We start from the raw sequence: 71725 nt of genomic DNA on the forward strand, positions 1-71725 counted from the left end.
TATAATGCTTGAATGCATTGCCTATTTATAGGCAAACATCCATGCAAAAGACAAGAGTAAGGTAGGTGGCACCAAATTTATGCCTAACATTGTTGACAAATTTGTGCCTAACATTGTTGACAAACATTGTTGATTTTGTCAACAATGTTAGGGTGATTTCACATTCTCCCACTTGAAGACTTTGATGAGTTAATCAAGTCTTCACACTTGATTATTTGTGCTTCTTCTATCCTTTCTATACTTGCCATCTTCATGCTGCTTACATTTCTGCTAGGCCGTACGAGGATCTGCACCATATATACTTATCAGTGTTAACCGGTTTCGTTAAAGCATCTGCTGGGTTTTCCTTTGTGTGAATCTTCTGAAAATCCACACTTCCATCTTCCACCACTTCGCGAACAAAGTGATACTGAACATCTATGTGTTTTGTTCTTGAATGAAACGCTGGATTCCTTGCAATATGCAAGGCACTTTGACTATCACAATACAAAAGAATATTCTCTTGTTTGTGCCCGAGCTCCTCCATAAGTTTCTTTACAAGCTTGTGTAGCTGCCATGTACTCAGCTTCTGTTGTGGACAATGCTACAACAGTCTGAAGTTTAGAAACCCAGCTCACAGCTCCTCCTGCAATTATGAACACATAGCCTGTAGTGGACTTCCTTTTCTCAAGGTCACTAGCAAAATCTGAATCAACATAACCTTTGATAGTAAATTCTGATCCTCCATAACATAATGCAGTATTTAAGGTACCCTTGATGTATCTCAAGATCCTCTTAATAGTATTCCAATGCTCTCTACCAGGATTTGCCATGTATCGACTAACTGCTCCCACTGCTTGTGCAATGTCTGGTCTTGTACATATCATGGCAAACATTAAACTTCCCACTGCTGATGCATACGGTACTCGAGACATCTCCATCCTCTCTACTTCATTGCTAGGAGACATACTTGAGGATAATTTGAAGTTAATAGGAAATGGGGTGGAAATTGGCTTACAATATTGCATGTTGAAGCGTCGCAAGATCTTCTTCAAATAATTCTTTTGAGAAAGCCAAATCTTCCTCTTACTTCTGTCTCGGTAAATTTGCATCCCTAGAATCTTGTTTGCTGGTCCCAAGTCCTTCATATCAAATTCCCTAGCCAACTGTGCCTTTAATTCTTGGATTCGATCTTTGTTGGGGCCTATCACCAACATGTCATCCACGTACAACAACAAAATGATGAAATCTTCTTCAAACCTCTTGTAATACGTACAATGGTCTGAACTGAGTCTGTTGTACCCAAGGCTAATTATGAAGGAATCAAATCTCTTATACCAACACCTCGGCAGCTGTTTGAGATCGTATAGAGATTTGTTCAACCTGCAAACCAAGTTCTCCTTACCTGTTTCAGCAAAACCCTCTAGTTGGAGCATATAAATTTCTTCTTCAAGTTCTCCATGAAGAAATGCAGTTTTCACGTCTAACTGCTCCAAGTGAAGATCAAATATAGCACACATTGCTAAGACTACTCTAATTGTCGTAAGTCGTACCACCGGAGAAAATATCTCATTGAAGTCTATTCCTTCTTTCTGAGCATATCCTTTCACCACCAATCTTGCACGATACCGCTCCACTTGATCATTGCCATCACGTTTTATCTTGTAAACCCATTTGTTGCCAATGGCCTTTCTTCCTTGTGGTAGCGGAACAAGATCCCAAGTATTATTCTTATGCAGAGCTTCAATCTCCTCTTGCATTGCTGTCATCCACATAGATATATCTGTGCTTTTGATAGCCTCATGGAAAGTTGATGGCTCTCCATCCTCTGTTAGAAGACAGTATGCAATGTTACTTTCAGTAACATATTCTGAGTGCCAAGCCGGCGGTCTTCTTTCACGAGTTGACCGCCGAACTTCAGGAGTTTCAGATTCTATTTGTTCTTGCTCTTCATGCTCTGGTACAACTTCAGAAGAAGCATGATTCTGAGTATTTTCCACATGGACTGCTGTAGTCTCTTTTAGAATGCTATTATGTTCTTCCATTTACATTTTACCTTCTGCAAATATGACATCTCTGCTGATCACTACCTTGTGGGCAGTGGGATCCCACAAGCGATACCCCTTCACTCCATCAGCATATCCCAAAAATACACATTTTCTGGATTTTGAATCCAGCTTGCTAACTTCTTGTGTATTGTACATCACGTACACAGGACTTCCAAATATATGCAATCGAGAATAATCAGCTGGTTTTCCAGTCCACATCTCCATCGGTGTCTTTAGCTCAATTACGGTTGATGGAGATCGATTTATCACATAACAGGCGGTATTGACTGCTTCTGCCCAGAATGACATTCCTAGACCTGCAGCCTTCAACATTGCTCTTGTTCTTTCTAATAGAGTTCTGTTTATCCGCTCTGCCACTCCATTTTGTTGTGGAGTGTATGTCGTTGTGAACTGCCTTTTGATACCTTCATGTTGACAGAAGTTATCAAATTCATCACTGGTATATTCTCCTCCATTGTCAGTCCTCAAACACTTGATCTTCTTTTCAGATTCAAGTTCCACCCGCGCTTTGAAAGTTTTAAAGACTGTAAGCACATCTGCCTTCCTTCTAATTGGATACACCTAACATCTCCTAGAGAAGTCATCTATGAATGATACAAAGTATCTTGCTCCTCCCAAGGATACAACCGGTGCTTGCCAAACATCAGAGTGAATCGGGTCTAAGATGCATTTGCTCTTAGTTGTAGATGTGCCAAACTTCAACCTGTGTTGCTTACTTGTAACATAGTGCTCACAAAAAGGTAAAGTAACCTTTGTAAGCCCAGGGAGTAACTTCTGATCAGAGAGAACCTTTAAACCTTTTTCTGACATGTGACCTAGTTTTTGATGCCACATCATCGTCTTCTCTTCTGCAGGACTGGCTGATGCGATTGACGCTTCTGCCTCATAATGTGTTTCTCCCATTAATGCAAATACATTTGCAACTGTCTTTCTTGCCTTTAAAACCACCAGCGCTCCTTTGATGATTTTCATGATTCCATTTTCTGTTCGGATCTTACAGCCAAGACTATCAAATTTTCCTATGGACAAAAGATTCTTCTTTAAGTCTTTCACATGTCGCACTTCTGAAATAGTACGAATTAAGCCATCATACATCTTCAATTTGATGGTGCCAATGCCAACAATCTCTAAAGCATGATTATCACCCATGAACACTTTGCCTCTAGAGATAGGTTTATATGTATGAAACCAATCTCGATTAGGAGTCATATGCCATGTTGCTCCTGAATCCATTAGCCAGACCTCAGTGAGCTCTTCTGTATCTGTAGAGATTGTCGCTGCTTCACTATATAAAACATCTCCATCTTCTGAGGTGCTTGCAACACACCCTTGAGATTTTGATGACTCTGCAGAATTCTCTATACCCTTTTTAAACCAACAATCCTTTTTGAAGTACCCCTTTTTACCACAGTTGTAGCATTTCACAGCCTTCTTACTTCTTGATTTGAACCTCCCCTGCCTTTGACTCCCACTAGAGCCACGCTCCGTTGATCTTCCTCTTGACACCAACAATGCCTCTGTTTGGTTTGAACTGTTTCTGTCTCCTTTGTTTTTGCGCCTATTTTCTTCTTCCAAGATAGCGGCTGCAACATCATCGAAGACTAGATAATCTGAAAGGATATTATTTGTCAAGTTGATAATGAGTTGATCATACGAATCAGGAAGACTTTGAAGTAGAAGCTCTGCACGTTCATTTTCCTCTATTTACTGGCCCAATGTAGTGAGTTGTGAAAATAGAGTTCTTATTGTGTTGATGTGGTCAGTCACCGACGTGGTTTCTGCCATTCGAAGGGTATAAAGTCTCCGTTTTAAGAAAATCTTATTGTGCAAAGACTTGGACTCGTATAGCTTTGTTAGAGTCTCCCATATCTCCTTAGCTGTTTTTTTTTTCCGCCACACTTGATAATACTTCATCGGCTAATGCTAAATGTATGTTAGCAATAGCATTGCCATCCATCTCATTTCATTTTGTATTATCAGTGATCTCCGCGGGCCGATCCCCAATTGCTGCCAAGCAATTGTCTTTTCTTAAGATTGCCTTGATTCTCATTTTCCACAATGAGAAATTGCTCCCATTAAACCTCTCAATCTCGTACTTTGCTGCCATTGTATTCACCAAGATCTATTCAGCTATCACCATTTCACAAATCTGTAACGTATATAGAAATAGTATCGTGTGAATAATACTTCACTAAGTAAGTTCCCAGGAAAGATTGGAGGGGTCACAAACGGTCCCGCTTAAAACCCAATCTCCTTAGACAGAACTTCCTAGACCGTATTTAATCACCGCACTGACTTTCTATATACGCCAACAGCAACGTATGTGAACAGTACCGTATGGATGAATAGTGCCGTATAGGTGAATAGTACCCGTATACACGAATAATTTTTGTGTATTAACAACACCAACCAGGAGGCTCTGATACCACTGTTAGGATACTGACATGCAAACCCGACAAGACAAAAGGTAAGGGATAAGTTAAAATGAGAAACGACACACAAGAATTTACGTGGTTCACCCAATTTGGCTACGTCCACGGGCAAGTATAGAAGGATTTTACTAAGTAATGTGGGAATACAACTTCTCTCTAATAATAGGAGAACAACAAAAATCTCTCTATTATTAGGAGAAAACACCTCACTTACTATCTCACAAATACCTCACAATTTTGTGGGATTATTCTCTCCTCACCCTCTCTTCTTTCTCTCTTGTGGTGTGTCTATAATGCTTGAATGCATTGCCTATTTATAGGCAAACATCCATGCAAAAGACAAGAGTAAGGTAGGTGGCACCAAATTTATGCCTAACATTGTTGACAAATTTGTGCCTAACATTGTTGACAAACATTGTTGATTTTGTCAACAATGTTAGGGTGATTTCACATTCTCCCACTTGAAGACTTTGATGAGTTAATCAAGTCTTCTTTGCATTCCAATTAATCACAAAGCCTCCGTAATTTCCGAGTAAACAAGTTACTACAACGCTTCTAAATCTGTGTCACAGGGATAATAATTAATTACAATTGAAATATCTACCATATCTCTTCATATATATATATATATATATGAACTTGATCGCAGGGCTGCAATTTTATTATTTTGTCTATGTGTCACTTTATTAAACTTAATATTCTTATTGGTCCTTTAAATGTCTTGTGAGAAGTGTGTATTGATAAGAAATATTTATTTCAATGACAAACGAGGTCTATTTCTTCCAGTAAATTACAATTGAGGGCAAAAAATAAAATAAAAACTTCTAGAAGCGGTAAGTAATTACCTACAAGAAAAAAAAATTTATAAATATTTATGTTTATAAAGATTGTTGATTCCATGATATGACATAATTCAGATGATAGGTGAATAGAATCATGATATATTTTTTTGATAATGAAACTTGGAAGCAATTTAATAAGATTCATCTTTAGTTTTTAATGAAACCATAAATATATATATTGACTTGTATATAAGTTAATTTAATCTATTTGAATCATTTACTAAATCTTATTATTGTTGATCAATCATATTAACTATTTATAATTTGCATTTAGGGATGTATATGAAGTTATAATTCATATTTTTATCTATAATTATATATGTTAATTATATGGTCTTTATAATTCAGAAAAGAATATGAATATTTAATCATTGATTAATGAGTTATATTAGTTATGGTTAGTTGGAAATCTAACATATAATGTATTTATAGGTCTGTATGAATTCTTAGGCTTTAAAAATTTGTTGCGAGGATTTGAATTTTTACTTTGGCACTTCCAAAAACAAGGGAAGGCAATATATATAAATGATGATTTAGTTAATGGCACATGAAAGATGATGTACTGATTGTTTGGCATGCAATTGTAGCGTTTGAAAGAGAAACAAGAAATCATGTGTGGATACACTGCTTGTGGGTTCTGTCTTTGTGCTTTTAGTTGATTTATGTGTGCACGATATATCTTTTTGTACATTTTTTCGCTGTCTTCGTGTTCTTGTGATTGATATTGTATTCTTGGCAGCTTCTTTGTGCGTACTATTTCTAATTTTAGGTGTCAAATTTTGCCTGCAATGACAGGTAAGTATCATGAACCCTAGCCTCTGTGCTGCTGCTTATAATCGGATCATCTTTTGTGGCTAAAATATTAAGAGAGAAGGTTGGTTTAAAAGTTAATTCTCAACTTATTTTCATTTAAAACACCTAAAAAAAAACCATTAGAACTTAACAACCCTAAAATATCTAGAAATTACAAAAAAAACTATCCAAATAAAAAAATATCTACATAGAACCTAATCTATTTTTCAGATATTTTTATATAAAAAACCACCATGAATTCTCTTGTTGAATATAACTCATTCATGCTAAAAATAATGATTTTCATAAGTAATTGAAATGTAATTATTCACCAATATTTTCTTTCCTTTATTATTCTCAGCTATTTTCTATTTTTTTTTCTTAAATTTAATGACTAAAATGTTAATAAAACAAGCTTTCATATCAAAATTAATATCTCAAAAACTAAAGGTAAATGGACTTTTCTAGCAAATTTTAGATTTGTAATGAGATTTCTCTTTGTTTTATATTTCAATACATTTCATTGAATTTCATCTTCTGAATATTGGCACAGCCTCGCATCCCAGCATAAATTGTGGGGGGAGTGATAAGGATGAAGATCACTACTGAAGTGACAAGGCTGTAAACTCTCATAATTCAAGCTACAGTAGTGGAGAAACATTGAATGATGAAGGTGCATCAATGGCAACAACTTCAACCCGAAATGATACCTAGTTCAATCAGCTAAGAAAATTTCACCAAATTGATTGCGCAAATCGTCAAGACAAGTTATAAAGTTGTAAAACTCCCAACTTTATATGTAAAAGTTTTTCTCATCCAAGTCAACTCAAACCAAATTACACTCGTCGGTCTTTAAAGCTGAACTTTATGAAAGCAGTTTGGCTAAGAAGAGTTTATCCAACTTTTCATACCGTGCTGCCAGACGGCTGTGAAGGGTGAAGGCTTTTACTGCACTGTTTACATTCTTGCCTCTGGTAACCATCTCCAACGCTCGGACTCCATGCGCTCCAGCAATAACAATCAATATTGTAATGCCAGATTTTAAAGGGTTGAACTGATATTGAAAAGATTTATTTTCTTTTTTAATTTTTTAAATTTGAAATTTAAATTTAATATCTAAAAGAATTTATTATATATTTTTTAAAATACACCAGCCTGATATGAACTATTTTTTAAAACCATTAACAGAGAAACCTAGTTTCGACTGATGAGTATATTCATGCATGAATTTCTTCATTGTTAAAAAAAATTAAAGTCAGTGCAATGCTAAGCTAAGTGATATAATTAATTTCAATCCGAGGTTGAATTCAATGGACTTTGCCAAATGTTCTATCTATAAATCATAAAGATCATTGGCTGTGGAGGCCATTTTCCAAGTCAAAATCCATCTTTCAGAGTCAATTTGTGATTCACGTAGCTAGTCAAGCTCATTTCTGTGCGTGTTTCTCATTGTCTGTTGTATTAATTTTATTGACCATGCATATCACACACCGAGGATAATTAATTATAGATTTATGTCAGATTTTATTTTCCCTATAATTAGCTCTTATTAAATCAAATAGAGCTAACTCATATTAAGTTAAGCATCGGATGATCATGGGATCATCCCTTACAATTTTAATAAAATTACATTAGATTTACTTTTCATATGGGTAAAGCTTTGCTGATATTTCTCTCTCGTTGTAAAATTTAGCTTGTGTTTGATAATGCAATGCAATTTTTTTTTAAAATATTTTTTAATTAAAAATAAATTAAAATAATATTTTTTAATATTTTTAGATTGTTTTAATATGTTGATATCAAAAATAAATTTTAAAAAATTAAAAAAATTATTTAATTTGATGCAATTTTAAGCATAAAACAGTTTAAAAAATAATTATTCCTATAATTTAAAATACTATCTTGGATACCAACAAAACCTGTCTTGAATACCAACAAAACACTCTTTAATAAAGCTAAAGTATATAGTGCTAGTAATAAACTTGAAAGTTTTGGACTCGAGAGTTGAGTAGAGAAAGCACAAAACTTTAAAGAAAAAACTAGATATATATGGGATCTTGAACTACACAGAAAAATAAGAAGATGGTCGTCTATCATTATATAATTATGATTGGAAATTATATCTATTAAAAAAATTATTGAATAACAGACTCATTCAACAAAAAATTGGAAAAATTGAGTTCTTTACACTTGTATTTGTTGCAGAACGAAGCATGCAATGATAAATTTTGTGGGTACTTAATTTTCGATTAGGATTAATTCAAGTTCTGAAAATTGCACGTAAAAGTGTTGAATGTATAAATTATATATCCATTAAAGCGTAGAAAATTAAGAATATTGCAGTAGAGTCCACTGACTAGCATTATTAAGAAAGGGATCAGCAACCTTTTCACATCAAGTGTGGAAAATCAAATCCTCCGGCTGCTTGCCCGTGACGGAAGGGGCATGGAAAATGCCAATCGGCGATCACTCGGCATTAGGGGACTGCACTGTTTTCTGTCAACGAGTTCACATTAGAAATATTTATCCAATATTGGTTGATTGGCGTATAAATAGACATGCAGAGATTACACAAACTCAAGCAGAAAAAGAGAGCCCCTCTTCCTCAAACAGCTTGCAATGGCCACCAAACTCTCCCATCTTTATGCATCCATCCTCCTCCTTGTTTTTATTCACCCTTTCACAGTTCAATCCAGGACTTTGAAGTCTAATACTTTTGAGTTCCTTCAAAACCTGGAGGGATGCCAGAAGGGGCAAAATGTTAAAGGGCTCAAGGAGCTCAAACACCACCTCAGAAATATTGGATACTATCCAAAAGATCATCAGCATGATATCAAGCTTAGCGATGATTTTGATGAGATCTTCGAATCTGCGCTCAAAACCTACCAAAAGAATTACCGTCTCAACGTTACTGGGAGTCTTGATTCTGATACTATAAAGGAACTTATGATTCCTCGATGTGGAGTTCCCGATCCCATCAACCACGATACATCAAAACAAGCAGGCAGAACTGAACACGACAACAAGTCCAGAAAGTTCCACACGGTTTCTCACTACAGCTTCTTTGGTGGAACGCCGAGGTGGCCGTCTTCCAAATTTCATCTCACCTACACTTTCAGCTCCAGTGTCCAAGTTGTTGACATGCAGGAACTGAGGTCTGCATGCTCACGAGCATTCCAAAAGTGGGCAGACGTAACCCAGTTTACATTCCAGGAAGCTTCTCAAGGTTCCCAGGCAGATATTGTAATCGGATTTCAAAGTGGCGATCATGGTGACGGGGACCCTTTCGACGGTCCGGGACGCATACTAGCCCACGCCTTCGCACCGACAGATGGGAGGTTGCATTATGATGCGGACGAGAAATGGAGCACTAACCCAAGAACAGATGAAGTGGACCTGGAATCAGTAGCTGTGCATGAAATCGGGCATCTTCTCGGACTCGATCACAGCATGGATCAAAATTCCATTATGTTCGCAGAAATTCCACAAGGAACTATCAAAAGGGAGCTCGGTCAGGATGATATTGATGGCATACGTGCTTTGTACTCCAATTAATCACAAAGCCCCCGTAATTTCCTAGTAAACAAGTTACTACAACGCTTCTAAATCTGTGTCACAGGGATAATAATTAATTACGGTTGAAATTAATATCTACAAAATGTAGCCCTTCATATATAAAAAAAACTAGACGCAAGGCTGCAATTTTAATATTTTTTTGTCTTTGTGTCACTTTATCAAACTTAATATTCTTATTGGTCCTTTAAATGTCTCATGAGAATTGTGTATTGATAAGAAATATTTATATCAATGATAAACGAGGTCTGTTTCTTTCGGTAAATTACACTCGAGGGCAATAACAAAAAAATGCCTTCTTATTATAGTAGAAGTGGTAAGTAATTACCTCAAAGAGATTATGCTTATTTCTTTTTTAATTCAAAGATTATGATGCAGACATAAACAACAAAATAAAGAACACAAATATTTGATGAATAAAATAAGTTGACCTTAAATTCGTAACTTTATTCTCGAAAATAATACTAACAAAATCTGTCTCCTTAAAAAGAAATACAAAACTTAAAATAAGCTACAAAACCTAAATTAATTAGGAAAAGAAGTAAAAATGTAAAAATACTAATAAAATAACCATAAAATCTAGAACAAGGTAATAAATCTGAATTAAATAAGAAAAATAACAAAATAATCTAAATCAGGGCACTTACAACATAATTTTGATATATCAGATTTGATAGTTTGCATAATCATTATTATATAGAAAACAATTTCTAGAAATTTCTATAAAAATTTGAATATAATCTAATTGTCAAATTAAAAATTATGATCCTATTAAGTTATTATTCTAGTATAGTGTAAATAGACCTTCTCTTGAATCTACATCTATCCCACCAAATAATAAATATATTTGTTAGGTTATCTATATAATATGTTTGAGGTAAATCATTATCTAGTTGTGGTAGATGTATAGCTAATTGCTTAAAATCACTTGTTATTTCAAGTCTAAAACCAACACATTAAAAACCTTATAAGACCTAAAAATAAAGGCAAGAATATATATATGTTTCAATCCGATTCCGGGATCCATGACTGGTATATAGGTAAGGTTCCCTTGCAAGGTTTTATATCTATATGAACCCAAACTTATATACAAGCTTATTCTTCAAATAACTCAATCAGAGTTCAACGCAACAGTAATAATAAAATTAACTTCATAACATAATTTAATTTTTAATACAAGAGTTAATACACATTTATAGTTTTGAAGTATTAATTAAATATAAAGAAAAGTACTAATTATAACCAAAAGAGCAAGTTCTGAAGGTCCAATTAAATAATCTACTTAAAAACTATAAGCCTGAAAAGATAAATAATAAAATGGTGGCTTCAACAACTTAGTAAGTAGATAACGTTCAATACACACACACACACACGAGATAATATAATAATAAGAATATATATACAATTATGACTCTAAATTCTTATAAGAAGATTTCTCAAATAGACCATAACAAGAATATCATAAGATAAAACTCGTTAGAAAATTAAAATGCAATGAGTATGAGACTTCTTACCGTGGAATGATCAGTTCGCACAGGTTGGTGACTCCTCCGACCAACTAGGATTCAGATATGATGTGCACAAAAACTAACATTATCTTATTAGTATGAATATTCTGACTAGCATACTATAGGTTTATAATCATGATCAAACATACATATTCATATCTTAAGGTTTAACTCGTGACATCAATCAAATGAGGAGCTATCAATTCATAAGTTAATTCAAAATATATATTGGTTCATATCAAGAATTCAGATTCAACAATTAATCATGTTTTATTGTAACAAGAATAATGATCAATATATATATAAAATAAACATGATCCAACTCATATTAATAAATTAAATATTTATAATATTTCTTATGTATATGAAAAATTATTTACTCACCTGACTCGAAAGTAAACAAAACTCAAAAGCAGATACCAAAGAAAATCCTACTGATGTCCCGCTAGTAGAATATCAAGATTATTTAAATACAAAAAAGATATATTAAAAAATAACTTGAAAGATCATATAACCTATTTAATATACTTAACTAAGGGTCTATTCCATAACCCTATATGTTTTTAAACTAAACTAGTTATTTTTTCTAAAAACCCAAAAATAAAACGATTTTCTCAAAATCTAATTTATAATAAAATAAATAATAAGAATTGATAATAATTTACTAAATAACCCTCAATTATTCATGAAAACTATACGCAAAAGCTAATATTACAACTAGGAAGCAATCTGAATTTTATTATATTTTTTAAAAGTTAAATTGTAACTTTGTCAAATTGGAGGACCAAACTACATTTATCATAAATTCATGATTATACTGAAATTATGATCATAACTAATCATCAATTATGTCCAAAATATCTTATTATGCTCCAGGGATTATTTTGGATTTTTAACAAATTGTTAGGGTCAAATTATAATTTTGGTCAAATAGGAGGATCAAATTAAAAGTGTTAAAATTTTATAAATATACTGGAATTCTGCCCATAATTCATCTTTTATTCTGTTCAGAATCTCGGAATGTGCTCCAGGGACCAATTTGTATTTTTTTCAAAGTTTAGAGACTAAACTGTAATTTTCACAAATTGAGGAACCAAATTGAAATTTCCTGCCCTTAAACACCTTGAAATCACAAAAAAACTATCCGAATAAAAAAAACTTAAATGGAACCTAGTCTATCTTTTCAAGTATTTTTCTATGAAAAACCACCATTATTAATTTTCTTGTTGAATGAAGCTTATTAACACTAAGAATTATGTTTCTCGTAGTTGACACTAATTTTTTTTTTTACTCTTTTTATATCACTTTCTATTTTTCCTTTGAAGTTTAATGACTTAAATGTTAATAAAAAAAAACAAAAAAAAAAACATTGAAATCAGTGCAATGCTAAGCTGTCTTATTTTAGTGTTTTTTCTATATTGTAAGTGATATAACTAATTTCAATCGGAGGTTGAATTCAACGTGAATTTGTTCTGTTTTTTTTTTTTGTTTCCTTACAATATTTAATGTTCTATCTATAAATCATAAAGTTGATTCAATGCTCTAAAGCATTGGCCGTGGAGACGATTTTCCAAGTCAAAATCCATCTTTCAGAGTCATCTTCTCATTGTCTGTTGTATCAATTTCATTGATCATGCAGATCACACACAGGATAATTATAGATTTTATGTCAGATTTTATTTTCCCTATAATTAGATATTATTAAGTCAACTATAGCTAACTTATATTATATTAAGCATCGGATGATCATGGGGCCATTCCTTATAATTCTAATAAAATCACATTATATTTACTTTTTCCTGTGGCTGTGGGGAAAGCTTCGCTTATATTTCCCTCACAGTAAACACCATAAATAAATTTTGCTGACATTTGCCTCACAGGAAAAGCTTAATTTGCTGATATTTACTTTTTCGTATGGGAAAAGCTTTGTATGATGCCATTATTGAGAAAGGGATCAGCAACCTTTTCACATTAGGTGTGGAAAATTAGATCCTCCGGCTGCTTGCCCGTGATTGAAGGGGCATGTAAAATGCCAATCGGCGATCCCTCTGCATTAGGGAACTGCACTGTTTTCTGTCAACGAGTTCATATTAGAAATATTTATCCATTTATTTATTGGTTGGTTTGTATACTGAATTACCCTAAAATTGTTATAGTGAATCCCTGTAATGTGATGTACAATATTGTTTTATCCCAAGATTGTTCTATCTAACTTTGTCTCGCTATAGATTATAGCTAGATTCTCTACGTGAAAGTACTTATTACATAAACCAGATTCATGGGTACACAAATTGTTTGATTGGTTGGTAAGTATAGTAGGCAAGTTAGGGTTGTCGGGTGCTATAAAATATCCTTGTAATGTGACACACGCCATGTTGGGTGTGGACACAACATGGTTGGTGGCAGCCATGTTAGACATGGCTAAAGTCAATGGTGGTTGCATGGTGGGTGCCTAACCAAAGAAATTGTTGTTCACCATTGTTGACTAAAGAAGAAACTTGTCTCCCACATCAACTATAAATAGAGAGTGTCATTGATAGCTGATGTGCACCACGAGATAGAGAGAAACACAGAGAGAGAGCTAAGGGTGAGAGTTGAGTTGAGTTGAGAAGTATTTTCCTCCTCCTTGTTTTGTTGTTTGTATTGCTTTTGAGCTTGATTAATACAAACCAGTAGCTCCGTGGAGTAGGCAAGTTGCCGAACCACGTAAATTTGTGTGTGTTTGAATGTTTGGATCTCCTAACAACTGGTATCAGAGCTTGTTCTTGAAAGTTCTTGAAAAAGAGGGTGTTTGATCCAAACTCAAAAATCAAAGTTCTCAAAACGTGTTTTTGAACATACCACCGTGAAGAGCACGACGAGAGGAATCCACTGGTGAAAACCCGGTGAAAATCCGACGTCCTGCATGCCCGCACGCGCCTGCACGCGCCACCACCAGTACTGTCCACGCGCATAGACGCGTCGTACGCGCGTCACGCGTCTTCCTCACCGTTTCCTGCAACTCGACTCTGCCATGTCAGCCGTTCGACACAGTCAGCAGCCAAGTCACCTGCCACATCAGCCGTTTGACACGGTCAACTGCCACGTCATCCCTGACACGTCACCTGCTACGTCATCACTGCCACGTCAGAAGAAGATCTCCGTGGATCTGCCACGTCAGATTTGGTGACCCCACATTGCCTCCGTGTCTGACACGTCATCTTGCCACGTCATCATAACTGGGTTTTGATCCGGTGTGGCGCAGTGACTATTCTGCCTGCCACGTGGCTTCATCTGCAGCGTCCAGTTATCCCAAACTTTGATTGCTTAAATCGGAGCCATCCGAAGTCCGATTTGGGTGATCTTAGTGTCGTTTCCAGCATTTTGGGCCATTCTGGACACATCTGTAGGGTTAGATTTTTAAGATTCAAATCCGAGAAAGAGTAAAAATGGCTGATGAAATAAAGGCTGCAGGAATTGAAAAATTTGATGGAACTGATTTTGGATATTGGAAAATACAAATTAAAGATTATTTATATGGGAAGAAACTTCATCTTCCTCTGTTGGGGAGCAAGCCAGAAAACATGTCAGAAGAAGATTGGCAAATACTTGATAGACAAGTCTTGGGCATTATCTGGCTATCATTGTCAAGAAGAGTTGCTCATAATGTTACAAAAGAGAAATCCACAGCAAGATTGATGGAAGCCTTGTCTGGGATGTATGAGAAGCCATCAGCAAATAACAAAGTGCACTTGATGAAGAAGCTGTTCAACCTGAAGATGACAGAAAGCACCTCTGTTACACAGCATCTTAATAATTTCAACACCATCACAAATCAATTGTCATCCGTTGAAATTGAGTTTGATGATGAGATCCGAGCACTTATTTTGCTAGCTTCACTTCCAAGCAGTTGGGAAGGTATGAGAACAGCCGTAAGCAACTCAGCTGGAAAATCCAAATTAAAGTATGATGATATCCGAGACCTGATTTTAGCTGAAGAAGTATGAAGAAAAGACTCGGGTGAAAGCTCAAGTTCAGGTTCAGCTTTCAACATCAACACTCGAGGAAGGAGACAAGACAGAGGCTTATCCAGAGGCAGATCAAAATCCAGGTACAGAAGCAAAAGCAAGTTTGGACCCAGGAAACAGGTTGAATGTTGGAATTGTGGCAAACCTGGCCATTTTATGAGGAGTTGCACAAAACCAAAGAAACCTGAAGCTGATTCTGCAAATGCCACTACAGACAAGGTACAAGATGCTTTGATCCTTGCAGTACATAGTCCTATTGATGATTGGGTTCTTGATTCTGGAGCTTCATTTCACTATACTCCACACCATGAAATGATGCAAAATTACATTGCTGGAAATTATGGGGTAGTCTATCTGGCCGATGGACAACCATTGGATATTGTGGGTATAGGAGATGTGCAAATCAAGACAATGAATGGATCTACATGGAACTTGCAAAATGTAAGGCATGTTCCTGAACTAAAGAAGAAGTTGATCTCGGTCGGACAACTTGATGATAGTGGCCATTCAATCCTTTTCTTTGGAGGAATGTGGAAGGTATCAAAGAGAGCAATGGTTTTGGCTCGTGGAAAGAAAACTGGCACTCTGTATATGACCACAAGATCAGCAGATATAATTGCCTCTACTGAAGCAGATAATCAAGCGCAGCTATGGCATTGTAGACTCGGCCATATGAGTCAAAAGGGGATGAAGATACTTCAGTCAAAGGGAAAGCTGCCAGAATTAAAAAATATTGATCTAGACATTTGTGAAAGCTGTGTTCTCGGAAAATAGAAGAAGCTCAGTTTCTTAAAGGTTGGCAGGACCTTAAGACCAAGAAAACTAGAACTAGTGCACACAGATTTATAGGGACCAGCTCCAGTAGCATCTCTTGGCGGTTCTCGGTACTATGTCACTTTTATTGATGACTTTAGCAGAAAGGTATGGGTCTACTTTCTGAAAAATAAATCTGATGTGTTTGACACGTTCAAGAAATGGAAGGCTATGGTTGAGACTGAATCAGGTTTGAAGCTGAAATGCTTACGATCTGATAATGGAGGAGAATACATTGATGGAGGTTTCAAGGAGTATTGCGCTGTCAACGGTATCAGAATGGAAAAGACAGTTCCAGGCACACCACAACAGAATGGTATTGCTGAACGGATGAACCGGACCATCAATGAACGAGCTAGAAGCATGAGGTTGCATTCTGGGCTACCTCAAACATTCTGGGCTGATGCAGTTCATACTGCAGTTTACTTGATCAACCGTGGACCATCAGTACCTTTGGAGTTCAGACTGCCCGAGAAAGTCTGGAGAGGAAAAGAAGTACAGCTTGCTCACCTAAAAGTCTTTGGGTGTGTTTCCTATGTGCATGTAGACTCTGATGCTCGCAACAAGCTGGATGCCAAATCAAAGAAATGTTTCTTTATTGGCTATGGAGATGAAGAATTTGGATTTCGGTTCTGGGATGATCAAAATAGGAAGATTATCAGAAGCAGGAACGTGATCTTCAACGAGAAAGTTTTGTACAAAGACAAATCAAGTACAGAACTAGAGATAACTGATTCAGATACGAGTCCACAGAAATCTGAATTCATACAATTAGAAGGGCTTCCTGATGTTACCACTCAAGAGTCCATACAAGACAGTTCAAGCACTTTAGTACCCACCACTTCTACACAAGATAGTGTAGAGCCAAGTGAACCAGCTGTTCGCAGGTCTTCAAGGACTATAAAGCCTCCACAATGGTTCACACTTCTACTGAATTATATCTTGCTGACCGATGGTGGTGAATCATTAACTTATGAAGAATCCTTACAAGATGGAAACTCGAGCAAGTGGGAGTTAGCCATGAAGGACGAGATGGAGTCATTGCTGAAGAACAAGACTTGGGAGTTAACCAAACTGCCTGAAGGAAAGAAGGCCTTGCAAAACAAGTGGGTCTACAGAGTAAAGACCGAGCATGACGGAAGCAAACGGTTCAAAGCAAGACTTGTTGTAAAAGGGTTTCAGCAAAAGAAAGGGATCGACTATTCTAAGATATTTTCTCCAGTTGTGAAGCTTACAACGATCAGAGTTGTTCTGGGGATAGTAGCTGCAGAAAATTTACATCTTGAACAATTAGATGTAAAAACAGCATTTCTTCATGGAGAATTGGAGGAAGACATTTACATGCAACAACCAGAGGGGTTTGCAATACTAGGAAAGGAGAGTCAAGTTTGCAAACTAAAGAAAAGCCTATATGGTTTGAAGCAAGCTCCAAGACAGTGGTACAAGAAGTTTGATACCTTCATGTGTAGTACGGGATACACAAAATGTCAGGCTGATCATTGTTGCTATGTCAAACATTTTGACAACTCCTATATCATTCTACTGCTATATGTGGATGATATGTTAATTGCAGGTTCCAGCATGGAAGAGATTGACAAGCTAAAGCAACAGTTGTCAAAACAGTTTGAAATGAAGGATCTGGGAGCTGCTAAACAAATACTTGGCATGAGAATCATCAGAGACAAAGACAAAGGCATACTAAAGCTTTCACAGGCAAAGTATGTCAAGAAGGTTCTCAGCAGGTTTAGTATGGATAATGCTAAGCCAGTATGTACACCTCTGGGGAATCATTTCAAGCTCAGTAGAGACCAGTCACCAAAAACTGAGCTAGAACATGGATACATGGACCAGATTCCATACGCCTCAGCTATCGGCTCTTTGATGTATGCCATGGTCTGTACTAGACCAGATATTGCCCATGCAGTGGGAGTTGTAAGCCGATATATGAGCAATCCTGGAAAGCAGCATTGGGAGGCAGTGAAATGGATCATGAGGTACTTAAAAGGCTCATCGGAGACATGTCTTATTTTCACAGCTGGCGGTTTGAAACTTGAAGGCTTTGTAGATGTTGATCTAGCAGGAGATGTTGATAGCAGAAAGAGTACTACAGGTTATATATACACTCTAGGAGGCACTGCTGTTTCTTGGAGTTCTACCTTGCAAAAGATAGTTGTTCTTTCAACGACAGAAGCTGAATATGTTGCAGTTTCAGAGTCCGCAAAAGAGATAGTATGGCTACAGAGTTTCCTGCAAGAATTGGGCAAGATGCATGGAAAGGGTACTTTGTATAGTGACAGTCAGAGCGCAATCTTCCTTGCCAAGAATCCAGCATTTCACTCCAGAACAAAGCACATACAAATCAAATATCACTTCATCCAGCAACTGCTCGACGATGAACAGCTGTTACTTGAAAAGATCTGTGGAAGCAAGAATTCAGCTGACATGTTAACCAAAGGAGTCACTCTTGATAAACTGAAGCTGTGTAAAGCTTCAGTTGGACTTAAAGATTAAAAAACAGATCTAGCGCCATTTGTGTCCAAGTGGGAGATTGTTGGGTGTGGACACAACATGGTTGGTGGCAGCCATGTTAGACATGGCTAAAGTCAATGGTGGTTGCATGGTGGGTGCCTAACCAAAGAAATTGTTGCCCACCATTGTTGACTAAAGAAGAAACTTGTCTCCCACATCAGCTATAAATAGAGAGTGCCATTGATAGCTGATGTGCACCACGAGATAGAGAGAAACACAGAGAGAGAGTTAAGGGTGAGAGTTGAGTTGAGTTAAGAAGTTTTCTCCTCCTCCTTGTTTTGTTGTTTGTATTGCTTTTGAGCTTGATTAATACAAACCAGTAGCTCCGTGGAGTAGACAAGTTGCCGAACCACGTAAATTTGTGTGTGTTTGAATGTTTGGATCTCCTAACACGCCAGGAAAATGGGTACCTGCCATGGCTGATTCTGTGGGTAAGTTTAATTTGTCAAGAGTTGCAAATCATAAAGAATTGAATGGTCTTTCTTTAATGTCATTTTAGGTGGTGATGTACCAGGTAACGAGAATCACAAGACAAGTGTTAAGAAAATGATCACCTCGTAAGTGCAGATTGTCCAATTTTGTCTCTAAAATCTCGAAATTGTCACAGTATCATCAATTTGTCATCGGCAACTGTCAGTAGTCTGTATGCCACCAAGATCACATCAACACGATCTGGATGGTTAGAAATGAAAATTTGTCATTGCTCACCCATCATGTCATTGATTCCATCCATAAAACTGGCACGGACCGTGATGCAAAGTTTCATAGAATGTATCGGAGAGTAGTGTATCTGCAAAGAGAGAATCGATTGACATTTTCTATATTACATTACAGTCTACCAAATCTGCACAAAGAATGTCTGAGACTGCAGTACTGAGCAAACAATAACAACTAAATCTTGTTCTATCCACCCACCCTTTTTATTTCCTTGTGCTATTTGTCAACTACCAGAATCTGGAAAAGAGCACCATATGCTTCGCGCTTGCACTTGTTTCTATACATAAATCAGCTTAAAGCAAAGATGGCGGTAAAAATTTCAAGTCTGCCAAGTGCCCTGTCTTTATATTTTCTAAGGGTCAAATGCTGGAACTTCAGGCAAAGGAGAGTAGAATGCACGATATATTGTTCTATCAATGATGCTCCTATAGGGATCCTCTTCTCGCTTCTTCAACAAGTAGGCGATACTGTCTTGGACTTCAGATTTTACATGCAAGTACAATTGGCTTGCATTTTCTTTGTCTTCCAGCATCTCTTTCATTCCCGTTGTTTTTATGGGCTTCCCAAACAGAAAATAAAAGCGGCCAGGTATCTTAGGTAAAAGCCCAGGGACGAATAAATCTGTACTGGCTACCTCCCCTTTACTTTCGTCCCTGTGATCAGATTCAGATCATAGTCAACGTGGAAGCAATGAAAAAACAGCAGCACCTTAGGCTACTTTCAATTACAATGAAGTAACTATCATTACATGATTTACAAGGAAAATGTTAATCACCTCACTCTAGAACTTCTGCTAATAAGGTCTCTGGCGAAGTCATTAACTATCGGGATTTTCATCAAGTCATGGTAATCTAGAGCCAACTGCAACACAGAAAAAGCAAATCTTTTCATGATCACCATATATTTCAAAGCCAAGTCTGGAAAAAAAAGAAAACAATATTTTATAGGGTTTCATGTGGAGAGGAAACTAAATGGTTCATCAGGAGTAGAGGGAGATCTTAGAGAAACAAATATCGTGAAAGCAACACTGCAATGAAATAGCTAAAACCAGCTATTTATTCCTTCCCCAACAAGAATTTGAATATAGAAAGATGCGTCTAGTGGAAGATTTTGCAATGTCATGTAATGTACTGAACTGATAAGAATGTTTCAACCATCAAAAGAAGGCTCGTGAACTAATATATATAAAAGAAACTGATGTAAATAAAATCCAAAGCTTACTTCTGCTATATCATCTTCTCCTACAGTTCCAAATGGTACAATTGTGGCCCCAAACCTTGCTGCCATTCTCACAAATTCAGGTTGATCAGGCCAAAATAACTTGTATGCTTCACCCTGCAAATTAAAGAAGCACGAGACTAAAGATGTCACAAACATTTGGGAAAATATAACGCGATAGTTAAAAAGACCAAATAAGGCACTGTGTTTTGATGCGTGTGATGTCTTTGCACAGAAGGAAGGTTCAGTGTTGTCCAATTTCACAGTATTCCAGAGAAAAGTATTGAGGTGACTTAGCTAGTGCCTTTGAAGGTGGTCAGAGGTCTAGGCAGTGCTGAACAGGTGGAAGCCATTGTGATTTGGGCAAAGAGTACTTATACATTTAGACTGCAAATATTTTAGATGATTCCCAAAACTGACACTAAATCTTCACGGTATTACTTGTTTTAAAAATTGAAATGAAGAAGATATTCACCATACAAAATTACGAAACTTCTAAAATGTATGATTTTTACATTTTAGAAAGAAATTGTTGAAATGAAAACAAGGAAATCAACAGTTGGCATACCTTGTAATGCAGAGCCTCTCGTTGACCTCCAGGATAAAGAAGCACATGCGATTTTGTTGAAAGTAATTTGAAAAGATTGCTTGCTGTGACAGGTACCGCACCCATTACTTTCATCCAATCAGATAAAGAAAATTCAGTAGATGAACCCTCCATAATCTCTGAAAATAGGTCAGGGTGCGCTATGCCACGAACCATAATATTCTTCTCTCTCAAGAATTCTTCTACAAGAGAATATATTTCAAGTCCCATCAGCATGTGGTAGCCAATAAATAAGACAGGACCTTCATCTGGAACCCCAGCAAGACCTTTCACTATCTTGCCATCATCTAGAGTGGAGAACACAGCTGAGCAAGTAGCTAAGCGGAACAACCTGGAAATCACATGATTCTAATATGATCAGCTTGAGCCACACTTAGAACTGCGAGAACTAAGCCTAGGATTTAGACCAAGCTCCTTTCCAGTCAGCTTAATTCATATAATTCATAAATCATGCAACATCTGTGGTTTATTTTCTAACAACTTTAGGGTTGTTGTCTGCTTCAATATAATTTTCTTTGGGATCTACTCATGAAGAGAGGACATCGTTTGTCTGGTTGCCAGAACTACAAGAGAATTATTTTATAATTTTTTGTCGCTTAAACTTAATGTGAAATAACAGAATAAAGCAGCAATTTATCAACATTAGCAGCTTTGTGCTAGTATGCATCAATGTTTAATGGAATTTCTAATCGAGAAGATTATGAGGAAAGAGAGAGGAGAGAATGCCACTATCGAACAGACACACCAGGCTTACACGCGGGATGGGAAGGGTTAATGATGGCGGGGTTGTTTCTCTTGTTGTGTAACCCCACCAGCAGAAAAGAAAACAGAAGGGAAAGATGAAGAAATGGAGAGTGAACAGCAACGCCCATACAGAGAAAATGGCTAATGGATAAACACAGAATATAGGGAAATGTACGTCAAAATTTTCACCATTTAGAAGCCTGGACCATGTATGAATAACAATGAATGCTCTGGCTTGACCAGGGTCAAGTCTCCACGTCATCTCATTCTAAGCACAAAGTGTTAGTCATACATCCAAGAACTGCATATAACAAATTGCTTAGCTGACTTACCCAGTCACTTCATCAAATGCACATTTGAATTCAGACATGCTAGGTGGCAGAAAGTCAGAGACTAAATCAAGCCTCCTTGAGCGACGGTATTTGCAAGTACCTTTGATAATTGTAAGCAAATTAAGACCATCTTCCTGCAAATGAAATGAAAAGAAGAAGTCATGTTTGTCTTCCAAAAATGAATCAGCATTAAGAAAATAAAGCTTCACTGCACAGAGCATCAAAATGTACAATTTATGGATGCAATAAATGTTTATTTTGGTGGGGTACTCAGTTTCTAAACACTGGTTTCACAAGATTGACCTCTTTTCAGAAAACCAAGGTCGAGGAGTTACAGGAAATGATGGTATGGGCTTTCACTCCAAGAACTAACTCATCAATGGAATCATTGAATCTTAGCATACATGATAGACAGTAAACATAACACAGAGTAGGGTCATTTAAATGATGATACAGATCCTCAAACCATACATGAACTGGTCAATTAATATGATGATACATGAACAGTTATTATTTACAATTAGAAAGTAGTTCAAAATTTTTTGTGATCAGAAGCCTGTTGATTTGAAAGAGCCTTTTCCAATATGGACTTACCTACACAGTTACTCTACTTATTTTAGACACAAGGATACGCCACTTTTTTCACTTACCACTAGCATGGAATGCCCATTGTCCTTGAAGTAACGAACTTTGCAGTTCTTTAATGAACCTTTAAGATGGCGAGCTTCGTCTTTACTAGGAAGCAAGTTATCGTTTCCACTGCAATACAAATACAAAATTATCTTCAACATCAATCAATATTAACCAATTTGAGAGTGAGTCACATATGGAATCTCGAAAGAAATCAGTCATGAGAAGAAAAACTCGTTCAAAGAAATTCTCCTTTCCTACAAGACATAAATACGTCATCCAAACACAAATATTTGGATAGTTTATTGCAAATCATAGATGTTTTAAAGTTATTACTATCACATAGCAAATTACAGCATATTCAAAAGCATCATGGGTTTACAGGTAACTAGGCAAATAATTTGTTGAGTATTCAAAGGCATCACGGGGTCTACAAGTAACTAGGCACATAAAAGTGCAGAGTGCAGAACCTGCAGGATTCCACTAACTCATGGGAAAGGGCAACTTTCTTCATATATGTTAAGGCCCCTCGTATAGATGTTTATGAAGCATAGTATCCACCAGTTGTGGGCTTCAGCGAGAGAACTACAACAAGGAAAATAAATGCAGCATGCTTGATTCTCTTTCATATGCCAGGCTCTATATATTTACAAAAGCTGCAGAAAATTTTGTTATGAGACTCTATGCCTTCTATAGGTCAAGCAAGGCTCAAATTACTATTTTCCCGCTTGAAATAGAAATAAAAACAAAAAAAATACGTAACATAGCACAGTAATTACAGATGTAGCATTATCAGTGATAATCTCGATGCAATAACAATTAGCAGAGATGTTCAGGACCATTCAGATAACATAAGATATACAATGAACAGAGAGGCAACAACTTATAAACAGAAATTGTGTAAAGGAATCGCATTAACTGTAGTGAGAATAAAAACCTGGCAAGTACTAGCACTTCAGCTTTTACAGCATGAAGACGGGAATTAGCATAAGCAGCAGCGGATTTAAGCAGTTTCAATCTCCAAATAAGAGTCTCCTTTGGAATGATATCAGACAAAACCTGCAATGAACATAACAAACAATACTTTAAGTTAAAATAAATCTAAAGAAAGGATTGGCCAGAAAACAAACCAGAGGCAAATGAGGAGAACCTCACAGCATGTATTGTTGGTGTGTGGGTGTGTAGCTATGTTAGCATCATGATACTATAATTAACTTGGATCACCAAAGCAAGCATGGTGAATCATTGAAAACTGCTGGGAGTACTAGAGAATAATTAGCATGTGATTGCCACATGCTGAGTAAAACATGATAAGTAGAGTTATGATCAAAGTGAGAGAACAAAGCATATTGCAGCTACCTAATATATTCCAGAAAGATGAAGGGAATTACTAGGACATGGTGAATTAGACACCCACAGATAACCATTGCACAAACTAAAATTTGTATGTTAGAGAGGACTGGCATGATTCAATACTAGTTATTATATGTAAGTCGAAGATATTACACAACCTTCTCTGGATATCAAAATAATAGGTTAGATCTAGCGTGTTTTTTTAGTGTTTTAATAATCATTCCTATCCAAGTAAATGAATCAAACCAATAAATTTCACAAAGAACTTTCCCTTAATAATGAAAAAAAAATGATATATTTACCTACTCATACAATAGCTTCAAATGATAATATGAAATTGCATCTATTACTGCATTTATCCCCTTAAAGACAGTGTCCTGTTTCTTACTCAGATATTACTTCAACAACTGACCCTTTTACATAATTAATAAGATTACCAAAATGCAGATCATTATTTCAGTTAACCCTTTCTGACAATTAAGCAACACAACCCAACAGAAAGTTCGTTTGACTGTCATTTTGTTCCTTATCATAATCTTATAAATTGGCCCAAACAAGCTTTCATAAACACTACCATCTTGCCCACTATTACTATGAGCATAGCTTCTATCCAGACTACTATTGATCTTGGTAAGGAACTAGGGAGGAAAATAATATTATATGACCTTAAATACTGAATAAGTGTATTTTTCTCTTCTACATCACACAATAAAATACAAGAAAGTCTACTGGTTTATATTTATAGTGTTTCTAAATTTAGCTATTCATAACATTAACTTACTGGGAAGAAGGGTGCAAATAAGACAAGACAAAACAAAACACGAGGGAAAAAAGTGCAAAAGCTAAGCAGTGTTCATGTTTCTTACAGAAACAGAAGGTAGCAAAGCAGTAAGATTGTGATACAATTGTTGAAATTGTAGTCTAGGAGGAAGCTTGTATTCGATATTGGCCATTGCCATCTTTACTGGATTACCTGAAGTCACAAAAAAGAACAATCAAACAACAAGATAAAGAAATGATTCCATGACAAACAAACAAGGAAAAAAAAAAGAAGAAGCAAAATGTAACTGTAAAAAAGCTACAGAATTTGTACCGGTAACAAAGCCAACAAGATAGGGAAATACATCGTGTAATCCATCAGGCAAGGCCTCCAAAATAGGGAGTAAAGGAAGCTGTGACCTGCTAAATGATGTAGCTAAAATAAAATGCTAGGGACGTCAGACTACCTCTTAGGTTATCATCCAAAGATCTTGAATCAGAAAGTTATTAGCAGTATGTAGAGAACAAAATACTGTGAACTTACCTGGGTTAACTAGTATAAGTACGAGGTCTATTTTAGGATTACGGGCAGCAACAGCAAGTGCTAGACATGCTCCAAAGGACTCCCCCACTAGATAAATAGGCTTATTTGGAGATGAAGCATGCTCAAGCCTCACAGTTTCCTCAACAATTTTTACCAGCCCTTCAGGCAATACACCATGTTGAGTTAGTGATAGGTAACAAGCTTAATTTAAGAGAAAAGGAAACACATTTGGCATGTCCCCACACCAACAAAAAGAAGAAGAAGCATGGGGATCACGTCTACAAGCAAACATGCACATTGCCAAGGGACTTGAAGAACCATACAGGACCATTACCAATGAATATTTCCAGAAATATATTCATACATAGTAACTTAGCAGATAAAAGATAATGGATATGAGCTTCATAGCTCAAGTATTAAAAACTCTTAATTAGTAAAAAGTCAGCCATTCATTCTGGCACTAAGAATCCATGCAAAAGAGTGAAGAAGCCAAGATAGCAAAGATCTGAATAGCAAACCTATCTTCTCAAACCTCCTTTTGTGTAACCATTCCCCAAGGGAAATAAGATACTTACCATAGAGGTTTCTAAGTATAAATATTTCTGCAATAGCTTTTTTCTCAATAATCCCCATTAACCAGTGTTTTTCATATCTAGAGTTTTATTAATTCGAATAAGCTTAATCCAATGAACTACCCTGAGCTTTTATTAATAGGATTGAAGGCAGAATATTTTTTAAAATATTTTAATTAGGATAGGTGTAAGCGTTACCTAAATCATAAAAAATAAGCACTTGGAAATTAGAGACATACAAGCAGTAAAAACAGCAATCCTTGCATTATCAAAAGGTAAAAAAACACGTGTTTAAGTAATGTATAAAACAAACCTTGGTTTATCAATTAGTTATCAATCTATTTTCACATGGATGGTCATGTTATCATAAGAAATCTCAACTCAAAACGTTTGCTAAATTATCAATGCAAATGAATTGCTATCTAATAATTAAAAAAAAAGGAAGACCAATGAATTTAGAGGCCTTGAGAGACCATACCTTCAAATGTTGTTCGATCATTCACTGGAATGTGAAGGCATCGAACTTCAAATGCCCTGCAATTTTCGAAAAATCAAATGTAAAAACAGTTATTTAACCGCACTGAAAATGACAGAACAAATAAGAATCCCCAAGAATTCAATTGCGTGGGATAGAATAATGAAATTGAAAGATTAAGATCCATAACAATTCATTAAAAGTTGAATCCCTTTGCTATAAATAACGAGTGCAGAAAATCATAAGTAATTCAAGCAGATTTGACAAGCAGAAACTATAACATCTTAATGTGAACTGTCAACTGGAAAATTATTCTAGCAACAGGAAAGAATGTTTTGAAAAGTATGAATTCAGAGAAAACCCAAATTTTCCAGGAAGGTATGCACATATTTCAAGTTCATTCTTCAATACTTGTAATGGGGTAAGAAATAAATGAGCTTACTTCCCAAGAGCTTTATGGTGCAAAGCAAGTCCCAAGCCAACACCATCAAGCCCTGCAAAAAACAAAAAAAAATATCAGAAAACAATTCATCATTCTGTAATTTCCTAACCTTAACACATACAATTTTATAGCAATGAAATAGTTAATCAAACATTTACAGAACAAAATAACTTTGAGGAAGCTAGAAACTCATCAACTAGAAAGTCGGTCCATCTGTCAAGAGTGTTCCTTTTTTTGCAATACTTCAATTTGAACTTGAGAGCTCATCTCAACAGGCAAAAAATTACCAGGTAAAAACAGAAGAACTGGTGAATCTTTTATAGGTTTCCCACACTCAGCAGGGCAAAACCACCGAGGTGGCCCACCATCAGGCTTAATAATCTCCTTGGCTCCATCAAGATAATCCTTCACAGTCTTGGTCCCATGGCCATCATCCCACAATACTTCCAAATCTTTGAAAACAGCTTCTTTCACCCACCTTTTCTCAATTCTAGGATTTAACCTTCCATTTTTTCCTCCATCAATCAAAGCGCCATTCTTCACTTTCTCCCCACAGCCTCCGTCAATCAGAGCCCCATTCTTCTCTTTCGTTCCAACAAAAGAAGTTCCATTTACCACAATCGCATCGGATGACCATACTGTCGAATCACCACCACCTAAACTTTGAGCCTTCACCCCAAACCGAGGCTTATTTCCCGAATTTAATGCAACATAAGGTGAAATATTGCAAGTAAAAATAGATGCCATGTTTTGACAGGCAACGGAAGGCAGTTTAGACACTAGAAGTTCCCTCAAAAACAGATTAGAACTGTATGCTGTCTTGGGACCCTTTTCAAGTACTAGCAAGAAAAAAAGAACAAAAACTTGAACTGTCACTCCAAAACAAGCAAACCCTTACAAATAATTCAAAATACCAGTTCAAGATTTCACCAAATGAGAACCCTTGAGACCTTTCTCAATTGCCAAGCCGCAACTGAGAAGCCTGGGACCCTTAAATCTAGCACTGCACTAAAAACCAGCTGCAATATTAAATTAAATAATCCCCAGAAACATTCTAACTGAAACAATCACACGCTTCTTGAGAGTAATTCTAGAGCCTTGTTCAAGGTTCACTGACTTCAACTACCAGGCAGCAATAAAAGAGAAGCTGGAGAACTCTTTGAAGCAACCCCAGAAAAGCAAACTGAGATGTATAGTAGCTTGCACACCATGCCCCTTATTGAATTCTTTGTATTATCATATGGCAATAAATCACCAGCGAACAGTAAACGCGGGGCTAGGAAAGAAAAACTTATAATAATAGAAAATGACAACATTGTTGTCTTCTCTTGTTTGTACTTGTCCATGTTGTGGTCTCTGGCTTGGCACACTACTTGTGAGCTGTGACTTCTAGATGAGTCAAGAATCTCAACTGTCACTGCCCGGAGTCAAAGAGTCGCCATGATCATTTGACATTTTTGTAAAGTAAGACCGCAGCCAATTGTATTGTGTTGAGTGTGTATTAAAATAAATATAGTTAATATTAGTTTTATTTCTTCCTAGATTGTATTTTAAACTCTTGATTTTCTTTTCATTTTATTAGAGTTGATTTTAACAATTTTTATATAATTTTTTTATATGCATATAATCCATGTTAAAATACTAATTTCTTTAAATATATCAAACTAATATGAAAATATATAGTCTTAAGATTATTTAAAAGGAAATATATAGTATTGATCCGTGTACAAAATAATCTAAAAATATCCTGAATTATTGAATAAAAAATAAATATCAATGTTATTTGTTGTATGAAGTATATATTATTTGATATATAAATTATTATTATTATTATTATTTATCAGATAGAATATCAAATGGTTACTAAACTACATAACAAAAAGATAACCGAGCTTTCACACATTTTTAAATCTCATTATGCTTTTGATGAAGAATGACAATTATTTAAAATATATTTTATTCAAAGTTAATGTCACATGATTTTGACCAGTAAACTAATTTTACTTTTTATCTAAAAATTAAAAATGATTAGGCATATATATATATATATATATATATATATATATATTAGATTCATAGTATAGATTTTCATCCACCCGGTCTAATCATAGTTTTAAGATTCGGTTTGGTAGCCTGCCTGATCCAAAACTCGGGTTTTAGGTTTTGACCAGGTCATCAGGTTAAATTTTATTTAAAAAAAAAATTAAAATGATGTCGTTTTAACAAAAAAATAAAAAGTCAACGGGTTTGCAATTAGTTTTTGATCGGGTATTGTCGGGTCAGCCTTGTTACACCGGGTTTTTTTCTTTTTTATTTTTTTTTCAATTCAGCTCCATTCCAGTCCCAAATTAACCGGGTCTAGAATTAATCTGTTGGGCCGAACCAGATTTTAAAATTCTGAATTCAATTATTTAACCTAGCAAGACCTCAAAGTTTAATAATTCTTGATATTCCAAGTTGGTTGCTACTTGAAAAAGTAAAAGAGAAGTTAAATAAGTGTAAGTAAATGAGTGTTCAGTAATAAAAGTTTAAAATTAAAAGATTTATTTGATTTTAAGTTTGAAATTTATACTTACTAAAACAATAATTATTAGATATTTATATAATTATTAATTTTAAAATTTATTAGGTTAGTCGAGATATCCACGAGTTAATCCGCATATTTATATTAATAAAAAAAATAAAAATTTAAATATTATTCATAAGCAAACACATTTTTTAATAGTTATTACTCTATCTTGGCACTGTCTTTGAAGAATGAAAAATTATTATGTAGTATTCACATGTCTATATAAAAACATGAATTTTATAAATTTTTTTATTAACTACGATACCATTAAATAGACTTTATCTTAAAAAATATTATACACTTACATAACGCAGGTGCGTCTATATCTACGCATGTTTTCTATATTCGTAATACAATTTTTTAAATACGTGTTTTGTTTAATACAGGATTATAATAATTTATTATTTAATCGACATATTATTTAATCTATAAACTTTGGATAAAAAAAAGTAGAATAGCTGTTAAAAGAAGTTCTAGAAGACGGACGGCGGCCACGTAGCTGTAAAAAAAGAATAATGGTGCTGTCACAAAGGACAACGCAGTATTTTTATTTTTCCACCACTCCGCCTATATTTTTTTTGTCCTAAATTTATTTTAAATTAATGAGGTGCCGACGTGGCGGTACGTTGTTTTCGGACAGTCCCCATCTCCCAGCGGCGCCCCCCATGGTTTTAAAATTCAGTTTTTTTTTAAATGGGTTTAAATAATTATTAATTTTAAAGTTATAAAATTAATTAAAATATTTATAAATTAGCTCTAATACTTATAATTATTAAAGAAATTTAATTTAGTCTGACGAATTAATTTAGGAGTCGGCTGACCGAAGCTGAAACCGTAGATTTTACTTCCTCACGTGCCACCCAATGGCATTCAAATTATGGACCTAATTATTACAGTATATTATACAAAATAATTTATTTATAATATATGTTTTGAAAACAATGCCACCCTACTGTAATCCATAGGTAAGCAAATCATTTGATTCCTAAGATTACCGGTTTGTCAAAGCAATGATTGGGGCTTGGTAACGTGTTGAGACTAATATTTGAATTTTTTATTTATTGAATTGATGTTTTTAAATGTTTATAATCTAGACCCATGTTTTGGTATTTTTTAAATTATATTTATTTTAAAAAATATTAAATCAATATATTTTTAGAGTTTTTTTAATGATTTTGATGCTTTAGTGTGAAAGATTTAAAAAATAAAAATAAAAGAAGGGATGAGCAAAGTGATTAAGTGATAGAATCCAATTGAAGTAAATATTATATTATGGTGCCAATTGATAGCAATGGTAGAGAGATGACAAAGAGACAATCTTACAATAGATTTTCCCGAGGAAAGGACAAGATTAAAGATTAAATTTTTAAATCTGAAATAATATTTTTTAATTAATTTTTGACTTTAACATATCAAAATAATTAAAAAATAATAAAAAATTAATTGAAAAAAATATTTTTAAAATAGAAAAACAAATATTATATCAAGATATTTAATGATATATTTTTGAAGGGGGTGGTGTGCACTCCAGGGAAGCAAGCAAGTCCAAGAACGTCAGAGCGAGCTTCGGAGAAGACGGTTTCTGTTTGGTCTAAGAAACGAGGCTGTGACCGTTATTACGGCTGTCATTGCGCCACCAGTTCTCTCTGTAGCTGCTCAATTCTAGGACGGCACGATGCTGCTGAGATCGGTTTCAAGGCTACTTCTTTTATTTTAGAGTAACGAGAATTTCCGGGTTAGCTTGTGTGCACCACGACTAATTCTACGGGTCTTGAAGTTAACGATTATGTAAGACTCCAGTGATCATCATATGAGCAACCAAGAACTCGAACCTGAGACCATAAAGAGGACAAACCCCTTAGTCCCAAATCTTTAACACTTGGCCACCACCTAGATGGTTATTTCAAGACTACTTCTTGCTTGTAAGTTTCTTTCACATTTCACATTATATTATAGACAATTTTTAAATAATTTTTTATATTAAAATATATATTTTTTATATTTTTTATATTTTAAAAATTATTTTTAATATAAATATCAAAATAATTAAAAAACATTAAAAATATATTAATTTAAAATAAATAAAAAAATAATTTTTTAAATGATATATCAAGATTTGATAGTCTGCATAATCATTATTATATAGAAAATAATTTCTAGAAATTTCTGTAAAAATTTAAGTATGATCTAATTATCAAATTAAAAACTATGATCTTTTTAAGTTATTATTCTAATATAGTGTAAATAAACCTTTTCTTGAATCTACATCCATCCCACCAAATAATAAATATATTAATATATTTGAGGCAAATCATTATCTAGTTGTGGCAGATGTACACTTAATTGCTTAAAATCACTTGTTATTTCAAGTTCGATAGCAACACATTAAAAACCTTATAAGACCTAAAAATAAAGGCAAGAATATATATATGTCTCGATTTCTGAATCCATGACCAGTATATAGGTAAGATTCTCCTCCAAGATTTTATACCTATACGAATCCAAATTTATATACAAACTTATTCTTTAAATAACTTAATCAAAGTTCAACGCAACAATAACAATAAAACTAACTTCATAAAATAATTTAATTATTTTAATACAAGAGTTAATATACATTTATAGTTTTGGAGCACTAATTAGACATAAAGAAAATTACTAATTATAACCAAAAGAACAAGTTCTGAAGGTCCAATTAAATAACCCGCTTAGAAGCTATAAGCCTGAAAAGATAAATAATGAGAGGGTTGCTTCAACAACTCAATAAGTAGATAACGTTCAATATATACACATACGAGGTAATATAACAATGAGAATATATATATACAATTATGACTCTAAATTATTATAAAAAGGTTTCTCAAATAGGTCATAACAAAAATATCATAAGGTAAAATACGTCAGAAAATCAAAATACAATAAGTATGAGGCTCCGTACTGTGGAATGATCAGTCCACACAAGTTGGTGACTTCTCCGACCAAGTAGGATTCAGATACGATGTGCACAAAAACTAACACTACCTTGTTAGCATGAATGTTTTGACTAGAATACCATAGATTTATAATCATGATCAAGCATACATATTCATATCTCAAGGTTTAACTCATGACATCAATCAAATGAGGAGCTATCAATTCATAAGTCAATTCAAAATATATATTGGTTCATATCAAGAATTCAGATTCAACAATTGATCATGCTTTATCGTAATAAGAATAATGATCAATATATATATATAAGAAACACGATTCAAATCATATTAACAAATCAAATATTTATAATATTTCTTATATATATGAAAAATTATCCACTCACCTAACTCGAAAGTAAACAAAACTCAAAAGCAGATACCAAAGAAAATCCTAATGATGTCCAACTGGTAGAATATCAGGATTATCTGAATACAAAGAAGATATATTAAAAAACAACTTGAAAGATCATACAACCTATTTAATATACTTAATTAAAGGTTTATTCTATAATCTTATGTGTTTTTAAACTAAACTAGTTATTTTTTCTAAAAACCTAAAAATAAAACGGTTTTCTCGAAATCTAATCCATAATAAAATAAATAATAAAACTTGATAATAATTCACTAAATAACTTTCAATTATTCATCAAAACTATATGCAAAAGCTAATATTACAACTACGAACCAATCCGAATTTTATTATATTTTTAAAGGTTAAATTGTAACTTTGTCAAATTGGAGGACCAAACTAAATTTGTCATAAATCCATGACTATAATAAAATTATGACCATAATTAATCCTCAATTATGTCCAGAATATCTTATTATGCTCCAGGGACTATTCTGGATTTTTACCAAATTTTTAGGGTCAAATTGTAATTTTTATCAAATAGAAAGACCAAATTGAAAGTGTTAAAAGTTTATAATTATACTGTAATTATGTCCATAATTCATTTTTTATTCTGTTTAGAATCTCGGAATGTGCTCCAGGTACCAATCTATAATTTTTTCAAAGTTTAGGGACTAAACTGTAATCTTTACAAATCAAGGGACCAAATTGAAAATATATATATATATATATATATATATATATATAACACCTTGAAATCACAAAAAAAACTATTTAAATAAAAAAAAATCTAAATGAAACATAGTATATCTTTTCAAGTATTTTTCTATGAAAAACCATCACTATTAATTTTCTCGTTGAATGAAACTTATTAACGCTAAGAATTATGTTTGTTGTAGTTGAAAAGTGATCATTTACCAAAATTTTTTTTGACTATTTTTAGATTACTTTCTATTTTTCCCTATGAAGTTTAATGATTGAAATATTAATAAAATAAATTTTCATATTAAAATTAAAATTTTATAAACTAAAAGTACAATAAAGTAAGAAAAAGAAAAGCAAATGAGATTTCTTTTGATACATTTCATTGAATTTTATCAATGTATCAAGACAAGTTAAAAAGTTGTAAAACTCTAACTTTGTATCTAAAAGCTTTACTTATCCAAGTCAACTAAAACCAAATTACACACGTCAATTCTTAAAACTAATTTTATGAAAATAGATTGACTAAAAAGACTTTTAAATTTAAAGCTAACTTTATAACAATAACTTGGTTAAAAAGACTTTTAAAATTTAAAGAGTATAATTATGATTGTTTTTTTTTTAAATTATACTGAAATACATTAAAATAAATTTTTTATTTTTTAAAAATTATTTTTAATATCAGTACATTAAAACAATATAAAAAATATTAAATTTTTATAAAAACAATTAAAATTTTTAAAAATATAATTTACTTGTTTTCACCCAGCTTTTCATAGCCTGCTGTTGCCAGACGGCTAAAAAGGATGAAGACTTTTGGTGCACTGTTTACATTGCTGCCCTCCTACTCCACGCTCCAGTAATGGCAATCAATATTGTAAGGCCAGATTTTAAAGGGTTGAACTGATATTGAAAAGATTTATTTCTTTTTTAATCTTTTAGATTTGAACTTTAAATTTAGTATCTAAAAGAATTTTATTTTATTTCAAATACACCAGTCTAATATGAGCTGTTTTTTAAAACCATTTAAAAAAAAACCTGTTCTCAACCAACAAGCATGTTCATGCATGGATTCCTTCATTGTTTTTTTTATATAAAAAAAAACATTGAAATCAGTGCAATGCTAAGCTGTTTTATTTTAGTGTTTTTTGTATATTGTAAGTGATATAACTAATTTCAATCGGAGGTTGAATTCAATGTGAATTTGTTCTGTTTTTTTTTTTTTCCTTACAATATTTAATGTTCTATCTATAAATCATAAAGTTGATTCAATGCTCTAAAGCATTGGCCGTGGAGACGATTTTCCAAGTCAAAATCCATCTTTCAGAGTCATTTTCTCAGTGTCTGTTGTATCAAATTTTATTGATCATGCAGATTACACACAGGATAATTATAGATTTTATGTCAGATTTTATTTTCCCTATAATTAGATATTATTAAGTCAACTATAGCTAACTTATATTATATCAAGCATCGGATGATCATGGGTCCATTCCTTATAATTCTAATAAAATTACATTATATTTACTTTTTCCTGTGGGGAAAGCTTTGCTGATATTTCCCTCACAGTAAACACCATAAATAAACTCTGCTGACATTTGCCTCACAGGAAAAGCTTAATTTGCTGATATTTACTTTTTCGTATGGGAAAAGCTTTGTATGATGCCATTATTGAGAAAGGGATCAGCAACCTTTTCACATTAGGTGTGGAAAATTAGATCCTCCGGCTGCTTGCCCGTGATTGAAGGGGCATGTAAAATGCCAATCGGCGATCCCTCTGCATTAGGGAACTGCACTGTTTTCTGTCAACGAGTTCATATTAGAAATATTTATCCATTTATTTATTGGTTGGTGTGTATACTGAATTACCCTAAAATTGTTATAGTGAATCCCTGTAATGTGATGTACAATATTGTTTTATCCCAAGATTGTTCTATCTAACTTTGTCTCGCTATAGATTATAGCTAGATTCTCTACGTGAAAGTACTTATTACATAAACCAGATTCATGGGTACACAAATTGTTTGATTGGTTGGTAAGTATAGTAGGCAAGTTAGGGTTGTCGGGTGCTATAAAATATCCTTGTAATGTGACACACGCCAGGCTCTGTTCTTTACATGACAAAATCCATGTATAAATAGCCATGCAGAGATTACCCAAACTCAATCACAAGAACGAGAGCCCCTCTCCTTAAACAACTTGCAATGGCCACCAAACTCTCCCATCTTTATGCATCCATCCTCCTCCTCGTTTTTATTCACCCTTTCACAGCTCAATCCAGGACTTTGAAGTCTAATACTCTCGAGTTCCTTCAAAACCTGGAGGGATGCCAGAAGGGGCAAAATGTTAAAGGGCTCAAGGAGCTCAAACACCACCTCAAAAATATTGGATACTATCCAAAAGATCATCAGCATGATATCAAGCTTAGCGATGATTTTGATGAGATCTTCGAATCTGCGCTCAAAACCTACCAAAAGAATTACCGTCTCAACGTTACTGGGAGTCTTGATTCTGATACTATAAAGGAACTTATGATTCCTCGATGTGGAGTTCCTGATCCCATCAACCACGATACATCAAAACAAGCAGGCAGAACTGAACACGACAACAAGTCCAGAAAGTTCCACACGGTTTCTCACTACAGCTTCTTTGGTGGAACGCCGAGGTGGCCGTCTTCCAAATTTCATCTCACCTACACTTTCAGCTCCAGTGTCCAAGTTGTTGACATGCAGGAACTGAGGTCTGCATGCTCACGAGCATTCCAAAAGTGGGCAGACGTAACCCAGTTTACATTCCAGGAAGCTTCTCAAGGTTCCCAGGCAGATATTGTAATCGGATTTCAAAGTGGCGATCATGGTGACGGGGACCCTTTCGACGGTCCGGGACGCATACTAGCCCACGCCTTCGCACCGACAGATGGGAGGTTGCATTATGATGCGGACGAGAAATGGAGCACTAACCCAAGCACAGATGAAGTGGACCTGGAATCAGTAGCTGTGCATGAAATCGGGCATCTTCTCGGACTCGATCACAGCATGGATCAAAATTCCATTATGTTCGCAGAAATTCCACAAGGAACTATCAAAAGGGAGCTCGGTCAGGATGATATTGATGGCATACGTGCTTTGTACTCCAATTAATCACAAAGCCCCCGTAATTTCCTAGTAAACAAGTTACTACAACGCTTCTAAATGTACGGTTGAAATATCTTATAAAATAACGCACTTCATATATAAAAACTAGACGCGCGCAAGGCTGCTATATATCTTATTGTTTTGTCACTTTACCGAACTTAATATTCTTATTGGTCCTTTAAATGTCTTATGAGAAGTCAACCTGATATTTTATTCGAAACGATGTTACTTCAGGTTTTTTAAATTATTCAAGTTAATTCGATTAAGCCTCACCCGAATTTAGTCGAGCTAACTAAGTTGCAAGCAAATCTGTTAGATCACACGGGTATAAAGTGTCCTAAACTGTTCGAAATAAACCGGTTCAAGTCGCTCTGCTGGGCGAGTTTAATAACTATGCCCTTTAGCCTCCTCTACGGGTCGCCTGCAGGGCCGTAGCATCTGCCGCCCCTCGTACCTTCCCTCATCAGATTGGATTTTGCCTTCCCTAAGCCATCGAAACCGCATATATCTGGCTTGTATTTTAGCAACTGAACAAAGTTTTTTCTTAGTTTGTATAAAACCTGTAAACTTGTGCGAGTGCATTTTTCTTGTAAGCTTCACGGAAGCATTGAAGGAGTCTCTTGGAGCCAACAATTTTGGGAATTGCATGTATCTGCGACGTACATTGTAGATCTAGTTAAGACACCTCATCCACAACATAGTTTTCATCTATGTATACTATACTATTTCAATCATCTGTGTGAATCTTGACGTGAAAAAATTGCATGTTCATATGGACAATTGTCCTTGACCGTCTCTTGTTATCATCATATTCATTAAAAAAAAAAAACTTCTTGCCTCCCCATATTAAAACCTGTTTAATATTGAATCTTGAACTTGTATGTGAGAGGGTGTGATAGTTCAACATTCGAAACCTGTTTTCCTGACTTTTTCCTTTTAACTATAAGTGGTTCTAGGTCGTTCTTTAAGGAATTTGTAAAGAATCAAAGCATTTTCTGTCATTGGCTATGCAATCAATGGCATCATTTGTTACATCTGGAATACTTCCCTGTTTTGGTTTAAATTCATACATAAAGCCTCGGTTTCAAGCGAGAGTTCAAAGTTCAGCAAGTGTTGCTTTAAAACTTGGCAGGTTGAAGCCTTCAATTGAGGAAAAAAAGTGGGTAAATGATTTTGGTCCAAAAGATCTGGAACCGTTGTGGGATGATGGGTATGGGACCAAGACCATAAAGGATTATTTCGATGGAGCCAAGGAGATGATTAGGCCTGATGGTGGCCCGCCTCGGTGGTTTTGCCCCATTGAGTGCGGGCAACCTCTGAAAAGTTCTCCAACTCTTCTGTTTTTGCCTGGTAACTACTGCCTTGTTCTGATAGACTTTACTTAATTTCTTAAAAGTTTTGCAAATCAGAAGCACATATTCATAGATGAACTGGCTTTTAGGTAATGAAAGTTGTTTTTATCCTTAATGTTTGATTTAATAGGAGTATGTTGTTGATTCAACTGAATGACTCCCTTGCAATTGATGCATGCAGGGGTTGATGGTGTTGGCTTGGGCCTAACTTTGCACCATAAAGCTCTTGGAAAGTAAGTTTTTGTTATGTCTACCTCTATAAAGGGCGGGAAAAAAAAAATTCTATCTATTTTAACTTCATTGCTTATAATTAATAAGAACTGAACTCAACTAAACCTCAATCTCAAACTCGTTTGTGAGAGTCTTTCCTCCATGGAAACCTGTTTTACTGCAGTTGAATCATTTTTCCATTTTTCTGGCTCTTTAAAGGGGTAGGGCAAGTTGAATCATTTTTCTGGCTCTTTAAAGGGGTAGGGCTTCTCCAATGTTCATTTTTCGTACCTGTTTGAACTGCTTTAGAGTCATGGCATTCATATTTTGTATTGAAGGCAGTCAATTGTATGTTTATATCTTTGTACATGTATGATGTACAGCTACGGTCAGATAAGCTATCAAGATGTCAACTCAAGATCATTCAAGATTGTTTGCTGTGTTTTCACCTCATTTGTGGGATTTGTGTATCCATGTGTGGTTTTCTGGCATTGTGACGAAACTGTTTCTCATATACCAATGTTTCAAAAACTAGTTGCTAATCACTGTTCTTTCAGTTCTGTTATTTCATATCAGTTAATTAGATAAATGATTTCTACCTTAAAACTTTGGCAAATGCAGGGCATTTGAAGTACTATGCCTTCATATTCCAGTTTATGACCGAACGCCATTTGAAGGTCTTAGCCTTTCAGAACTTCTAGATTCATCAGAGTGCATTTTCTTGAATTATTTATTTAGTGATTCATTTCTGTCCACAATTCAGAAAAATGGCATTTTGAGCTGAAGTTATCCATAATAGTATGATTATTCATGTGAGAGTCTATTAGCTTTTCATTGGTGAAACTAAATTCTTTTATAAACCTCTGACGAATGCTAATTTCCAATAATTCATCTACAATGATGTTAATTGGAGCACTCTCCCATGGTGATCGTGCTGGAATAGGTGATAGAGTTAGAGAGGTTGATGAGTGGTGACTGTTGAGCAAACCCCATTCCAAAATGGATAATCAAATAAGATAAAGTAACTAAATAAAGTTTGTATGGACCTGTAAGCATTTCAATTGCTATTCCAAAATGGATAATCATTTTGTATGGACCTGTAAGCATTTCAATTGCTTCTGCTCTAAGAAATGGCATGCGTGACCTTCAACAATTTTTTGCCAGGACATGCATTGGCAAAGCTCCTTTATTAATAAAACATTATTATTTATCAATAACGTAACAGGATCTTATGAAATGAAGGGCTGGTGAAATTTGTCGAAGAAACTGTGAGGCTCGAGCATGCTCGTAATCCTAATAAGCCAATTTACCTAGTGGGGGAATCCATTGGAGGATGCCTAGCAATTGCTGTTGCTGCTCGTAATCCTAAAGTTGACCTTGTAGTAATATTAGCCAATCCAGGTCCGTTTCCAGATATGCACTAACCTCTTTGTCTCTCGTTCTTGATGAACTTTAAATCCTTGACATTTTGTTGATCTTATCTGTGAGGTAGTCTGACATTTTATCCTTTTGTTTATAGCTACCTCATTTGGCAGGTCAAAGCTGCAGCCCTTTCTCCCTATTTTGGAGGCCGTGCCTAATCAGTTATATAATGGGTTCCTGTGTCTTCTTAGCCTTCTTACAGGTACATGAATGATTTCCTACCCAGATTTGTAGATAAACTGATTGGTTGGTAGTTTCCTTGCTTTTCTTTTTGTTCCGCTTCTTTGTGAAGTTTCATGGATCTCTTTGCTCTGTTTATAGTATTTACCAACATAATCATCACTCCTTTTCCAACTGTTCTGCCACTAGGAAGTGTGACTTTCTGCACTCTCAAATTGCTTTGCTAGTGCCTTTAGTGTTGCTAATTTTTTCTATTTCTTGACATCAGGTAACCCAGTTAAGATGGCAATGGTCGGTGTTGAATATAGGCTTCCTTCCAGATTAAAAATCGGAAAACTGTATCAGAATTTCATGGCTTTGCTACATAGTCTTTCTGTAAGAAACGAACTAAGCGATGTTTAGCGTTTGTGCTCCTGATCACTTTCTTTTTTTTATTGTTTTGGTTTGGTCTTATTCAGCATTCTTCTTTCTTTTCTTCTCTTTTCTCTATTTTGAGAAGAACTCATTCTTTATTCTTTATTTCCTATTCACGTATTATGCTTAATATTAGATTAATAGTCCTATATAATGCACAGAATCAAGATTTTGCTATGCTGTGCGGATCTAGCACTTCTAGTCAATATATGCTCCATAACCTTTTATGAAGATATCAGTTAGATGCACTATTGTTTATTTTCAGGTTGTGGCTGACATCATTCCAAAGGACACTCTTGTCTGGAAGATGAAGCTGCTTAGATCAGCTGCTGATTATGCTAGCTGCTGTCTTCATACTGTGAAAGCTGAAGTGTTGCTACTTGCCAGGTCTTTTTTTTTGCACAATTTACTGCTGCCCTTTTTTGGATATCTATTGTTATTTTGAAAATGTCTTTGGATCCGGCTGTGGTGGTTACTGTTCATAATCACCATTCATTTACGAATATACTGTTCATTAAGTTCAAAAGTTTTTGTGGGGCTGCAGCTCCCTCCAGTTTCCACCATGTCCGGCTATGTCCTCATGCCCAATTTTTGTTGAGGTTCTGTAATCAAGCTGCCTTTTGAATCTGTAAATGTTGACGAAATATTATGATTGATATTATATTTATGTTGTAGTGAGAAGGATCGCCTGCTTCCTAGCAGAGACGAAGCTTTACGTCTTAAAAGTTTGTTGCAGAATTGCACAGTTCGTAACTTCAAGGGCAACGGACATGCCATTTTACTGGTATGTGAGACTAAATTGGTGATCTGTGCTTGTGTGTGAATACTTGTGCCAGGTTTCGTAATTGTTGCATGTAGCTTCTTAATTCTATGTGAGATCTTTAAAATCAGATGAGCTCCTGGTTACATGAAAGATTTTAATGCCTCGTTGATTTGATGGTGCGCACAACCAATTTCTGTGTATGTGTACATTCATATGTTTTATACATTTCTTCTGTGATCTCATAAAGACAAGGTTAAATTCTGAAACAAAAATTCTAAAAATTGAGATCAAAGGCAAGATGTAGCTCATTTATGCTGTTGCTGTTAATTAGTAGTGTTCTGTCAAATCTTCATTTGATTCCATCAAACAATTTTATTTATTCTGATAAGCCATCACATGATATAGAATATTTTCTGGAACCAGTGAGCAAAAACAGTGACCTTCTAGGAAACCTGAACTCATTGAGAGGAACTTTAGCAACAACTTAAACATAGACTGTATTGCTCATGAAAACATCTAGAACCAAGCTATGAGGTAAGTGAGAGATGACCTGCACACTTTTTGGTTTCTCAAAGAGTGCAGACAAAATCTATTGATAGGAACATCTTGGATAACAAATATATAACCAGAAAGCCGTGAGAGAATTTCCATTGTCAGCCTGCAATGTCTTGAAGCCACCTGATGACATTTGTCTATTAAGACTCCATGAAATACAGAGGAACCCCTAAGGCTTTGGTTATATAGAAGGCCTTCGATGCTTTTCACTCTTTTTCTTGTCTCAAATGTTAGACTACAAGTATCTGTTGTTCCAAATCAAGCTTCCATTCTTTGATGGTATTATATTGAGATTACAAATTTATGACTGGTCTTTTGCTTGTTTTTTCACCCCCTGTAACGGCACAGGAAGATGGTGTTGGTTTGCTCACTGCTATTAAAGGTACTAGTAAATACCGTCGTTCAAAGCGAATTGATTTTGTCTCAGACTATCTGCCACCTAGCACTTCAGAATTCAAATCGTTCTTTGAAGAAGCATATGGGTAATTGAGCTGAGCAAAATCTTCATGCATAGTTTCTTAATCGACACTTCTTGCTATGAACTTGTTCTATCTTTCTTTGACAAAGATAAGATTTGTGTCCACCCTCTGAAAGAGACCGTAGGGACTTGACCGAGCATTCATCTAGTTAATTATACAGTAGCTAGACAGTCCCGATAACTTAAAAAAAAAAGTTATTTGTGAATGTTAAACGTGTTGATTTACTCAGCTGATCTTTTATAACACTCAGTCAGCTGTTTTCTCTGTAAAGATCTCTTACTGACCTCCTCTTTCTGTTTCCTGTGTATAGTTTTCAAGTCTCCATGCCTCTATCTTCCTCTTCAACCTTGGTTCTGATTGCTTTCATAAAGATTTGGTTACTGCAAGAAACTTGTTTGACTGGAATCTTGAAATTTGTTCTGCAAATTATATTCTGCAATCATTGAGACTTCTGTTTGATCGACAAATATGGAGTGGGTTGACTCTAGAAAGGACGACATTGTTGTAAAGCCCCAGTTTAATTCTCTAAGTTTGGGCATTGTATACGTGCTAGCCTGTCCAGCTTATTTCCTGTTTCAATGTTGCATTCTATGTTTCTATCATGAGTTTTCTGATAACGAAATCAAGCTGGTGTTACAATTGCATGAAACATCAGGTTACTGCTTTATGCTGCTGGTTCCACCATGTTTTCAACTCTGGAAGATGGGAAGATAGTGAAAGGTCTTGCTGGGGTTCCAAACGAAGGTCCTGTCTTATTAGTTGGTTACCACATGCTGATGGCATTTGACATTTATCCCCTCGGCGAAGGATTCTTAAGAGAGAAGAACATTATGGTTCGTGGTTTAGGGCATCCCGACCTATTTACAGGAAAGCTGGAGGATTCATCCAATGAATTTGCTTATGTTGATTGGATTAGAGTAATGGGAATGGTAGCTGGCACCGCTAGCAATCTTTTTAAATTGCTGTCAACAAAATCACATGTGGTTCTTTATCCTGGAGGGGCTCGAGAGTCTCTGCATAACAAGGTATGCCAAGTTCCTCCTGTTCATTAAGTTTTCTTTGGAAAGGACATTTTCTTAAATTTTCTTTTCAAATATCTGCTAGATTCATTGTTCAAAAGAAAAGACATATAACGGCTGAAACTTTGATAATTATGTAAACATTTACACCACCATATCGCAGCTATGGTTAGTGGACCTGTAGTTTATCACCTCATGCATGCATGGTAACCTGAGATCTTGCCGCAATTAATCCTCATGATTTCAACCTCGCCACCATCATTATCATCACTTCCACTTTCACCTCAAGCAGTGTCTAGGCTGCCTTTATTGTCAATGGCAAAACACCAATCACCACTGTCATTGTCACCCCACTATTTTCCCTATCGCAACTTTTCTTGGAACACCGCCTCAATTGAGGTCATTACTTTTGTGTTTGCCTCATCGCCACCATTGCCATAGGAAGCATTTTTTCCCTGACCTTATAGTGGTGCGAACATCACCACAAACACTACCTATTTCGCATGATATAAACATCACAAAATTTCCCTGACTATCTTAAAAAAATTCGATTTTTGAGTAAATACTAAGAAAAGAAATGCAACTATTTAGGTCAAGACATAGACTCTTTTTCTCTTGCTAGTTTGACCTCAGTTGCAGTTTTAGCTATTGGAGTTGATGAATAAAGTAGTGAGGTTTAACTGAGTTTCACAGCAGGCATTGCATAATAATACCATGCATGAATTCAAATCTTTCACCTATCCAAATTTTGTTTCATGTAATCAACTTCTTTCTGGTATTAGCATTTATGCATTTTGACTCATTTCTAAAGAGAAATAAAAGTTATTGAGGCCTTTCTACTGCTTTTTCAATAGTTTGGTTCCTCTCAGTTACATTTTAATTCTGCTCCAGGGTGAGGAATACAAGTTATTTTGGCCTGATCAACAAGAATTTGTGAGAACAGCAGCGAAGTTTGGAGCCACAATTGTACCATTTGGAACTGTAGGAGAAGATGATTTAACACATGTAAGCTTGTGCTTTCTTTCTTTTCCAAAAACCTAATATGTTTTAGTTCTAGATACTGTTTCTGATGGTCCACATATTTTTTTCTTGTTTGGTGTAAAAAGTTTGCTAACTCCTGAAATGTGCATCCTCTTTCTTTGCTGTCTCTTTTTCATAGTCTACAATCAAAGTTTTAGGTTCATTGTGACTTCTACCTCTCTTCTCTTTTCTTTTTAATTCTGTTTTTGATTGTGGCAGCTGGTTCTGGATTATCATGACATGATGAAAATCCCTATAGTTAGCGACTATATCAGAGAGGTTAACAGTAAAGCTACAAGAATAAGGTGATTACTCCCCATGCAACAACATTTACCTGCTTCTTCCCATTAGAACGTTATATTGTTAAATGCCTCTTGGTGGATGATTCATTCAGGTCCCCTGATTTCCATATTATCCTCTTCAAGATCTATATATGCAATGATTCCTTTGAGATGTCATGCTGCTATAATGTGCCCCTTTCTTACAATAGTATAACATAAAACAATTCTTTGGTGATTGTGATGGTTTTTTGACGTGCTATCATAGCTTTTATTGACCGAAGAGGTGACAAGTTCAAATCCCACCATCTCGCTCTACTTGATAAAAAGGTCTCTGCAGGTTTCAAGCCATGAGCACATTGACATGCATGGTTTTTCTTTACAGGGACAGCAGCAAAGGAGAGGTAGCCAACCAACAAGTGTACATCCCGGGGGTTTTGCCTAAGCTACCGGGTCGGTTTTATTATCTATTCGGGAAGCCCATAAAAACGAAGGGAATGGAAGACATGCTGAGAGACAGAGAAAATGCAAACCAGTTGTATTTGCACGTAAAATCTGAAGTTGAAAACAACATTGCATATCTGCTGAAGAAAAGAGAGGAGGATCCTTACAGGAGTCTCATTAACAGAACAATATACCAGGCATTACATTCTCCTTCGAGTAATGTCCCTACGTTTGATCCTTGAGCAGGATTATCCATGGGGTCAAAAGAGGAGGAGCTTCAATTGTTAATTTTCAGTGAACTCTTGTAGGATTTCCAGTGCTCCACTTTGACTGGTCTATAGTTCATAACTTTTCAGTGTAAAACCTATAATTCTCACAAAGTTTCCATATAACCTTTTATTGCTCAATGGGAAACTTACATTAATTTAACAGTTTGATGATATTAGATGTTGTTTATTATATTTTTCTATGATCAAATGTCATTTTTAGAATATAAATTCTTGCATGCAGTCATACCCGATCTCATCTCATCAATTAAGTTCTAATTTATCTTATAGAATTGAGTTTTTGGTGAAAAAACAGTTAACGAAAGCTTGGAGACGAAGGTAAAAAGGTTATGTGGGTGTGATAAGGCAGGACATGTCATATTCGTGGCGTTCTTTACTGTCTGAGGGTGGAAGAGAGGATGAGAGCTGCGGATCTACGGGGAAGAAGAAGAGTTGCAGGTTTAGAAAAACTCCCCATGATTGCCTCAAGATCTTAACTCTACCAGTGCAATGTGCCACTCAATATTAGTTGAATTAGATTCTTCCTTTCATTTTCCATATATGTTTGATTATGTTGTGCAAGTTTTTCTGTAAAGGCAAAAGTAGTTTTTTGATCTTTTAGTACGAGAATATCAAAATTATTCACAAATATTTAAAAACAAACATTAAATTAATATTTTTATAGCTAAAAAGCATTTTCAAATCTATTGTTAAGAATTAAGTGATTTGCTTCCATCTAGATCACAATCACATGGCAATATATATATATATATATATATATTTAAAAAGCATTTTCAAATCTATTCTTAAGAATTAAATTATTTGCTTCCATCTAGATCACAATCACACGGCAATGTTTATATATATATATATATATATTATATATATATATATGTATGTATGTATATTATTTTTGATAGCTCATGGATTTTATTTTTTTCTATCATTTTTATTTATTTTTTTCTTCAAATTAAATCTCATTAAATAACTAATAGATATTATTAGTTACACTTGAGTATTATAAAATGTTCTTAGAAAGATGGGGACTAGTTGAAAACAATTATTAATTATTAACATTATAATTAACAAAAACTCTAAAATGTGTAGAAAAAATATTATACACCTAAGTATACCTTGAACACCGTAAAATCTTCTTGGAAAGGTGGGGTATAGCCGAAAACAATTATTAATTATAATTCATTAAAACTTTAAAACGTGTAGAAAAAATATAGTATATCCTGACACATTTTAGTATTCATTATTATAGAGTTGGGGGAGTTGGGGGAGTTTAATTTTTTCATATGGCTCATTAGACACTACATATTTGACCATAGGTATATGTGACTTTTCCTTATTTTTTATAAATATAAAATGATTTTATTATCTTTCAGGTAAAAAAAATAATAATTTTGTTGATCAAAGGTATTTAGGTTTTTTAATTTTTTAAATATAATAAAAAAACATCTTTATCCTTGGAATCAAGAAAAAAACATTAGTCCAAGGAGCCTTTTGTCTTTACACAGGTTTTATATTGTTAATTCTAGAACCACATAGGACAATATTTCTTTTTAGAATCATTAATTAATATTTAAATTTAAAAGTTGTTACATGTCTTCGGTAAAAATTGTCTTTCAATTGTGTCATTAAAAATATTATCACATCCTTTTTTTTGTTTCTAGTACGATAGTTATGGTTAATTAGTTTATTGATAATAATTTTTTTTAAAAAAAATTATAAGTTGGTTCTCTTGGTTGTTGATATTTCACTTTCAATCTATATTTATTTTTTATTAAATTTTTTTCATTAACTTTTCTATAATAGTTTTATTCATTTTTTATTTATTTTTCAATTTTAATTTGTCATATATTATTTTGTTTAATTTGTTCTTTATTCTTTTGATTTCTAAGTTTTTTTTCTTGGTTTTTTGTAAATTTTTTATTAGTTTTCAATTTCATTCTTGATTCCAAGTTTATTATATATTATTTTTTTAATTTAATCCTTATTTTTTAAAAAAAATCATTTTAAATCTCTAATAAAAGAATTTATGTTTTCCCTCTAATTTATTATTTATTTCACTTTTCATTATTATTTTTTTTAATTACCTTTTTTTACATCCTTTTATGTAATTAATTTTTTTCAAATTCATCTTTTAATATTTAATTTATTAAAAATTAAATTTTATAATTTTTATATGTATGGTGATCCTAAATCTAATGATTCAGGCATCGGTTTAAAAGGTTTATATTTGTTGTAAATTATTTTTTGTTTTGTTTTTTTATTTCACTGTTTAACAATAGGTTTTTTCCTACTTTTTTTCTTGTTTTTATTGCTATTTTATTTATATTTTTGTTTTCTTTTAATTTATTTTTTATTTTAATTTCATCTCCAATTATTTAGTTTAGTTTTATTTTTACATATTAAATATAGTGTTGATATTTTTATATTTTTTTTATCTTTTTACTAATTGAATTGTTTTTTTAATTTTATCTTTTAATATTTATTTTTTCAAAACTGATCTTTATGCTTTTATTTCTACTTTCATTTTACATTTAATTTTTTTATGATTAGAAAAATTCTATATATTTATTCTTTTACAAAAAAAAAAAACACTAACTTTCTACAAAGCACTAGTCACCTAACTAGTTATTACTAAGTTAGACGGGGATTATTATACAATAATATTTGGCTACATATTTTGGAATTTAAGGAATGGAAATCAAGCTAAATTCTAATAGAAAACACTAAACCATGAAAGATTCACTATACTCAAAAATATTTTCACGCCATTTACTGTAGCAATTTTATTTTTTTATTTTAATTCTCAAATTTTTTTTTTATAAATAGTATTTTTTAAGCTAAATTAAAACTTAATCACTAAGAGTATAAAGGATATTTAAAAACAACTCAATTAATAAAAAAAATAAACATTTCTCATGAGAAATTTAATTTAAAATTTATTTGTTTTTGTGTTTTAAAAATGTTTTTAAAAAAATTATTTTTTTATTTATTTTAAATTAATATATTTTTAATGTTTTTTAATTATTTTGATATTTATATTAAAAATAATTTTTAAAATATAAAAAATATAAAAAATATATATTTTAATATAAAAAATTATTTAAAAATTGTCTATAATATAATGTGAAATGTGAAAGAAACTTACAAGCAAGAAGTAGTCTTGAAATAACCATCTAGGTGGTGGCCAAGTGTTAAAGATTTGGGACTAAGGGGTTTGTCCTCTTTATGGTCTCAGGTTCGAGTTCTTGGTTGCTCATATGATGATCACTGGAGTCTTACATAATCGTTAACTTCAAGACCCGTAGAATTAGTCGTGGTGCACACAAGCTAACCCGGAAATTCTCGTTACTCTAAAATAAAAGAAGTAGCCTTGAAACCGATCTCAGCAGCATCGTGCCGTCCTAGAATTGAGCAGCTACAGAGAGAACTGGTGGCGCAATGACAGCCGTAATAACGGTCCAGCCTCATTTCTTAGACCAAACAAAAACCGGCTTCTCCGAAGCTCGCTCTCACGTTCTTGGACTTGCTTGCTTCCCTGGAGTGCACACCACCCCCTTCAAAAATATATCATTAAATATCTTGATATAATATTTGTTTTTCTATTTTAAAAATATTTTTTTCAATTAATTTTTTATTATTTTTTAATTATTTTGATATGTTAAAGTCAAAAATTAATTAAAAAATATTATTTCAGATTTAAAAATTTAATCTTTAATCTTGTCCTTTCCTCGGGAAAATCTATTGTAAGATTGTCTCTTTGTCATCTCTCTACCATTGCTATCAATTGGCACCATAATATAATATTTACTTCAATTGGATTCTATCACTTAATCACTTTGCTCATCCCTTCTTTTATTTTTATTTTTTAAATCTTTCACACTAAAGCATCAAAATCATTAAAAAAACTCTAAAAATATATTGATTTAATATTTTTTAAAATAAATATAATTTAAAAAATACCAAAACATGGGTCTAGATTATAAACATTTAAAAACATCAATTCAATAAATAAAAAATTCAAATATTAGTCTCAACACGTTACCAAGCCCCAATCATTGCTTTGACAAACCGGTAATCTTAGGAATCAAATGATTTGCTTACCTATGGATTACAGTAGGGTGGCATTGTTTTCAAAACATATATTATAAATAAATTATTTTGTATAATATACTGTAATAATTAGGTCCATAATTTGAATGCCATTGGGTGGCACGTGAGGAAGTAAAATCTACGGTTTCAGCTTCGGTCAGCCGACTCCTAAATTAATTCGTCAGACTAAATTAAATTTCTTTAATAATTATAAGTATTAGAGCTAATTTATAAATATTTTAATTAATTTTATAACTTTAAAATTAATAATTATTTAAACCCATTTAAAAAAAAACTGAATTTTAAAACCATGGGGGGCGCCGCTGGGAGATGGGGACTGTCCGAAAACAACGTACCGCCACGTCGGCACCTCATTAATTTAAAATAAATTTAGGACAAAAAAAATATAGGCGGAGTGGTGGAAAAATAAAAATACTGCGTTGTCCTTTGTGACAGCACCATTATTCTTTTTTTACAGCTACGTGGCCGCCGTCCGTCTTCTAGAACTTCTTTTAACAGCTATTCTACTTTTTTTTATCCAAAGTTTATAGATTAAATAATATGTCGATTAAATAATAAATTATTATAATCCTGTATTAAACAAAACACGTATTTAAAAAATTGTATTACGAATATAGAAAACATGCGTAGATATAGACGCACCTGCGTTATGTAAGTGTATAATATTTTTTAAGATAAAGTCTATTTAATGGTATCGTAGTTAATAAAAAAATTTATAAAATTCATGTTTTTATATAGACATGTGAATACTACATAATAATTTTTCATTCTTCAAAGACAGTGCCAAGATAGAGTAATAACTATTAAAAAATGTGTTTGCTTATGAATAATATTTAAATTTTTATTTTTTTTATTAATATAAATATGCGGACTAACTTGTGGATATCTTGACTAACCTAATAAATTTTAAAATTAATAATTATATAAATATCTAATAATTATTGTTTTAGTAAGTATAAATTTCAAACTTAAAATCAAATAAATCTTTTAATTTTAAACTTTTATTACTGAACACTCATTTACTTACACTTATTTAACTTCTCTTTTACTTTTTCAAGTAGCAACCAACTTGGAATATCAAGAATTATTAAACTTTGAGGTCTTGTTAGGTTAAATAATTGAATTCAGAGTTTTAAAATCTGGTTCGGCCCAGTAGATTAATTCTAGACCCGATTAATTTGGGACTGGAATGGAGCTGAATTGAAAAAAAAATAAAAAAGAAAAAAACCCGGTGTAACAAGGCTGACCCGACAATACCCGATCAAAAACTAATTGCAAACCCGTTGACTTTTTATTTTTTTGTTAAAACGACATCATTTTAATTTTTTTTTTAAATAAAATTTAACCTGATGACCTGGTCAAAACCTAAAACCCGAGTTTTGGATCAGGCAGGCTACCAAACCGAATCTTAAAACTATGATTAGACGGGGTGGATGAAAATCTATACTATGAATCTAATATATATATATATATGCCTAATCATTTCCAATTTTTAGATAAAAAATAAAATTAGTTTACTGGTCAAAATCATGTGCATTTTTAATTTTTAGATAAAAAGTAAAATTAGTTTACTGGTCAAAATCATGTGACACTAACTTTGAATAAAATATATTTTAAATAATTGTCATTCTTCATCAAAAGCATAATGAGATTTAAAAATGTGTGAAAGCTCGGTTATCTTTTTGTTATGTAGTTTAGTAACCATTTGATATTCTATCTGATAAATAATAATAATAATAATAATTTATATATCAAATAATATATACTTCATACAACAAATAACATTGATATTTATTTTTTATTCAATAATTCAGGATATTTTTAGATTATTTTGTACACGGATCAATACTATATATTTCCTTTTAAATAATTTTAAGACTATATATTTTCATATTAGTTTGATATATTTAAAGAAATTAGTATTTTTAACATGGATTATATGCATATAAAAAAATTATATAAAAATTGTTAAAATCAACTCTAATAAAATGAAAAGAAAATCAAGAGTTTAAAATACAAGCAAATATTAGGAAGAAATAAAACTAATATTAACTATATCTAGGAAGAAATAAAACTAATATTAACTATATTTATTTTAATACACACTCAACACAATACAATTGGCTGCGGTCTTACTTTACAAAAATGTCAAATGATCATGGCGACTCTTTAACTCCGGGCAGTGACAGTTGAGATTCTTGACTCATCTAGAAGTCGCAGCTCACAAGTAGTGTGCCAAGCCAGAGACCACAACATGGACAAGTACAAACAAGAGAAGACAACAATGTTGTCATTTTCTATTATTATAAGTTTTTCTTTCCTAGCCCCGCGTTTACTGTTCGCTGGTGATTTATTGCCATATGATAATACAAAGAATTCAATAAGGGGCATGGTGTGCAAGCTACTATACATCTCAGTTTGCTTTTCTGGGGTTGCTTCAAAGAGTTCTCCAGCTTCTCTTTTATTGCTGCCTGGTAGTTGAAGTCAGTGAACCTTGAACAAGGCTCTAAAATTACTCTCAAGAAGCGTGTGATTGTTTCAGTTAGAATGTTTCTGGGGATTATTTAATTTAATATTGCAGCTGGTTTTTAGTGCAGTGCTAGATTTAAGGGTCCCAGGCTTCTCAGTTGCGGCTTGGCAATTGAGAAAGGTCTCAAGGGTTCTCATTTGGTGAAATCTTGAACTGGTATTTTGAATTATTTGTAAGGGTTTGCTTGTTTTGGAGTGACAGTTCAAGTTTTTGTTCTTTTTTTCTTGCTAGTACTTGAAAAGGGTCCCAAGACAGCATACAGTTCTAATTTGTTTTTGAGGGAACTTCTAGTGTCTAAACTGCCTTCCGTTGCCTGTCAAAACATGGCATCTATTTTTACTTGCAATATTTCACCTTATGTTGCATTAAATTCGGGAAATAAGCCTCGGTTTGGGGTGAAGGCTCAAAGTTTAGGTGGTGGTGATTCGACAGTATGGTCATCCGATGCGATTGTGGTAAATGGAACTTCTTTTGTTGGAACGAAAGAGAAGAATGGGGCTCTGATTGACGGAGGCTGTGGGGAGAAAGTGAAGAATGGCGCTTTGATTGATGGAGGAAAAAATGGAAGGTTAAATCCTAGAATTGAGAAAAGGTGGGTGAAAGAAGCTGTTTTCAAAGATTTGGAAGTATTGTGGGATGATGGCCATGGGACCAAGACTGTGAAGGATTATCTTGATGGAGCCAAGGAGATTATTAAGCCTGATGGTGGGCCACCTCGGTGGTTTTGCCCTGCTGAGTGTGGGAAACCTATAAAAGATTCACCAGTTCTTCTGTTTTTACCTGGTAATTTTTTGCCTGTTGAGATGAGCTCTCAAGTTCAGATTGAAGTATTGCAAAAAAAGGAACACTCTTGACAGATGGACCGACTTTCTAGTTGATGAGTTTCTAGCTTCCTCAAAGTTATTTTGTTCTGTAAATGTTTGATTAACTATTTCATTGCTATAAAATTGTATGTGTTAAGGTTAGGAAATTACAGAATGATGAATTGTTTTCTGGTATTTTTTTTTGTTTTTTGCAGGGCTTGATGGTGTTGGCTTGGGACTTGCTTTGCACCATAAAGCTCTTGGGAAGTAAGTTCATTTATTTCTTACCCCATTACAAGTATTGAAGAATGAACTTGAAATATGTGCATACCTTCCTGGAAAATTTGGGTTTTCTCTGAATTCATACTTTTCAAAACATTCTTTCCTGTTGCTAGAATAATTTGCCAGTTGACAGTTCACATTAAGATGTTATAGTTTCTGCTTGTCAAATCTGCTTGAATTACTTATGATTTTCTGCACTCGTTATTTATAGCAAAGGGATTCAACTTTTAATGAATTGTTATGGATCTTAATCTTTCAATTTCATTATTCTATCCCGCGCAATTGAATTCTTGGGGATTCTTATTTGTTCTGTCATTTTCAGTGCGGTTAAATAACTGTTTTTACATTTGATTTTTCGAAAATTGCAGGGCATTTGAAGTTCGATGCCTTCACATTCCAGTGAATGATCGAACAACATTTGAAGGTATGGTCTCTCAAGGCCTCTAAATTCATTGGTCTTCCTTTTTTTTTAATTATTAGATAGCAATTCATTTGCATTGATAATTTAGCAAACGTTTTGAGTTGAGATTTCTTATGAACATGACCATCCATGTGAAAATAGATTGATAACTAATTGATAAACCAAGGTTTGTTTTATACATTACTTAAACACGTGTTTTTTTACCTTTTGATAATGCAAGGATTGCTGTTTTTACTGCTTGTATGTCTCTAATTTCCAAGTGCTTATTTTTTATGATTTAGGTAACGCTTACACCTATCCTAATTAAAATATTTTAAAAAATATTCTGCCTTCAATCCTATTAATAAAAGCTCAGGGTAGTTCATTGGATTAAAGCTTATTCGGTTTAATAAAACTCTAGATATGAAAAACACTGGTTAATGGGGATTATTGAGAAAAAAGCTATTGCAGAAATATTTATACTTAGAAACCTCTATGGTAAGTATCTTATTTCCCTTGGGGAATGGTTACACAAAAGGAGGTTTGAGAAGATAGGTTTGCTATTCAGATCTTTGCTATCTTGGCTTCTTCACTCTTTTGCATGGATTCTTAGTGCCAGAATGAATGGCTGACTTTTTACTAATTAAGAGTTTTTAATACTTGAGCTATGAAGCTCATATCCATTATCTTTTATCTGCTAAGTTACTATGTATGAATATATTTCTGGAAATATTCATTGGTAATGGTCCTGTATGGTTCTTCAAGTCCCTTGGCAATGTGCATGTTTGCTTGTAGACGTGATCCCCATGCTTCTTCTTCTTTTTGTTGGTGTGGGGACATGCCAAATGTGTTTCCTTTTCTCTTAAATTAAGCTTGTTACCTATCACTAACTCAACATGGTGTATTGCCTGAAGGGCTGGTAAAAATTGTTGAGGAAACTGTGAGGCTTGAGCATGCTTCATCTCCAAATAAGCCTATTTATCTAGTGGGGGAGTCCTTTGGAGCATGTCTAGCACTTGCTGTTGCTGCCCGTAATCCTAAAATAGACCTCGTACTTATACTAGTTAACCCAGGTAAGTTCACAGTATTTTGTTCTCTACATACTGCTAATAACTTTCTGATTCAAGATCTTTGGATGATAACCTAAGAGGTAGTCTGACGTCCCTAGCATTTTATTTTAGCTACATCATTTAGCAGGTCACAGCTTCCTTTACTCCCTATTTTGGAGGCCTTGCCTGATGGATTACACGATGTATTTCCCTATCTTGTTGGCTTTGTTACCGGTACAAATTCTGTAGCTTTTTTACAGTTACATTTTGCTTCTTCTTTTTTTTTTCCTTGTTTGTTTGTCATGGAATCATTTCTTTATCTTGTTGTTTGATTGTTCTTTTTTGTGACTTCAGGTAATCCAGTAAAGATGGCAATGGCCAATATCGAATACAAGCTTCCTCCTAGACTACAATTTCAACAATTGTATCACAATCTTACTGCTTTGCTACCTTCTGTTTCTGTAAGAAACATGAACACTGCTTAGCTTTTGCACTTTTTTCCCTTGTGTTTTGTTTTGTCTTGTCTTATTTGCACCCTTCTTCCCAGTAAGTTAATGTTATGAATAGCTAAATTTAGAAACACTATAAATATAAACCAGTAGACTTTCTTGTATTTTATTGTGTGATGTAGAAGAGAAAAATACACTTATTCAGTATTTAAGGTCATATAATATTATTTTCCTCCCTAGTTCCTTACCAAGATCAATAGTAGTCTGGATAGAAGCTATGCTCATAGTAATAGTGGGCAAGATGGTAGTGTTTATGAAAGCTTGTTTGGGCCAATTTATAAGATTATGATAAGGAACAAAATGACAGTCAAACGAACTTTCTGTTGGGTTTTGTGAAATGTCGAACTGCTTAATTATCAGAAAGGGTTAACTGAAATAATGATCTGGTGTTGCTTAATTGTCAGAAAGGGTTAACTGAAATAATGATCTGCATTTTGGTAATCTTATTAATTATGTAAAAGGGTCAGTTGTTGAAGTAATATCTGAGTAAGAAACAGGACACTGTCTTTAAGGGGATAAATGCAGTAATAGATGCAATTTCATATTATCATTTGAAGCTATTGTATGAGTAGGTAAATATATCATTTTTTTTTCATTATTAAGGGAAAGTTCTTTGTGAAATTTATTGGTTTGATTCATTTACTTGGATAGGAATGATTATTAAAACACTAAAAAAATGCGCTAGATCTAACCTATTATTTTGATATCCAGAGAAGGTTGTGTAATATCTTCGACTTACATATAATAACTAGTATTGAATCATGCCAGTCCTCTCTAACATACAAATTTTAGTTTGTGCAATGGTTATCTGTGGGTGTCTAATTCACCATGTCCTAGTAATTCCCTTCATCTTTCTGGAATATATTAGGTAGCTGCAATATGCTTTGTTCTCTCACTTTGATCATAACTCTACTTATCATGTTTTACTCAGCATGTGGCAATCACATGCTAATTATTCTCTAGTACTCCCAGCAGTTTTCAATGATTCACCATGCTTGCTTTGGTGATCCAAGTTAATTATAGTATCATGATGCTAACATAGCTACACACGCACACACCAACAATACATGCTGTGAGGTTCTCCTCATGTGCCTCTGGTCTGTTTTCTGGCCAATCCTTTCTTTAGATTTATTTTAACTTAAAGTATTGTTTGTTATGTTCATTGCAGGTTTTGTCTGATATCATTCCAAAGGAGACTCTTATTTGGAGATTGAAACTGCTTAAATCCGCTGCTGCTTATGCTAATTCCCGTCTTCATGCTGTAAAAGCTGAAGTGCTAGTACTTGCCAGGTTTTTATTCTCACTACAGTTAATGCGATTCCTTTACACAATTTCTGTTTATAAGTTGTTGCCTCTCTGTTCATTGTATATCTTATGTTATCTGAATGGTCCTGAACATCTCTGCTAATTGTTATTGCATCGAGATTATCACTGATAATGCTACATCTGTAATTACTGTGCTATGTTACGTATTTTTTTTGTTTTTATTTCTATTTCAAGCGGGAAAATAGTAATTTGAGCCTTGCTTGACCTATAGAAGGCATAGAGTCTCATAACAAAATTTTCTGCAGCTTTTGTAAATATATAGAGCCTGGCATATGAAAGAGAATCAAGCATGCTGCATTTATTTTCCTTGTTGTAGTTCTCTCGCTGAAGCCCACAACTGGTGGATACTATGCTTCATAAACATCTATACGAGGGGCCTTAACATATATGAAGAAAGTTGCCCTTTCCCATGAGTTAGTGGAATCCTGCAGGTTCTGCACTCTGCACTTTTATGTGCCTAGTTACTTGTAGACCCCGTGATGCCTTTGAATACTCAACAAATTATTTGCCTAGTTACCTGTAAACCCATGATGCTTTTGAATATGCTGTAATTTGCTATGTGATAGTAATAACTTTAAAACATCTATGATTTGCAATAAACTATCCAAATATTTGTGTTTGGATGACGTATTTATGTCTTGTAGGAAAGGAGAATTTCTTTGAACGAGTTTTTCTTCTCATGACTGATTTCTTTCGAGATTCCATATGTGACTCACTCTCAAATTGGTTAATATTGATTGATGTTGAAGATAATTTTGTATTTGTATTGCAGTGGAAACGATAACTTGCTTCCTAGTAAAGACGAAGCTCGCCATCTTAAAGGTTCATTAAAGAACTGCAAAGTTCGTTACTTCAAGGACAATGGGCATTCCATGCTAGTGGTAAGTGAAAAAAGTGGCGTATCCTTGTGTCTAAAATAAGTAGAGTAACTGTGTAGGTAAGTCCGTATTGGGAAAGGCTCTTTCAAATCAACAGGTTTCTGATCACAAAAAAATTTGAACAACTTTCTAATTGTAAATAATACATGTTCATGTATCATCATATTAACTGACCAGTTCATGTATGGTTTGAGGATCTGTATCATCATTTAAATGACCCTACTCTGTGTTATGTTTACTGTCTATCATGTATGCTAAGATTCAATGATTCCATTGATGAGTTAGTTCTTGGAGTGAAAGCCCATACCATCATTTCCTGTAACTCCTCGACCTTGGTTTTCTGAAAAGAGGTCAATCTTGTGAAACCAGTGTTTAGAAACTGAGTACCCAACCAAATAAACATTTATTGCATCCATAAATTGTACATTTTGATGCTCTGTGCAGTGAAGCTTTATTTCCTTAATGCTAATTCATTTTTGGAAGACAAACATGACTTCTTCTTTTCATTTCATCTGCAGGAAGATGGTCTTAATTTGCTTACAATTATCAAAGGTACTTGCAAATACCGTCGCTCAAGGAGGCTTGATTTAGTCTCTGACTTTCTGCCACCTAGCATGTCTGAATTCAAATGTGCATTTGATGAAGTGACTGGGTAAGTCAGCTAAGCAATTTGTTATATGCAGTTCTTGGATGTATGACTAACACTTTGTGCTTAGAATGAGATGACGTGGAGACTTGACCCTGGTCAAGCCAGAGCATTCATTGTTATTCATACATGGTCCAGGCTTCTAAATGATGAAAATTTTGACTTACATTTCCCAATATTCTGTGTCTATCCATTAGCCATTTTCTCTGTATGGGCGTTGCTGTTCACTCTCCATTTCTTCATCTTTCCCTTTTGTTTTCTTTTCTGCTGGTGGGGTTACACAACAAGAGAAACAACCCCACCATCATTAACCCTTCCCATCCCGGGTGTAAGCCTGGTGTGTTTGTTTGATAGTGGCATTCTCTCCTCTCTCTTTCCTCTTAATCTTCTCGATTAGAAATTCCATTAAACATTGATGCATACTAGCACAAAGCTGCTAATGTTGATAAATTGCTGCTTTATTCTGTTATTTCACATTAAGTTTAAGCGACAAAAAATTATAATATAATTCTCTTGTAGTTCCGGCAACCAGACAAACAATGTCCTCTCTTCATGAGTAGATCCCAAAGAAAATTATATTGAAGCAGACAACAACCCTAAAGTTGTTAGAAAATAAACCACAGATGTTGCATGATTTATGAATTATATGAATTAAGCTGACTGGAAAGGAGCTTGATCTAAATCCTAGGCTTAGTTCTCGCAGTTCTAAGTGTGGCTCAAGCTGATCATATTAGAATCATGTGATTTCCAGGTTGTTCCGCTTAGCTACTTGCTCAGCTGTGTTCTCCACTCTAGATGATGGCAAGATAGTGAAAGGTCTTGCTGGGGTTCCAGATGAAGGTCCTGTCTTATTTATTGGCTACCACATGCTGATGGGACTTGAAATATATTCTCTTGTAGAAGAATTCTTGAGAGAGAAGAATATTATGGTTCGTGGCATAGCGCACCCTGACCTATTTTCAGAGATTATGGAGGGTTCATCTACTGAATTTTCTTTATCTGATTGGATGAAAGTAATGGGTGCGGTACCTGTCACAGCAAGCAATCTTTTCAAATTACTTTCAACAAAATCGCATGTGCTTCTTTATCCTGGAGGTCAACGAGAGGCTCTGCATTACAAGGTATGCCAACTGTTGATTTCCTTGTTTTCATTTCAACAATTTCTTTCTAAAATCTAAAAATCATACATTTTAGAAGTTTCGTAATTTTGTATGGTGAATATCTTCTTCATTTCAATTTTTAAAACAAGTAATAACATGAAGATTTAGTGTCAGTTTTGGGAATCATCTAAAATATTTGCAGTCTAAATGTATAAGTACTCTTTGCCCAAATCACAATGGCTTCCACCTGTTCAGCACTGCCTAGACCTCTGACCACCTTCAAAGGCACTAGCTAAGTCACCTCAATACTTTTCTCTGGAATACTGTGAAATTGGACAACACTGAACCTTCCTTCTGTGCAAAGACATCACACGCATCAAAACACAGTGCCTTATTTGGTCTTTTTAACTATCGCGTTATATTTTCCCAAATGTTTGTGACATCTTTAGTCTCGTGCTTCTTTAATTTGCAGGGTGAAGCATACAAGTTATTTTGGCCTGATCAACCTGAATTTGTGAGAATGGCAGCAAGGTTTGGGGCCACAATTGTACCATTTGGAACTGTAGGAGAAGATGATATAGCAGAAGTAAGCTTTGGATTTTATTTACATCAGTTTCTTTTATATATATTAGTTCACGAGCCTTCTTTTGATGGTTGAAACATTCTTATCAGTTCAGTACATTACATGACATTGCAAAATCTTCCACTAGACGCATCTTTCTATATTCAAATTCTTGTTGGGGAAGGAATAAATAGCTGGTTTTAGCTATTTCATTGCAGTGTTGCTTTCACGATATTTGTTTCTCTAAGATCTCCCTCTACTCCTGATGAACCATTTAGTTTCCTCTCCACATGAAACCCTATAAAATATTGTTTTCTTTTTTTTCCAGACTTGGCTTTGAAATATATGGTGATCATGAAAAGATTTGCTTTTTCTGTGTTGCAGTTGGCTCTAGATTACCATGACTTGATGAAAATCCCGATAGTTAATGACTTCGTCAGAGACCTTATGAGCAGAAGTTCTAGAGTGAGGTGATTAACATTTTCCTTGTAAATCATGCAATGATAGTTACTTCATTGTAATTGAAAGTAGCCTAAGGTGCTGCTGTTTTTTCATTGCTTCCACGTTGACTATGATCTGAATCTGATCACAGGGACGAAAGTAAAGGGGAGGTAGCCAGTACAGATTTATTCATCCCTGGGCTTTTACCTAAGATACCTGGCCGCTTTTATTTTCTGTTTGGGAAGCCCATAAAAACAACGGGAATGAAAGAGATGCTGGAAAACAAAGAAAATGCAAGCCAATTGTACTTGCATGTAAAATCTGAAGTCCAAAACAGTATCGCCTACTTGTTGAAGAAGCGAGAAGAGGATCCCTATAGGAGCATCATTGATAGAACAATATATCGTGCATTCTACTCTCCTTTGCCTGAAGTTCCAGCATTTGACCCTTAGAAAATATAAAGACAGGGCACTTGGCAGACTTGAAATTTTTACCGCCATCTTTGCTTTAAGCTGATTTATGTATAGAAACAAGTGCAAGTGCGAAGCATATGGTGCTCTTTTCCAGATTCTGATAGTTGACAAATAGCAGAAGGAAATAAAAAGGGTGGGTGGATAGAGCAAGATTTAGTTGTTATTGTTTACTCAGTACTGCAGTCTCAGACATTCTTTGTGCAGATTTGGTAGACTGTAATGTAATATAGAAAATGTCAATCGATTCTCTCTTTGCAGATACACTACACTCCGATACATTCTATGAAACTTTGCATCATTGTCCGTACCAGTTTTGTTGATGGAATCAATGACATGATGGGTGAGCAATGACAAATTTTCATTTCTAACCATCCAGATTGTGTTTATGTGATCTTGGTGGCATTCAGACTACTGACAGTAGCGGATGACAAATTTATGATAATTTGACAATTTCGAGACTTAAGAGACAAAATGGGACAATCTGCACTTACGAGGTGATCATTTTCTTAACACTTGTCTTGTGATTCTCGTTACCTGGTACATCACCACCTAAAATGACATTAAAGAAAGACCATTCAATTCTTTATGATTTGCAACTCTTGACAAATTAAACTTACCCACAGAATCAGCCATGGCAGGTACCCATTTAAACTCATTGGTTGGTGGTGCAAACAATGGTTTCGTGTTTTTCTCTGTTTCACATGAAAAAAGTTTCGAAGTGAAACAAACTATGTTCTTTCATGCGCATGCGGAAATCATCATAAAATCTAGGCAGGGAGACACACAGTTCTATATTGAATTGTTTGGAAATAATATTATTTTAAAAAAAATAGTTTTAAATCAAAATAATTTAAAAATATAAAAATAAATATATTTTTTTATGAAACGTTTAACGCAATTCCAAATGTCTCATGTAAACTGCGAAAGCAAATGTTCCTGCGTCATGCTTTCACAAGCAAACGTGCATGTTAGGAAGGCATTAGCTGGAAAGCTAGCATTCTCTTTTCACAAGAGTACGTTTAGCAGTGTGAAAATTTTGATTTTTAAAATATTTTTTATTTAAAAATATATTAAAATAATATTTTTTTAAATTTTTAAATTTTATTTTATACATCAGCATATCAAAATTTTAAAAATTAATTCAGAAAAGAAAATTAAAATATTTGAAAAACGCGTTTTTCCACACCCCCGGAATAATGACGAGGGAATAGCAATTTTCAGCGGAGTCGAAGAAGGAACCTCCTACTTTTCCTTGCTGCGTAGATACTCAGAATTCTGCACAAGTTGGAGAAAATTAAGAAGACAAGTTTGTCCGAAATTGAAACTAGAGCAGGACTTCAATGGTCTGGCGAGTAATGGAGGTCGCAGTCCAGGATGAGCAGAATGCGATTCTTCAGACTTTTATTTAGCGGTAAAGGTGAAGAGGCCTGAGGGGGTGGGGTTCCTGTTGTGGAGCATGAACATTCTTAATATCGTGGTGTTCATTGTTATTCCATATGTCCAGAAAACATGGTGAAAAACCAAAGTTGGAGAAGCTTTCTGTGATGCGGCCTGAAAGGAACACTAGGGAGGCATAAAACGTGAAGGGCTTGAGAGAATCCTTCACGAGATGTTATTCTCACACACAAAAATAAAAGTTAGAATAATATTGTTAAAAAACTATTCTGGCAATAACCTACCCTTGGTATTCGGCCAATCTATGTTAAAAACCGGTCCGTGCCAGTTTTATGGATGGAATCAATGACATGATGGGTGAGCAATGACAAATTTTCATTTCTAACCATCCAGATCGTGTTGATGTGATCTTGGTGGCATACAGACTACTGACAGTTGCCGATGACAAATTGATGATACTGTGACAATTTCGAGATTTTAGAGACAAAATTGGACAATCTGCACTTACGAGGTGATCATTTTCTTAACACTTGTCTTGTGATTCTCGTTACCTGGTACATCACCACCTAAAATGATATTAAAGAAAGACCATTCAATTCTTTATGATTTGCAACTCTTGACAAATTAAACTTACCCACAGAATCAGCCATGGCAGGTACCCATTTAAACTCATTGGTTGGTGGTGCAAACAATGGTTTCGTGTTTTTCTCTGTTTCACATGAAAAAAGTTTCGAAGTGAAACAAACTATGTTCTTTCATGTGCATGCAGAAATCATCATAAAATCTAGGCAGGGAGACACACAGTTCTATATTGAATTGTTTGGAAATAATATTATTTTAAAAAAAAATTAGTTTTAAATCAAAATAATTTAAAAATATAAAAATAAATATATTTTTTTATGAAACGTTTAACGCAATTCCAAATGTCTCATGTAAACTGCGAAAGCAAATGTTCCTGCGTCATGCTTTCACAAGCAAACGTGCATGTTAGGAAGGCATTAGCTGGAAAGCTAGCATTCTCTTTTCACAAGAGTACGTTTAGCAGTGTGAAAATTTTGATTTTTAAAATATTTTTTATTTAAAAATATATTAAAATAATATTTTTAAAAATTTTAAATTTTATTTTTTACATCGGCATATCAAAATTTTAAAAATTAATTCAGAAAAAAAATTAAAATATTGTGAAAACACGTTTTTCCACACTCCCAGAATAATGACGAGGGAATAGCAATTTTCAGCGGAGTCGAAGAAGGAACCTCCTACTTTTCCTTGCTGCGTAGATACTCAGAATTCTGCACAAGTTGGAGAAAATTAAGAAGACAAGTTTGTCCGAAATTGAAACTAGAGCAGGACTTCAATGGTCTGGCGAGTAATGGAGGTCGCAGTCCAGGATGAGCAGAATGCGATTCTTCAGACTTTTATTTAGCGGTAAAGGTGAAGAGGCCTGAGGGGGTGGGGTTCCTGTTGTGGAGCATGAACATTCTTAATATCGTGGTGTTCATTGTTATTCCATATGTCCAGAAAACATGGTGAAAAACCAAAGTTGGAGAAGCTTTCTGTGATGCGGCCTGAAAGGAACACTAGGGAGGCATAAAACGTGAAGGGCTTGAGAGAATCCTTCACGAGATGTTATTCTCACACACAAAAATAAAAGTTAGAATAATATTGTTAAAAAACTATTCTGGCAATAACCTACCCTTGGTATTCGGCCAATCTATGTTAAAAACAAAAGAAAACCCTGAATTTTTTGAAGAAATTTTTTTTGCTTCAAATTAATTTTATTTTTTTTTCATTTTGATGATATATATAGAGAAAAGAAAAACCCTGAATTTTTTGAAGAAAATTTTTTTGCTTCAAATTAATTTTTTTTTTTTCATTTTGATGATATATATAGAAGAAAAAAACATTTTGAAACGAAACTATATTACAATTCCAAAAAGACAAAGTTAGACTTGCAACAAATCCATATACGTTAGAGATCCCCAGAATCTCCTGCATCTTCAGTCCCGTCAGTAATTAGTGAAGGAAAACATTGGAGGCTTCTAGCTGTAGCTCCTGTGCCTCAGTTTAAACTTCGTTCAAGTTGTGGACATTGCCATTTTTAGGGTAGAATCTGGACTTCCCAAGTCTCTGTCTCACCAGAAGTCTGTTCTTTCCTGTTTCTTGGTTGCTGATTAAAATGGTTTACAATTATATATTTCACGGGGAGGCAAAGCAAAAGTGATTCTCTTATCCTTTTTCTTTCTCCTTTATTCTTGTTTGAGGACACCATATATTCTGCAATCTTCGTCCTCAAGGAGCACCCTCCTATCAAAACAACTTTTCCCATGAGAAAGCATCGGAGTTAACTCTCATGAAATGCTTAGAATATGATTCTGCAGCAAGTTCCTTGGTGGATTGAACTTTAAGGGAATCTCAGAGTGCAAAGAAAAAGACAGCATAGGGTCCTCTTACTCATTGTACAGGTCAACCTTACATCATTCATTTGAACAGGAAAGCCCAGATTTTCTATAAAAGAAGAAGTTCTAACACCTTTCATATGCAAGAAAAGGAATCCAGGTGCTTGAGCTTAGAGTCTTTTAAGGGAAGAAGTTCCTACACAAAGCTGAGTGATGTCCGGGATTGGTTACTCATATGGGGGCGACTCCAGCTCTGATGATTATGGGCGCAGAACAGTTTATGTTCCTGAGCATGTGTGCCGACCAGTCATCATTGATGCTGATGGGAGGAAAAGGCCTATTATCTCTTACCGTGCTGATCAAAATGCAGATCACTATGTTACAAAAACTGAGACGTATTATCAAGAGCTTGTTTATCCACCTATGGAGTATGAAGACAAGCACGTCCCTCGCTGGGCAGAGGAAAATCGTGTTGCTGAGAATAAGTTCCGTCTGGCTTCAGCTGATGATCGCCCTCAAAAAGTTGAGGAATTCATCACCAAAGTGCAAATTGAGGCTAGCCGACCCAAGGAATATGCCCCTTGGGATGCTTCATATCGGCGCCAGACCCCAAAATCCACAGGCTATGATGGCTACGATGAGTACAATGGTTTCAACAACAAAGACTTGCTAAAGCCCAGAGGTGATGCCCATCGAAATGACAACAACTATGATGATTATTACCGCAAACAAGGGAGCAACATGGAACCAACCATGAAAACCAGTGGTGGATGGGCAAGGCCGAGTCATTCAACATGGGCTGCACCACCCAATGCTCCCCTCTCTGGAGCAACAAATGATATCAGTGCAGCTGTGGAATTACTGAGAGAAGCTGCAAAACCTTCTGTCACTACTTCTCCACCATCCCGGTATAGAGAACCAGCCTATGCAAATACCATTGACAGCAAGGAAGCTGCAAGGCGATATGGCAAATTCAATTTTTCATCCAGGCCATATGCAAGAGATGATAGTTACACATCAACCATTGACAGCAGAGAGGCTGCAAGGAAATATAGTGGCTCAGCAGTGTGAAATCCAAATCCAGAATGATTAACTATGTCTATGAGCAATTGGTCAGGCCTTCTACAGCTTCCTGGGTTGACTTCCAAACTTGTTGGGGCTGCAGGCTTATTATCCACCCTACAAGTACTTACTTTATCTTCCATCTACCAAGTATAACTATCTGGTGTTGCAGTCAAGTTGTCCTATATATGTGTTTGATGTCTCATATATCACTACTTCAATAAGGCCTCTCTCTAAGCATTTGCAATATATTAATGTACAATTTCCTGTTCTATTTAAAGTGTTTTTCACTGATTTCTTCTGCATCCATAAACATTGTTTTGCTGGAAAACATGTGACGAAAGACTATCGAATTGCTCTTTGCAGCTTCAAGCATTGTTAGTCTTCTGTAAAAAAATAACCCGGAAAAAAACCCGATCACTTTGGGTTATCGCTTGCTGAAGGGACAATTCACGTTGTTGCAGAGTGCTAAAGTGCAGAGCAGTTAACTGCCTTGAGCTTTGGTGGCGCGGCCGAACCCCTTTAGAAAGAACAAGAAAACAAAAAGAAAAAGGAAAGGGCAGAAACAAGAACCCTACACGCCTGTCATTTCTCAGTTATTATCCTCTCCGTATATCTGCAAGTAAAAAAAGATTGGAATAGCTTAAATATGCCTGTAACCGGCCCCAAGCAGAAAATGAAGACTAAATCTAAAGCACATAGGAAAATAAATCTAAAAACCCAAAATTAAACACAGAAAAATAACAAAACTTGATAAACAGCATCCATCGAGCTTAATTTGAAGGTCTTACCGACCTCAACCGGCATAGCAGGCTGGCCCTGTTATCGAATATGATTTATAGAATCTCTTGATAAAAAAAATTATGACTATATCCGTTTGAACATGTACATTTGATTTATAAAACTTGTTTGATAAGGTTTTCACGTAGTACAGTTGCAAGAAATCTTTATCCAAGTGTACAGAACCCCTTGCATCATTTGGTTAGGTGGGCGCAAAGCTAGATAATTACCTTTAGAAAAAGCAAATCGCATATACTCTTTGCCTTCCTCATTCATCTTCTTCTTTACCTTTCACTGTTATTGACCAACCAAAGCTTATTCAATCGCTCGAATTCTTAATTTCTGCGTCTCCAGCAACAGTTTCCTGCCTTCCATAACTCAATAAGTAATGATCTAATTCAAAGAAAAATTTAAATGAGCAGAGAAAATAAATAATATGAGGCCTTAAAAAAAGAAGCTCAATAATGTGGGCTATATAGGCCCGCTTCTAGCCCAAGATAATGGACAGCGACTTACAAGGTCAGGTTCAAGAATGCAAGCGATATGAGCCTGTCATGCAGTTGATTCTCTTAAAAAATAGGGGCCCGCTTCTAGCCCAAGATAATGGGCAGCCGCTCGCGAGGACTTACAAGGTCAAGTTCAAGAATGCAAGCGATATGAGTCTGTCATGCAGTTGATTCTCTTAAAAAATAAAAATACAAAAAATCAAACGATATTCGATCACACACTCTAAAAAATTTATGATCAAATACCTTTTTAAAAAAAGGGTATTAATGATTGTACATTAAAAATAAAAAAATACTTTCTAATATAATAATAAAAACAATGCTTTTATAAAAAAAATTAAAAATTTCAATAATACCTCGTAATTTTTTTATTTAAACATTAACCAAAATAAATAATATGTTACGCACCAATAAATTAAAAATAATATAAATAATGTTTTTTTTGTTGTTGATGAATTCAATGACCCTATGCTTATCAAATATCAAAGTATAGAGTATTTTATCTCAAACAAATCACTTTTTAATTTATTTGTTTTATCTAAAATTATTTAAAAGATAACCTATAAATCCTAATAAACTTATCTATAACATAAAAAAACTATAAAATTAATTTAAAAATATGAATTCCAAAAAATTTCTTCCCTATATTTACTCTCTTAAGCATGGTAAAAAAAAACATATAGATAAAACAAAAAAAAATTATTAAATAAAACTTGTTAATAACATAATAGATTATTTTTGTGACAGAAGTTAACAGTAATGATGACTTTTTTTTACTAGAATCAAAAACTCTTTCTCTTTTATTTTTCAAATCAAAAGATTAAAAAATAAATAAAATAAAATTTTAGATAAAAAATAAATTTTTAAAAACCAAAAGAATTATAAATATATAGCTAGAAAGTATATAAAGATAAAAATCAACTTTACATCACTGTGTACACTCACAAATCATATACAGTGATTTTTTATCTATTTTGACTACCAAACTTTTTTCTTTGTGATTTAAACCTTTACACATAAACTGCTATCTCTTTTAAACTTCAAAGCAAAATATCAAATAACTTGCAAACTAAACTAATTGGCACTAACCTGACATTTATTTTATTAAACTTTTATTAATATATATATATATATATGCAAGTATATCAACAATAACAATAATAATTTAAGTATTTAATAATTTGATACTCATAATATTATTTTAAATTTGAATTAAAAAAATCATGCAATGGAAAAGAAATTTATCATTTATCTTAATATGAATAGGATTGGAACAATAAATCAATCTAGTAACCCACCAATTTAAAATTTTATTTAATTTAAATTGAATTTTTTTAAAATAAAATAAATTTAAATAACTCGATATATCAACTTGTAACTTGGTTGATCAAGTTTAACTTGAATGAGATCCAATTATGTCAACAATTGATCCAATGGTTTAAAGGTTGCATCTTCAAAGCTTAGTCGCGGGTGAAGTTAGTTTTTGTGTTTTATAAGCCTCACATATGCAAATGTTATTTTTTTTAAATGTAATAATTATTTTATAATGTTTAGAAATAGCAATAATATTTAATAAGATAAAAATATATTATTTGTACTTGAGGTCTTAACCCAACGGTAAGAGGGACTTGTTCTTTTTCTCTGCATCTAGGTTCGAACCTCATTGTGCACGTCTGTCACTTCCACTGTGTCTTACATGTTTACTGGACTTGCAGGTCGTTCAGTGGGTCATGGGATTAGTCGTGCTGCGTGTAAACTAACCCGGACACTCACATATATATATATATATACCTCACTGTACACGTCTGTCATTCTTGTTGGGCCTTACATGTTTATTGAATTTGCAGGTCGTTCAGTGGGCTATGAGATTACTCGTGGTGCGCGTAAACTAACCCAGACACTCACATAAATATATATATATATTATTAAAAAAAATTAAATGATGTTATTTAACAAGATATTTAACCTAGGGCGCTAAAAAAAAAAAACACATATTGTGCTTTCTTGCAAACATTCAAGTTGTTTTACATCATTTTGAGGTTATTGCAAGACACGTGTATTCAACTTTAATGGCTGATTTATATCCCTTGCCATTGACTTTACAGTCGCCTGTTTTGACACCAGAGCTGATCTCATACTGTAGGTGATATGAATCTATCTGTGTATAAATCATTTATCAAATAAACAGATAATCGGTCTCATAGTCAGGCTGCTGTACATCTTGTGGGCAGATATACTGTTATTATAGTTCTTCATGGATACATTTGCATTTTTTAAGCCCTCTTATTGGGATAGTTTTCAAGAGTGGCATCAAATTAGAAGAAAATTCTGCAGTAACTCTACAGACACGTTTCCTTCTGACAAAAAAAAAGAATTATTACCATATAATTTAACGCGATGGTTATATACTTGATGGTGGACGAATTGATTGCCTTCATATCCTCTACCAGTTTTGTGACTTGACTTGTCGATTCCTCTGGCTTGTCCATCATATTCCTCCCTTTACTAAAACTAAGTTGAAGGCGTAAATGGGGCATGTGTGTTATTATATCAATACCTGTTTAGTTGTCAGTAATTTTCAATGGATTTTCTGCAGCTGTGAACCTGTGCTCTAATAATGGCTAAATATGATAACAGATACTAGAAGGTTTTGAGAAATTGGTATCTACAGCGCAGAAAGGGAGAATGATACAGAATTTGAAACTGTGATACTGGAAATACTGTGAAAACCATTTCAATGGACAGGACACTGTTCTAGTTGCAGACCGTCACTTCCAAAGAAGTTTTTTGGGGCATGTAAGCGTTGATTTCAGATGCCCGTTGACATTTGCTAAAGGTTTGGATGACATTGTTCCAGGATAGATTCCATGTTTCTTGGTGGAGTTACTGTTCCTAAATCATACCCTTAGATTGTAAGTTATCTCAGAAAGTAGACTACAGTTAGGCAAGGAAAAGGTGTCAAGAACTAGTTAAGCAAAGGTGAATGTGCGTTACATGCTTCTCTATTTAGCTACATGCATGTGCATCCTGCAAAGTTCGCAGATTGGATTAACCAATGAATCCTTGATTCTCTTACCACAGCAAAGGTGGATCGTATGATGTCGAACTGGGGTTGAATTTCAATTTGTTGATGCCTGAACATGTAATAAGCCCTGGCTTCAAGGTGTTACCATTGGCCTCCAGAAAGCAGAGATTGAAACAGATAAGGTGAATTTAGTTTGGCAGACTATAAAGTGATGCCTACTTTCAAATATGTTATGCAACCACTGACCAAAACTTCCTTGATGCTACAATATTTTAGGGTATCTTCAACATTCCTTTTTCTAGAAGAAAGCTGAAGAGGCCCAGATCCAACAGACTTTAATGACCCAACTCTGTTATTACGTCTATTCTTTAGCATTGTGATTGGAAGATCATGCAAATGGCATGATAAAAGCAAACTGAATCATATTTGCACCATGGAGAGCTTTTGCATCCTTATCCTTTACGTAAATGAAAGGGCAAAAGTAGGCCCTATAAATAGCAATGGTGCCAGAACGCCTCCTTATGAGCGAGCTTAGTAGAGAACTTGAGCACGCACTTGAAGATGGTGAAACTGTCTACTCTCTGTTTCCTGTTTGTCCTCTTCCTTGCCTCTGGTAATGGCCTATACTTCATATCTTGTATGATCTTGATGATTGGTTTTTCTTACATAGAAGAGTCGAGCTTGTTTATCTAGAAATCTATGGATTCCAGGCATCATCTCTAACATCGCGATATCATCAATAAGGAGATCAAGACATGTTCTGTATGTTCTGTACTCTTTACTAATGACTCCCATTATCATCTCATGATCATGGTTAAACATTAATGACATTGAAGCTTGATTCTTACCATTAACCGATAGAAGCGATCACTCTTCTTTTCCTTGTGTGTAAAATAAACACATAAAAAGGTAAGTTGCTTTACGCAGATCATTTGATGGATGATGGCTCTATAATTTATTTATATTTTTGTCTTGCAGATGGGAAACCAGTGCTCATGGTAGGAGCAAGAGACTGCCACAAAGTATGGACCTGCAAAGGTCAAAATCGTTGCTGGGAAGACTGTAAGAATCGATATAGCGGAACGGGCCTCTGCGATTTATACACAGCACCACCTGTTCCAAAGCAATGCTTCTGTGCATATAAATGCTAGTCTTAGTTTGAAGCATCGTGTAGTAAGCTAAACAAGACTTGAATGAATAAATGACAGCATTTCTCAGTTATCATAGAATGTATTTCCCAGATATCTGGAGTTCAAACCTCCTTTTAATATACAGTAGCTCTTTGAACTGTGTTGTGCCGTGGGTCATGTATTTGATTTTCAAAAAAAAAAATAGATATATGGGTTACTATAATGTGTTAAAATTTAATATCTAAATTAAAATCTTATGGAAGTATAAAATTTAATAAATCAATAATTATACATTTAAATGAACTAAAAAAATTTATTAACAATAAATAAAAAAAAATAAAAAATATATACAAATCAAGATATTTGATCTTGCAAAATATAAAATTTATGAGGTTATATTTACTAAATTTATTTATTAAAATAAATAAATAATAATAAAAATATAAATACACGAGAAATTAGTTGAGCAAAAAAAATAATATTACATAAGTTGAATATATTAAAAATATTACCTAAAAATAGATATTTTTTATTTATAAAAATAAATTTCATTTCTACAAAACAAAAGAAAATATAAATGAGTCAAATGATATCTTTAAAAAAAATAAATTTTTTTTAAAACAAACTCTATTCTAAAACAGGCTGCAAAACTTATAAATTAAATTATAAGATCAAAATAAATTAATAAAAAAAATAAAGATAACTATAAAATTAATTTAAAAAAAATAAAAAACAATGAAATTTAAAAGAAAATTGAGAAGAAAAAAAATGTTAAGTCGTATTAACTTTTCGAACTTGTAACATTATTCATTAAATCAAAAACACGATAAATAAAAAAAAGTTCATTAAACCAAGATAATTGTATTAGGATTTTGTTTACCTTAAAAAAAATAGATCTAATTTTGAGAAAATATTTTTATTTTATATTAATTTCAAGTTTTATGATAATGTTTTAGATTATGAATATGTTTATTAAATTATAAGATATTTTATAAGTGTTTTGAGTAAAACAAAATGGGTTAAAATGTGGTTTTTGAGTCTAAAAAACCATTAGCATTTTTCTTCGACTATGTTGTCAAAAAGAATCGGAACAAACAAAACCCTATCTTCCCTAAATGCAAAGGGAAAAAACGGGCTCAGTCACACAAATCCTGCAAGTTGTTTCGGCCTGCTAGGCCTAGTAATGCATAGTTTTATATATATATATATATATATATATATAAAACTATGCATTAC

At 34.0% G+C, this 71725-nt stretch overlaps 6 protein-coding genes and 1 long non-coding RNA gene across 8 annotated transcripts; 6 read left to right on the forward strand and 1 right to left on the reverse strand.

Moving 5' to 3' along the window:
- Window positions 1–8680: 8680 nt before the first annotated feature.
- Window positions 8681–9879, forward strand: LOC105110460 (metalloendoproteinase 1-like). The gene has a single exon (XM_011005513.1). The coding sequence runs from the start codon at window positions 8734–8736 to the stop codon at window positions 9667–9669; it is 936 nt and encodes a 311-aa protein (XP_011003815.1). The 5' UTR covers window positions 8681–8733; the 3' UTR covers window positions 9670–9879.
- Window positions 9880–19223: 9344 nt separating this feature from the next.
- On the reverse strand, window positions 19224–28384 carry LOC105110461 (acyltransferase-like protein At1g54570, chloroplastic). 2 transcript variants are annotated; one of them, XR_839482.1, is made up of 14 exons: window positions 27225–28384; window positions 26938–26989; window positions 26499–26554; window positions 25449–25607; window positions 25239–25340; window positions 25012–25118; window positions 23730–23851; window positions 22813–22921; window positions 22163–22296; window positions 21048–21417; window positions 20483–20596; window positions 20037–20122; window positions 19460–19914; window positions 19224–19334 (listed from the first exon to the last, which is right to left on the reverse strand). XR_839482.1 is itself a non-coding variant. In XM_011005514.1 (13 exons), the coding sequence occupies exons 1-13, from the start codon at window positions 27682–27684 to the stop codon at window positions 19614–19616; spliced, it is 2172 nt and encodes a 723-aa protein (XP_011003816.1). In that variant the 5' UTR covers window positions 27685–28384; the 3' UTR covers window positions 19224–19613. The 2 variants fall into 2 exon arrangements, 1 of the variants encoding a protein (XP_011003816.1); XM_011005514.1 differs by having other exon boundaries at window positions 19224–19914.
- Window positions 28385–35669: 7285 nt separating this feature from the next.
- Window positions 35670–36721, forward strand: LOC105110464 (metalloendoproteinase 1-like). The gene has a single exon (XM_011005516.1). The coding sequence runs from the start codon at window positions 35734–35736 to the stop codon at window positions 36667–36669; it is 936 nt and encodes a 311-aa protein (XP_011003818.1). The 5' UTR covers window positions 35670–35733; the 3' UTR covers window positions 36670–36721.
- A 958-nt stretch (window positions 36722–37679) lies between these two features.
- LOC105110475 (acyltransferase-like protein At1g54570, chloroplastic) lies at window positions 37680–45265 on the forward strand. Its single transcript, XM_011005532.1, has 14 exons — window positions 37680–38013; window positions 38197–38248; window positions 38847–38902; window positions 39468–39626; window positions 39745–39849; window positions 40096–40202; window positions 40507–40628; window positions 40917–41025; window positions 41908–42041; window positions 42694–43063; window positions 43949–44062; window positions 44297–44382; window positions 44741–45077; window positions 45122–45265. Exons 1-13 carry the CDS (start codon window positions 37680–37682, stop codon window positions 45039–45041), a joined length of 2049 nt encoding a protein of 682 aa, XP_011003834.1. The 3' UTR covers window positions 45042–45077; window positions 45122–45265.
- Window positions 45266–51349: 6084 nt separating this feature from the next.
- LOC105110462 (acyltransferase-like protein At1g54570, chloroplastic) lies at window positions 51350–60527 on the forward strand. Its single transcript, XM_011005515.1, has 13 exons — window positions 51350–52506; window positions 52742–52793; window positions 53177–53232; window positions 54123–54281; window positions 54390–54491; window positions 54612–54718; window positions 55935–56056; window positions 56865–56973; window positions 57489–57622; window positions 58368–58737; window positions 59189–59302; window positions 59663–59748; window positions 59871–60527. The coding sequence occupies exons 1-13, from the start codon at window positions 52047–52049 to the stop codon at window positions 60169–60171; spliced, it is 2172 nt and encodes a 723-aa protein (XP_011003817.1). The 5' UTR covers window positions 51350–52046; the 3' UTR covers window positions 60172–60527.
- Window positions 60528–64069: 3542 nt separating this feature from the next.
- Window positions 64070–65355, forward strand: LOC105110465 (uncharacterized). Its single transcript, XM_011005517.1, has one exon. The coding sequence runs from the start codon at window positions 64200–64202 to the stop codon at window positions 65055–65057; it is 858 nt and encodes a 285-aa protein (XP_011003819.1). The 5' UTR covers window positions 64070–64199; the 3' UTR covers window positions 65058–65355.
- A 4519-nt stretch (window positions 65356–69874) lies between these two features.
- Window positions 69875–70653, forward strand: LOC105110466 (uncharacterized). Its single transcript, XR_839483.1, has 2 exons — window positions 69875–69972; window positions 70338–70653. It is a non-coding gene; the product is annotated as an uncharacterized LOC105110466 (long non-coding RNA).
- The last annotated feature ends 1072 nt before the right edge of the window (window positions 70654–71725 follow it).

This window comes from Populus euphratica, unplaced genomic scaffold, assembly GCF_000495115.2.
Source record: "Populus euphratica unplaced genomic scaffold, PopEup_1.0 scaffold394.1, whole genome shotgun sequence".
Taxonomy (NCBI): Eukaryota; Viridiplantae; Streptophyta; class Magnoliopsida; order Malpighiales; family Salicaceae; genus Populus; species Populus euphratica.

Excerpts from the sequence above, each read along its gene's own strand:
- LOC105110465 (XM_011005517.1), top strand. The coding sequence starts at position 64,200 with ATGTCCGGGATTGGTTACTCATATGGGGGCGACTCCAGCTCTGATGAT.
- LOC105110462 (XM_011005515.1), top strand. The coding sequence starts at position 52,047 with ATGGCATCTATTTTTACTTGCAATATTTCACCTTATGTTGCATTAAAT. Across the intron at positions 53,233-54,122 it reads TGATCGAACAACATTTGAAG|GGCTGGTAAAAATTGTTGAG; the intron begins GTATGGTCTCTC and ends TATTGCCTGAAG. Across the intron at positions 58,738-59,188 it reads GAGAGGCTCTGCATTACAAG|GGTGAAGCATACAAGTTATT; the intron begins GTATGCCAACTG and ends TTTAATTTGCAG.
- LOC105110461 (XM_011005514.1), bottom strand. The coding sequence starts at position 27,684 with ATGGCATCTATTTTTACTTGCAATATTTCACCTTATGTTGCATTAAAT. Across the intron at positions 26,555-26,937 it reads CACCATAAAGCTCTTGGGAA|GGCATTTGAAGTTCGATGCC; the intron begins GTAAGCTCATTT and ends CGAAAATTGCAG. Across the intron at positions 23,852-25,011 it reads CTTTGCTACCTTCTGTTTCT|GTTTTGTCTGATATCATTCC; the intron begins GTAAGAAACATG and ends TGTTCATTGCAG.
- LOC105110464 (XM_011005516.1), top strand. The coding sequence starts at position 35,734 with ATGGCCACCAAACTCTCCCATCTTTATGCATCCATCCTCCTCCTCGTT.
- LOC105110460 (XM_011005513.1), top strand. The coding sequence starts at position 8,734 with ATGGCCACCAAACTCTCCCATCTTTATGCATCCATCCTCCTCCTTGTT.
- LOC105110475 (XM_011005532.1), top strand. The coding sequence starts at position 37,680 with ATGGCATCATTTGTTACATCTGGAATACTTCCCTGTTTTGGTTTAAAT. Across the intron at positions 39,627-39,744 it reads AGTAATATTAGCCAATCCAG|CTACCTCATTTGGCAGGTCA; the intron begins GTCCGTTTCCAG and ends TTTTGTTTATAG. Across the intron at positions 44,383-44,740 it reads AGTAAAGCTACAAGAATAAG|GGACAGCAGCAAAGGAGAGG; the intron begins GTGATTACTCCC and ends TTTTCTTTACAG.